Below are 72,089 nucleotides of genomic sequence, written 5' to 3' on the forward strand. Positions count from 1 at the left end.
TAAGATGCCTCAATATATGGGGTCCTATAATCCTCCTTGATCATTTATTATCGTAATTTTGTGACATCTATTTGCTTAGATGGACCACTTCAGACCCTTACATGCTTAGTGTACGTGTGTTCACGCAATAGTCCAACTGACAAATATATATCACAAGAATACGGTAAAAAATAAGTTAGAGAGGGTCATAAGACTCACGCAAAATTGAGGCGTGTTACAACAAATTTTGCTAAAATTTAGGCTTATTTCAAACCTTTTTCTCTAAAAATCTATGTGTAACTTGATTTTGTTTGCATTTTTATCTGGTGTTGGTATCTCCTTTCTGAGTCTTGACTAATTCGAATTCGCACTGTCTATGAGTCATTAGAGAAGGAAGTACATCTTACTAGGGTTATTTTTCAATTGCAGGGATTAAACTTGAAATATTTAGTTAAAAATAAAATATCGATTGGAGAAGGAAGAGGGGAGTTTGGGATTGGGGTGCCTCGACTTTGATACCCATGCAAAATCTTTGACGATGTGAACATGATTCGATTACATATGTTGATTCTTTCTATTCATTTCTTCATAATTTTTTATAGTGTGACACATGATTTGATCGCTAACATTGTTAGAAATGTCAAGTATAAGTATAAAAACGTTCTACAGATTATAGAAAAAGTGTAACGGTAAAAGCAGATCCATGATAAATTCGATGGATTTAAGGGGGGAATTTGGGGTTGAGGGTTGGAAGGGGGGGAGGGCAGCCTCGACTTTGATACGTTCGCAAAATATTTGACGGTGTGTAACATAATCCGATTACATACATTGATTCTTTGTATTCATCTCATCATAATTTTTGATAGTGTGACACATGATTGATCGTTAACATACTTAGAGATATCAAGTGTAAGTATAAAAACATTCTACGTATTAAAAGAAAAATCTAACGGTAGAAGCAGATCCATGATATCTGATGAATTAAACTCCGAATCTTGAATTCGTCTATGTAATTAATAGACAAAAGCAAATACTAACAGTAAAATTAATATCGAATTTAGTCTTGATATACCTCTCATCTTATTCCATCAATCATGAAAAAATTTCATACCACCTTCCATATGATATAAAATAATTGAGAAATTATAATTCTGCAATTATAATCCTGGGATAATTTAATTTACTATCAAACCACCCCTATAGAAAGTATGAAAATAATTAGTGATATTCTCTTTTCCATTTTCCTTACCAGCAAAAAAAAACAAAAAATTACATTCTCAAAATTGGTGAAGCACAAACTTTAATATTATTACTTTGAAAGGTGACTTATTAAAGGAAAAATTACATATTATAGACAAAATACTATATTAATTACATGATATGGTTAATTATTTAAAAAATTATAATTCATAGTTATTTGGTAGTTAAAAGTCAGTTTTTTTGTGGGTCCTATATACAAATATATTAAAATTTGTATATATTAATTTTCTCTCTCATATATTTATTTTTGGTATTTTCTTTCTATTCTTTCTCCATCCTATTGACTAAAAAAAGGCAATAATGGAATATCAAAACACAAGATTTTTTATGATATCTTCTTCAACTATTTTTTTCTTAATTTTCTCTCAAAATCACTCGAATATCCTTGATTTTAAATTAAAGAAACGACAATAATGGCAACATCATAATACATGATTATTCAAGAGATCTTCTTCAACTTTTCTTTCCTTATTTTTCTCTCAAAGTCACTCTAATATCACAAAATATAATCTTTGATTTTTCTGTGATAAATCGTTTTTGCGAATTTTTCACCATAAAAAATCAGTTTAGGATATTTATTGACATTAGATTTTTTTAATTTTTTTTTATATATTCTGTCAGTTAGTCGTTAAATTTCTTCGTTGTTCATATATTTTACAAAAAAAATAGAAAAGGGGGAGCACTCCCCCGTTTTTATAATTTTTTTCGTTTTTGCGGATTTTTATTTTATAATATAAATTTTTATATATTATATAAGTCACTCCCCCATTTTTTTTTTATGGATGATTTATCAAAAAAAAATAAAAATTTTGCATCTTCTAACAAGGCGGAAAGGAAAAAATATTTTAAGGTATCTAAATCTAAAAGGGGGAGCAATGAAGTTGACAATGATTACGAGGTTTTTTTTTATATATTCTCATGAAATAGAATTGTTGGTCAATATACATTTTTGTTTCAATATATGTAGATACGTATATTTTTTTTTTGTAGGATAATACATGCATATATATACAGAATTCGAGTTATGTATGTATATATAGTTTTATTTTTGATATGTGTATATACAATTTACATATATGTATCTACAGTTAACTTTCACATATACATTTTGAAGATATATATAGTTTTAGAGTGCATATATGTATATACATTCAAATTTATTATTATGTAAAACATTCAAATTTGTATATACAAATATACAAACAACAAATATACAAATAATAAATATATATGTATATGTTTATTTCATTTGCATATATGTATATACAGATATACAAACAACAGATATACAAATATGTATATTTCGTTTACAAACAACATTCAAATTTGTATATACAAATATACAAACAACAGATATATAAATAATAAACAATAATTTTGATTTGAATATATGTATATTTCGTTTGCAATATCGTTTACAAACAACATTCAAATTTGTATATACAGATATACAAACAACAGATATACAAATAATAAACAACAGTTTTGATTTGAATATATGTATACTTCATTTGCATATATGTATATATAGATATACAAACAACAGATATACAAATATCAAATTTATGTAAACTAATATACAGATATACAAACAACAGATATATGAATAATAAACAACAATTTTGACTTGAATATATGTATATTTCGTTTGCAATAATGCACTTATGTTAACAGATATATAGAAATTCAAATATACTATTAATAGAATAACAGTTTTGATTTGAATATATGTATACTTCATTTGCATATATGTATATATAGATATACAAACAACAGATATACAAATATCAAATTTATGTAAACTAATATACAGATATACAAACAATAGATATACAAATAATAAAAACAATCTTTGTAACCTTTAAAACAGATATACAGATACAATTATACACTTATGTTAACAGATATAAAGAAATTCAAATATACTATTAATAGATATACATAAAAAAATATTGAAAGACTATCAATATGTATATTATGAAATATGCAGTAGAGTAATGAACAAATATATCACACAAATTGCAATTACAAATGGGATTTAGAAAAGAAAAAAAAACTAACACAAACAAGGATTATAACCTTTTAACAATTTCTGTGATTTTTTTTTTCAAAATTACGAAAATAAAAATTGAATACGAAAATTGAAACACAAAATTACAATTGAAGTTATTGTATACAAAAATAACAGTAATTACAAAATTGACAATTTGAAAGTGTTTGAAGTTTATATTGTGCATTCAATTTCGAAAATCTAATTCAAACCAATAATAAAATCGATTTTCATTATGTTGAAATTGAATCAATTTTTATTGCGTATTAGATTCAAAAAAATATTTCAGTAAATAAATTCAAGTAAAAAAATAATTTGCGTAAATCGTATATACCAGAATTTTGTATGCACGAATTACCAACTTTCTCCTGTAGATCACAATTTGTTTTTTAAATTATCAACTTTTGAGAGAGTATTTTACGCATAAATTCATTTTTATCAGAGAAATAAATAAAAAGTTGGAGAAGATTAATGACATTTCTTACATTAAGTTTTTTTTTTTTTTTAATCTTTTTTTGTTGTTATGAACTTTTCCTTTTTTTTTTTTTGTATAAACTGTCATTTATTTTGCTTATAAATTATAAATATGAAATTTAGATTAGAAAGTTAGTTATAAATATTCTAAGGAGACTATATTAAATTTTTGCCCTCATTAAAAGAAAGAATATTTATCGTTATATAGTAAAGGTTAAAGAAGTATATGACCACTATAAAGCAACAGACATGGAACAACTTCCAATTTCCATTTTTGCCCTTGACATGACAATTATTTATTTATTTATATTCTTGTCTAAAAGAATTCAAACTTATTAAGAAGCTTCACTTCTCAAGCTCCTCTTGTGAAGTTTTCCATTCCAAAAATGGCTCGTTCAATAGCTAATTTTCTTGTACTTAGTGCAATAATTGTTGTACTTATTCAATTAACACAAGCTGAAGTACAAGGTTCATTTGATGATAATTTTAGTAAAAGTTGTCCAGAAACTCATTTCAAAACTTCTGAAGATGGACAGATCTGGTATTTATCATTGGACAAGAAAGCAGGTAATTATAATTTTTGCAATATTATTCTCATTTTTTATTTTGACATTTAAATGTTTATGTTCTGACGAAAAGTCTTCAACTGATCACCTTTGAATACTTTTCAACAGGTCACCTTTCGGTCTATGTGGCTCTGGCCATTGGTTACAAGTGATTAAAACTCAAGAATTTGATGTTTTTGAATACCATTTTGACTACTCTTTTTTTTTTTTTTATATTTGAATCTTTATCATATGATGAATAGTATTCAACTGATCACCTTTCGGTCTGTGTGGATCTGTCATTATATATACATGTGACTACGTGGACCTTTAGTATATTGATTCATGCAGTGTGTCACGTATGTGCCATGTACGCCTTAAGGTTGCCAAAAAATGATTTTAATTAGTCTAAGGGGTAATAGGACCCCCTTTAAGTTGGAGCGTGTTTCAGTAATTTCGTTTATAATTCAAGATCAAAATAGTGCATTTTTTTTTTCTTGTTTTTGTTTGACATTTGAATCTTTAAGATCTACGAAGTGTTCAACTGATCATCTTTCCATCTGTGTGACTCTACCACTTTATACTAGTGCTTAAAGTTCAAGAATTGGATGTTTTCAAATAGTAAATAAATACCATTTTGATTTTTTTTTTTCGGCAATGAAAAATGTTCAACTGATCACCTTTCGACTCGTGTGGCTCGGCCGCGGTATACAAGTGACTAAAACTCAAATAACTGGATATTTTTGAATGCCATTTTCATTTTTTTTTGAGATTTGAATATTTATTGATGTTCTTGACAATATTGATACATGTTTTTTTTTTTTAATAAATGTAGGATGTGGATTTATGACAAGGCAAAAATACAGATTTGGGTGGTTCAGCATGAAATTGAAATTGGTGGGAGGTGATTCTGCTGGTGTTGTCACTGCTTACTATGTAAGTTCGAAAAACTTGCACTTTTTTTTTTTTGCTTAGGATTGTCAACTCTGGCCATGGAAACTAATATGGAATATAACTTTTATATATATACACTGTATGTAAAAGTTATATATGATCAATATAATTTAACATATTATAGCAAGTAATTTGATATGCATTGTTAACTCCAGCATTGCAAATTAATATGGATAGAACGTATTTTTTTATATTTTTAGTATAGTTTAACATGTCGTAGCAGATAATTTATCTTATTTTCTAGGCTACTAATAGCTACACTCTAAAGTATTTCTGAAAAACTCTCCAAAAGAAAAAAAGAAGAAGCACATTTTCAAGTAGGTAGATCTTAGAAGCGTGGCCAAACAGGCTACTATTATTCTACCTTTTATGGACGATTATAATTATATTTTACGTGATCGAATATTATAAAAATTCTTTTATACTATGAGTATATAAAAGTTAAATTCTGATTTAATGGGGGATTTTTTTAATGAATTTTAGATGTGCACAGAAGATGGAGCAGGACCAACAAGAGATGAATTAGATTTTGAGTTTTTGGGAAATAGGACAGGTGAACCTTATCTTATACAAACAAATGTATACAAAAATGGAACTGGTAATCGTGAGATGAGACATGTTCTATGGTTTGATCCAACTGAGGATTTTCACACTTATTCAATTCTTTGGAACACTCACCAAATTGTGTAAGTCTCTCTTTCACTCTCTATTATTATACTATTAATGGAAATTGTTTTTTGAAATATAGCTAAACTTTAGCAAAATTTGATGTAACACGTCTTAACTTTGTGGAGTTCCTTTTGAAATATACCTAAACTTTAGGACTATTAAAATACTCAGAATTATCAGTGGGGTCTATAAAGATGCTTGCATATGAGAACATGGAAAAGAGTCAGAAATATAATTAAACTTTGGCGAAATTTGCTGTAACACACCTCAACTTTGCGGGGTTTCTATGACCCCTCTCGACTGTTTATTATCATATTTCTGTGATATATATTTGCCTAGTTGGACCACTGCGTGAATACATACGCGCACCAGCGCGTAAGAGTCTGAAGTAGTCCTGCTGAACAAATATATGCCACAAAAATACGGTAATAATTAGCCGAGGGGTACATAGGACCCCTGCAAAGTTGAGGCGTGTTACGACAAATTTTGTCAAAATTTAGAAATATTTTTTACTCTTTTCCCTACTATTAAAATACTCAGAGTTATCGGTCGTCGTGAAGTTTGGTAGGATGGATGAGATCACTCCACGTGTAACTAGATGTCTTCAAGAAATAGCCATTTTCGGACTTGTAAATGTAAAATAGTCGATTATTGAAATCCATGATAGTGCTATGGATTTCAAAATTACGAATCTAGGATGATATTCTGGATTTTTTACTTGTTTAAGTTTGAAATTTATCACATGATACGGTGTTTCAGGGTTAAAAGTGGATACTTGTTAATGAATTTTAACAACTGGCTATTTTTTAAATATTAGTCCGAAAAGTGGCTATTATGTACAATTTTTAGCAACATGTAATGCTAGCTAGGAGATGGGAAAGATTCGATAGGCGATTCATTCTAATTTGTTCAAGTTAACGATCAGAACTTACATCGATCTCTTTATACATATGCAGGTTTTTCGTGGATAGGGTACCGATAAGGGTATACAAAAACGCGAATTATACGAACAATTTCTTCCCAAATGAGAAGCCAATGTACTTATTTTCAAGTATATGGAATGCAGATGATTGGGCTACAAGAGGTGGCTTAGAGAAAACAAATTGGAAAAATCAACCATTTGTTTCAAGTTACAAAGATTTTAGTGTTGATGGTTGTCAATGGGAAGATCCATATCCATCTTGTGTTTCAACAACAACAAAAAATTGGTGGGATCAATATGATTCTTGGCATTTATCAAGTTCACAAAAATTGGATTATGCTTGGGTACAAAGAAATCTTGTAATTTATGACTATTGTCAAGATAGTGAGAGATTTCCCAAAAAACCTGAGGAGTGTTGGTTAAATCCATGGGAATAATAAAATTGAGATAAACATCCAGTAACCCCCCGAACTATGACCAAAGTTTCTACGACACACTTCAATTTCACAGGGTTCTATTACCCTAAACTCAAGTTTAGCGTTTTTTTGTCACCTTTTTGTGCTGATGCGACACGTTTATTACATAAAATGGGGCCACGTCAAAGGTGCCATGTCGGCTAAAAAGAATGACAAAAGTATGCTAAAGTTTAGTTCAATGGGGTAATAGGACCCTCGTGAAGTTGGAGTGCGTCGTAGCAAATTTGGTCATAGTTCAAGGAGGTACTCGATGCTTTACTCAATAAAATTTGAAGATAAAAAGAGAAAAGGATAGCTCGATGTATTAAAACTCACGCTTTACGCGACGTTCAGAAGGGTAAGAGTCTATTATGAGAGAATGGAGTTATTTTGATTTTTTTGGATGTTGAGTGTATATGGCTTGTATGATTTTTGTATTGTATTATTGAATTTATTATTATATTATTGAAGACTTCATTTTTTTTTTTTTTTTGGAATTTGTAGTCTTAAACAAAATTTATGTGGCTACCGAAACATGTCTTTAAGGAAAAATTAAAGAATTAAAGTTTATATGTTTTCATATAAGTATAAAAGTATGTCATTTTTGGTAGATGAATAAGAAAATTAACCTTGTTGGTTAAAATGCCAAATGTTTTAATTAAACAGTGTATTTGTATAAGAGGCAGAGGTGGAAGCAAACTCAGTAGATTTAGATTAAACAATGTATTTGTATTAAGAAAAATATTGAATATATATATACATTAAATTTATAACTTGTTATTAACCTTAAAATGATCATTCTTAAATCCAGAATCAATGAATTTGGTATTTTAATCTTTCCTCTTTATATGAGACATAGAATCATTCGTGTCACACTCTTGTCTTTCTTTCTTTTCCCTTTTTCAATTCGGATGGCTTAACGGGTTTGGGGGAGCAATTTTCTAAGTTAAACGGACGAAACGACAGAAATTGCTATTTTTTGCGACTTTCAATGGATGTTAGTCCATGGATCGGCAGGTGGTGTGGGTTTCAAAAAAAATTTGGGTGAAACTTCTCGAGTGGCCTCCTGACGGTCTATTAAATGGATTGAGTTGCTTTGGAGAGGCTGGGGAGCCATTTTTCAAGTCAAATGCGCGAAACGACAGGAATTGCGGGGGGTTTTGCGACTTTCGGTGGTGTGTTAGCTCATTTATTGGTAAGTGGGTGCCGCTCCGAAAAAAATTTAGTGTAAAACTTCTCAAACGATCCACTGATGGCTTATTAAATGAACTTCTTGGGATGCCCCTCGACGGACTATTAAATTGATCGGGTTGCTTTGGTGGGCTCGGGGAGCCATTTTTCAAGTCAAACGAGCAAAACGACAGGAATCACAGATTTATTGTGACTTTTGGTGGGTGTTAGCCTACGGATCGGTGGGTGGGTGCAGGCTCTGAAATTTATTTTTGGCTTAACTTCTCAGGGCCCACCCGACATCCTATTAAATGGATTGAGTTGTTTTGGATGGGTTGGGAGAGCCATTTTCCAAGTCAAATGAGTGAAACGACAGGAATTACAATTTTTTTGCGAATTTAGGTGGTGTTAGCTCACAGATCGGTGGGTGGGTTCGGGCTTCATAAAATATTTTAGGTGAAACTTCTTAGGTGGGCCCTGATGGCCTATTAAATGGATTGAGTTATTTTGGAGGGGTCGGGGGAGCTATGTTCCAAGTCAAACAGACAAAACGACATGAATTATTATTTTTTTGTGAATTTCAGTGGGTGTTAGCCCATGGTTCGGGCGGTGGGCCTGGGCTCTTGGAAGGATTTTGGGCGAAATGTCTCGGGCGGTTCACCGACGGCCTATTAAATGGATTAGGTTGGTTTGGCGGGGTTAGGGGAGCCATTTTTCAATTCAAACAGGCAAATCGACAGGAATTGTGGGGTTTTTACGACTTTCGATGGGTGTTATCCCACGGTTCGGGGGTAGGCCCGAGCTCTTGTAAGGATTTTGGGCAAAACTTCTTGAGTTGTCCCCCGACGGCCTATTAAATGGATCAGGTTGGTTTAGCGGGTTTGGAGAAGCTGTTTTTCAAGTTAGACGGATGAAACAACAGGTATTGCGGGTCTCGTGCGACTTTTGATGGGTGTTAGCCCACTATTAGGGGTTGGGCATGGTCTCTGGGAAGGATTTTGGGCGAAAATTCACAGCCAGTCCTGACGATTACATATTAAAAGTGTCATGTTGGTTTGGTGGGGAGGCAAGAGCATTTTTCAAGTCAAACGGCGAAACGACAAGAATTACTAGGTTTTTGCGACTTTTAATGGGTGTTAGCTAGGGGTGTACATAGGTCGGGTTGGTTCAGATTTTATTAAAAAAAAACCAAACCAATCATATCGGTTTATTAAAAATGTAAACCAAATCAAACCAACATAAAATTGTTTTTTTCGGTTTAAGTTTTAGTCGGTTCTTTCGTTTTTTTGATATTTTTTTATAATCTTTAATTTTTACAATCATATTGTGATCGAAGACTAGATCAAATATGTTTTCACTCATGTGCTAATGAAAAACCACAATTATGAAAAAAAGAGGAGATGAAAACTCCCTTGAAACTAAAAAGTGAGGTGGAGAGTGAAAAATTTATGTTTTAAGTTTATGTTAGGTTTTGGATCATTTGATTATCAATTAATGGACAAATATTACAACTTAAAGACCCAAATCTGAATATATATCTACATCATACTTTCAATCTATTGAAAATTACTAAAATTAGTTGAAAAAGTATTTAAAAAGTAGATTATAATTAATATTTTATGTATAAAAAGTTAGAATATATATATATATATATATATATATTATGTCGGTTTGATTCGGGTTCGGTTTGATTTTTTTTGGTCAACACCAAACCAAACCAAGAATGGTTGGATTTTTTTTCCAACGCCAAACCAACCAAACCAAACCATAAGTCGGTTTTTTTTCTCGGTTTGATTTGGTTTGTCTGTTTGGTTTGACTTGACGGTTTGGTTTGTACACCTCTAGTGTTAGCCCATGGTTCGGGGGGTGGGCTCATGCACTAGGAAGGATTTTGGTTGAAACATCTCGGGCGGTCCCCATATGGCCTATTAAATAGACCAGGTTGATTTGGCGGGGTTGGAAGAGACATTTTCCAAGTCAAACGGGCGAAATGGTAGGAATTGCAGTTTTTTAGGATATTCAGTAGGCGTAAGCCCATGGTTCGGGGGGTGGGCTCGTGCTTCGAAAATAATTTTGGTTAAAAATTCTCGGGAGATCCCCGGACGACATATTAAATAGACCGAGTTTTTCTAGCATGGCCGATGGATTCAAGTCAAACAGGCAAAATAATAAAAAATATAATTTTTTTGTGAGTATTGGTGGGTGTTAGCCTACGGTTCGAGGAGTGGGATCGTACTCCGAAATGTATTTTTAATGAAGCTTCTCAAGCTGTCTCCTTACCGCATGTTAGTTTGCAAGGCCGGGGAGTCATTTTCCAAATTAAATGGGAAAATGACTAGAATTATGGGGGTTTTGAGATTTTTGATAGGTGTCTGTGCTTTAGAAGGATTTTGGGCGGAACTTCTCAAATGTTCTCCAATGGCTTATTTTGTAGATTGAATTGGTTTGGTGAAGCCGAGGGAGCCATTTCCAAGTCAAACATGCAAAACAATAGGAATCGTGTATTTATTGCGACTTTTGGTACGTGTTAACCCACGGTTTGAGAGGCAGGCCCAGGCACCGTGAATGATTTTGTGCGAAACTTCTTGAGCAATCCCCAATGGCCTACTAAATGGATCATATTGGTTTGGCGGGGCTGAGGGATCCATTTTCCAAGCCAAAGAGCCAAAACGTCTAGAATTGCAGGTTTTTTTCTGACTTTCGATGGATATTAGTCCATGATTTGGGGGGTGGGATTGAGCTCCAGGAAGAATTTTAGCCAAGTCTTCTCGAGTGGTCCCCCGAAAGACTATTAAATGGATCGAGTTGGTTTAGGGAGGTTAGGGTAGCCATTTTCTAAGTCAAACAGACGAAACATCAGGAATTGCAATTTTTTTGTGACTTTCGGTAGGTGTTAGCCCTATCACAACTAGTTTTACAGGTCATGATGACACTTTATCCTGACAGTAGGTAAGCCAAACCATTGACCAAAGCTAGAAACAATGGTTTAATTTAGTGGGAAAAGGGCATAAAAGCCAAAAATTAGTATGTAAAGACTCACAACAATAATTTAAGTAATAAGAATAGTCTGAAAGATAGATAAAGACAATAATAACATCCGACGACCTAGTATTGTCAGTACAAGAGCCACTAGAAAAAAGAAACATAAGTACTATAATAGTTAATATACATCAATCTTGAATAAGGAAAGACTAGTGGTTTGGCGGGGCCATTGGGGATATTTTGGTGGTCAAATGGGCGAAGCTGCGCGAACGAGCCATTTTTGGCTTCTTTCGGTGGTTGGTCCTGAGGCTCAATGATGGATATGGGAAAAAATTGACATTCTCCCTTTCCCGACGTGTTGTGAATCAAATGTGGGTAGTCCGACGGGGCTACTAGGGCCATTTTGGTGGTCAAACGAGCAAAACGGTGCGAACAAACCATTTTTGGCCTATTTTGGTAGGTATTAGCCAGGTTCGATGAGTGGGCCTGGATCCGAATCTAGGTGAAAATTGATAAGCATCCCCCCTCCCCCCAGGTAGGCTATGGAGTAGATGTGGTGGCCTGGGGAGGCCGCTGGGTTATTTTGGTAGTCAAATGGGCGAAACAACGGAATAAGCCATTTTGGATCATTTCAGTGGGTGTTAGCCCACAATTCGATGGGTGGGCCTGCGATCGGTGCTGGCTTTGGGCAAATATTGACATGCGGGTCGTGGAGAACATGTGGGTTGTTCGGTAGGGCCACTGAGGCTATTTTCATGGTCAAACAAGCAAAACAGCGCGAGCAAGCTGTATTTGGCTCATTTCAGGGGGTGTTAGCCCACGGTTCAATGGGGGGCCTAGGGCCAGAGGCTGAATCTTAGTAAAAATTGACAGGCGGACCTAAGACGGGTTGTGGAGCAGCTTTAGGTGGTCCAATAGGGCTGTTAGGTCCATTTTGGTGTCCAAACAGGCAAAACAATGCCAACAGGCCATTTCTGGCACGTTTTGGTGGGTGTTATCCCACAGTTTGGTAGGTGGGCTCGGGGATCGGTGATGGATTTGGGAAAAAACTAATAGACGGATTTGGAGCCATTTTTGACTAGTTTTGGTGGATGTCAGACCACGGTAGGGTGGGTAAGCCTAGGGCTTGTTGCCGGATCTATGCAAAAATAGATAGGCTCCCCAATGGGCTATAGAGAAGATGTGGGTGGTCCGTTGGGGCCATTTTGGTGGTTATAGACACCTAATTTTGTCTCTCCTAAAAATCCAATTTATCCATTTTTTACCCTCGTCTCACCATGTACCCTAACTCGTGTAATTATTCCTCCATAAAATAAAAAAATAACAAACTTCCTAACAAATTAACAACCCGATCCCAACCAACTCACCCACCTCACCACCCTACCCCTGCCCAATCCCCCTACCCTACTCATATTTTTCCCATTTTCCCCCTCAACAGATGCATAACAATAATATATACACATTCTCACGGACCCCACAGAGGATATTCATCACTCATCCTCACTCTGCAAAAAGAATACACACACAAAAAGGCACGGCAAAATAGGGGCCCATTGTAATTTACCACCTCACAAGCATACACTCTCATAGCCATTATATGGTCCAACATCTTTTCCACAAGGGAGATACACATACACTCCACATAACAGCACAATACACACCAGACCTTCATTTTTGATCAATTACACAACAACACCATTCTCAATTCTATTCACACACAGACCATACACGATACCCCCACATACCATGAACGAAGAGGGATAGAGAATCAGGGAGAGAGGAGAAACGGAAATGGGGTAAAATTGAGTAAAAGTAGAGAGAGAGAAATGGATGGAAATTAGTTCGCACTACTCTGAAATTCCGACGAAGTTTTGCCGGAATCACTGTTCCCCCTTAAATCCAACACACCCAACTCGCCGAAATTATCCAATCCTCGTCGAATTCCATCATAGAGACTTAAAATCGGCTCCACTAGTTGAAAACTAGCAAAATCGGACCGAAATTTGTTAGTCGCAACTTGCATTTTTGTTATTCCGGCGAACTCTACTCCGGAATTGACTTGAGCTCATCGGATAGACCCATCACAGTCCCGAAATCCTCTATGACTGACTATTCAAGTTTATTCCAAGTGAGAATTAATTGGAAATTGTGTTCGGGTATCATCTGTTTTTCGCGATTTTTGTTTTGGGTTAGTGGAAGACGAAAAAAGGATACATACCAGAGCTCGGGTTCGAATGGAGGTTCAGAATCAAGGTTCTTCGACGTGGATTCTGTCCTTTCATTGAAGTACTATTGAATTTCGAAACCTTCTAATCGAGGTCTAATTCTATTCCTACTTTTATTTATTTCATTATTTTTCATGTTCGATGTTTTGAATTAAACACGTTATGTTGGTTGATCTGTGATGATGTGAATTATTGTTTTTTTTAATTCGGTGTTTGATTTCTTGATTATGGATTGATTAGGGGTTGTGTGATGAAACAATATCACATTAAGGATTAAAATCGATTATTTGGGGCGAGAGTTGAAAGTCGATAAATGTTGAATATTGGCCTGTTGCATCGTTGATTGATTTATCGATTTAAAAATGAACGATAATTGTTGAACACGATAGTATTATGCGTTAGGCCGTCAAATGGGTAGGCAAATTTAGAGATTATAGTTTGTTGAAAGTTTGAATGTGGGAGTGAATGATTCTTTATACTTTATCGCAAAGATTGAAAATGTCTTCATTTAGCCGGGGAATGCCCCAAGTTCATTTGTATTTATTCACCGGAGAATGTCCTGTAGTATCTTGTACTCGAAGGACATTCGTGATGAAGCCCGAGGCGTTGGGTAAAGCATTGGAGTGTAGTTTAGGATTAGTCTAGAATAAAGTAGGTTTACATTTTCCTATTTTTATATTCCAGTTTGTAATAATTGGACTGGACATTTTATTTTGGATTTGTTTTATTTTGTTGGTTTGATTGATTGTTTTGTGTGTTTTATGTGGTTTTATACATTCATAGCATCATACTAGCTGATATGCTCTACCAAGCTATCATGCTCGAACCACGGGATCGAGGGGTGCCTAACACCTTCCACTCGATCAATAGAATTCCTTAATCGGAATCTCCGTTCGTGGATCAGTTTTAAAGTGTCAAATTTATTTTGAAAAAGGATATCCAAGGGTGATTTGGCACACTCGATTTATGCCAAGTGGAGATTCTGAGTTTTTAATATAAAAGGTCCTTTTCACAATAAATCTTTATTTTGTCACTTAATAATAAAATTCTTTCAAACTTAAAAATTATTTTTTTTGGTTAAAAAAGGGGTGTGACAGCTCTGACGACTCTTTTTGAAGTTGTATCGGCTTAGTTTGACATTATGGGTGTATAAACATTGTTTGTGTTATTGTTTTATCATTGTTGATTACCTATGTGCTACGTGTCTACAGTTTTTATCTTATGTGTTACCGCTTTATATCTGGCATCATGCGGATAACCCGAGTCATTCTTTCTACAATAAGTCTGCAGTACACGTGTGTCCATGACCTCTAGTTGAGTCACCCTTATTTTAGATGGGGGATCCGTCGGTTATATGGAGTAGGTGGAAAGCAAAACAACCACTATCGATCATATGCTCCCCCGAATGGCCTTATTAGTGGATCCCAACGTAGGTCAGCCTTTAGGTCATGCTTATCTGCATCATATTAAGATCTAGCGGGACCCACTTGATCCTTTGTAAGAGACTCACTTCTAAAGCATCTCTACGTGCTAATTGTTGCATCTTTGAGGGTAACGGGGTCATTTGATAGACTGATTTGGGGAAAGCATGTGCTAGAATCAAAGAAAGGTGTGTAGGCATGAAAAATAAAAAAAAAGATATAAGAGAAAAGGTGAATCAAAAAAGAGTTTCGTAATTTTTAGGATTCTTTATGACTTTTGTTTTCCACAATTCAGAATTCAAAAAAGATTTTTCTTTTTACCTTTCGCACTCATTTTATCAAAAATATCAAAAAGATTTTCCTTTTATTTCTGTATCAAGCATTCATAATTCAAAAATTTCAAAAAGATTTTTTTCTTTAATAGAAAATTTTTATAAAAGAAATTCAAAAAAAATGGTAGAAGCTTGGTACATTTCATATAATGAAAATACCAAAAAAGGTTTCCTTTTCATATTTGTTGGTGTTATTTTTTTTAGGCTAAGTATCAATTTGAAAACTCAAAAAATTTTTATTGATGTTTTTCATCTTTTGTTTGTGGTCGCGTCTCTCAAGTCAGGGTTCAGTCGGTTATTTAATCCTTAATTGTCCTATCTGGATGAACTACGCACCCTTGATTCTCCTCTCTCGGGAGTGAAATACGTAGGCAGCCTATTGTGGATTCGGGGATCTTATTTCAAAGATCTACAAAGATTTTCTTTACTTTTCATTTAGAGTAGGTGTTCCATGTACATCTTTAAAAGAAAACTACAAAAAGATTTTCCTTTAATAGTTTCAAGTTTTATTTTCATATGAATTTCAAAATCAAAAACCCAAAAAGATTTTTCTTTGGATATCATAGGTTTTATTTTGTATAGGAATCTGAAAAATTCAGAAAGATTTTTTCTTCATTATTCATTTAGAGTAGATGTCATATACATCTCTAAAAGAAAACCACAAAAGATTTTCCTTTAATAGTTTCAAGTTTATTTTCTTATGAAATTAAAAATTGAAAACCCAAAAAGATTTTTCTTTGGTAATTATAGGTTTCATTTTGTATAGGGATTTAAACCTGAAAAATGTTAAAAGATTTCGTCAATTCTTTTGACAATTTGTTATTTTCTTTTCTTCTCAAAGTTTCAAAAAAATAAGAGAAAAAGAAAAAGAGTTTGATTGGTCATTTTTGGTCAAGCTTTACGAACTACATACACCTGATTCTCCCCTCTCGAGGGTGAGATACGTAAGCTCCCTTCTCGGGTTCTGTGATATTTTCAAAAAGGAAAAAAAGAAGAGAGGTTTTTCAAAAAGTGTTGAACTCTAACGCATTTGTTATCTCTTGTTCAGTTATTTTAAGGTGGTTGGTTTGTGGCATTTTTGGCTGGTCCTCCACATTGCACCAAGTCTAAGAGAAGGTTATGGCCAACAAGGATACTGATATTGTTGTCACTAATCAGATAGGGAGTTCGGAAAATGAGAATTTAGGAGCTAATGAAGAGAGCTAATGAAGGTACGGAACACCCTTCACTATCTGGTAATCATGCACAACATCCATAAAATAAATGAAAATGCGGAAATAGAAATTTAATACGGAAACATGGTCAATATGAATACGATCATAATACTGAGCTGAGATTCGCAAATGTGTCTGAATAATAATGTCTGTTTCAGTCTGCGAAATCTCTACTATGAACTAAACAAACCGTCTGAAAACTTTGACAAGGCCCCCAGTAGACTAAAACATAACTAAAGATAATTATCTGAAATAACCAGGCCTTCTGGATCATAGAAGGCTCACCACTGCACTATCTGATCTGCGATCTGAAATATCTATTATTTATCTAGACCCCTAGACTGTGCCTCAAAACCTGGAGGAGGGGAGGGGGTCAGCACAAAAGTACTGGCACGTGAAGCAATCCAAAATAGAGTACTTGAACACACACACACACACACACATATATATCTAATAAATGAGAGTAAATTTTCATCAAACATCATGCATAAAAATAGTTTCTGGATACACATGGGCATCATTCGAAAATCATAAGTCATTCTTATCAAAACAATTCTGATCTTTGTATTACTTCGGAGTTAGGTGGAGCTCCCCTACAAGTCTGATATTCCACGGGCTATATGGAATTTGCCATTAACTCAGCGGGGAAGCCCCCAACCCGAGTATGTCGCAAGGTTGGAGTGTCTGAGTCTGATACGCCACAAGGTACTAAGCCAACATATAATAATATACCCGGATCAACAAATCACGATTTTGGGCAATGAGTTATCTGAACCAAGCCTTCTTCGGGGAACCACCTAAGCTCTCTTTATGCCCTATTTTAGCCTTTTCTGAGCATGCATCAATCTGAAGTTCTAAAACATGAAAATCTGATAAAGTCTGATTTTTGCATTTGTCTGGGTCTATTATGGCATTGTCTGAATTTGGTATCGTCATACCAAGACTTGCAAGTTCTATTTCTGAGCCATAATGTATTAAGCATAATTCTTTCATAAAAACTCAATTCAGACCACCAAGCATGCAAATAGTACAAAAGATTTCATGTCCCAAAACATAAGACAGAACTTATGCAAAAACTTTTCAAAACATATGGTGGTCATGTGCTTTTGGCAAAACCATGCACTCTTTCATTATATGGATATTCACCATTTGTCAATACAAACAATCCTATCTCTTTTAAAAGCAAAAATCATAATCCAAAATCATTATTTAAGACTTTTCATAACATGCTTTTCAAGATGTATTTCAAAACAATCCATATCATGTGAAACATTGGGAAAAATTACATCAAAAGAGGGATTTCATATATATCATGCTCTCAATTCATATTTCAAGACTTAAACACATACATACATCTTTATATAACTTTCAAATCACTTTGGGGTAAGCTAAAAGGCCAAAACAATATCATTAAAGCTTCTAAAACATGAATATGTACATGGATTCAGAAACCCCTTTCTTAAAACATGATTTCTATGCCCATGAGAATTTAGGAAAATCCTGCGTACCTCAAATTAGGAAGACAATATATGCTTATTGAAGCCTACGACCTGGGGTTTCCAAATATGCGATCAACTTCGAAAACCTACAGTTGAATCTTGAACTACTTAGTTTTTATTTTGAAACCCTAGAGAGTGTTTTTGAGAAAATTTGATGAATGTGGTTGTATTTTGGCTTTCTAGGGATTAAATCCCGTGTTTAAGATAATAGGGGATGGAAAATACCTAAAATACCCTTAATGAAACAGGTAGGAAATGCTGAAATTTGACCTGGCGCGATTAGGCGGGCGTCGCCTGGCCTAGAGCGGCGTAGTTCACTGGGCGGTGCCTGATATGTCACGCGCGATCCAACGGGGCGGCGCCTGCTATATATCCCCCTTTAATCCTAACACAACCCCGCAATATACCAGGCAGCGCGGGCTAATCGCCCGATTCTACTGGAATTGACACCCAAACGTGCCCTTAGGCTCGTCTAAAAATCCCAAAACTCACTCGAGATGTACTACAACCTTGCCCCATCGTAACATAATAAGAAAGTCTAAAAACGAAGGTCGGGAAGGTCAAAAATAAAATCTTCGAAGATTAAGAGCTAAAAATAAAACTATCTCTTTAACACTTAGAATTATTTTCAAGTTTCTCATTCCATGGACATTCTAATAAGAGATAATGTATTGCACGAAATTTTACGGGGCATTACATTATCTCCCCTTGGGATCATTCATCCCGGAATGATGATGCGGAAAAAAAATAGGCAAGCATGATTTCAAGAAAAAAAGGCATAGAAAGAATAGGACAAGGATTGTACCTTCCATCACTTCGCTCGCCGGATCAAATAAATTTGGGTATCTATTTCTCATGTCATCTTTTCATTCCCAAGTAGCTTCTTCAACTTTCTGATTTCTGCATAACACTTAAATCAAAACAATCTCTTTGCTTCTCAACTTTCTAACTTGGCGATCCAAAATTGCTACCGGCTCTTCTTCGTAGGACAAAGAGTTTGTCACTTTGATTTCTTCGACGGGTACTACTAATGAATGATCTCCAATGCACTTCTTCAGCATAGATTTATGAAATACCGGATGGACAACACCCAAACTTGCAGGCAACTCTAGTTTATACGCAACTCCACCTATCCTTCTTATAATCTGGTAGGGTCCTACATAGTGAGGACTCAGCTTACCCTTCTTTCCGAATTTCATAAATCCCTTCATGGGAGAAACCTTAAGAAATACCCAATCTCCAACCTCAAACTCTAACTTTCTCCCCCTAATATTGGCGTAGGATTTCTGATGACTTTGAGCTGTTGTAAGTCGTTCTCTAATAAGCTTCACATCTTCTATTGCCTGGTGAACAAGATTAGGCCCAAACATCTGCGTATCACCTACTTCATACCACCCTATTAGAGACCTACATCTCCTACCATACAACGCCTTAAATGGTGCCATCTTAATACTGGAATGGAAGCTATTATTATAAGCGAACTCTATCAATGGCAAGTGATCTACCCAACTACCTTTAAAGTCAATTACGCAGGCCCTCAACATATCCTCAAGGGTCTAGATGGTGTGTTCAGCTTGCCCATCAGTCTGAGTGTGGAATGCTGTACTTAGGTTCACTTGGGTACCTAAACCTTTCTGAAAAGATTTCCAAATCTGAGAAGAAAACTGCGTACCTCGGTTAGATATGATAGACACAGGTGCCCCATGCAAAAAAACTATTTCTGCGATGAACAGCTTAACATAATCCTCTCCCGAATAGTTAGTCCTGACAGGCAAAAAATGTGCTGACTTGGTCAGCCTATCTATAATCACCCATATAGAATCATACTGGTTTCGGGACTTCAGAGGTCCTGTAATGAAGTCCATATTGATCATTTCCCACTTCCATAAAGGCAATGCTATCTCTTGAGAAGTATCACCTGGCCTCATGTGTTCCACCTTGACTTGCTGACAATTTAAACACTTGGCAACATATTTAGCCATATCACGCTTCATATTATTCCACTAATAATTGTTTTTCAAATTGTGATACATTTTTGTAGAGCCTGGGTGAACAAAATACCTCGACGTGTGAGCTTCCCTAAGGGTTCTTTCCCGTAACCCATCTAAATTAGGCACACACAATCTACCCTGATATCTCAGAATACCATCGCCACCAATCTCAAATGACATTACTTTCTGTTGATCCACACCTCTCTTAATCTGCATCAAGATGGGATTTTCGGCCTGCTTTTCTTTGACTTCAGCACAAAGAGATGATTTAGCTATCTAATGAACAATCACCCCTCTATCTTTGAAATCTAAGAGTCGCACTCCCAGATTTGCAAGGCGGTAAATATCCTTCACCATCTCTCTCTTACCCTCTTTAACATGAGAAAAGCTGCCCATAGACAACCTGCTGAGAGCGTCAGCTACAACATTTACCTTGCCTAAATGGTAGTGCAGGATCATATCATAGTCTTTAAAAAGCTCCATCCAACGCCTCTGCCTGAGGTTCAATTCTTTCTGCGAGAAAATATACTGTAAACTTTTGTGGTCAGTATAAATATCAACATGCACCCCATAGAGATAATGCCTCCAAATTCTAAGTGCAAACACCACGGCCACTAACTCCAATTCATGAGTGGGGTAGTTTCGCTCATGCAACTTTAACTGCCTAGACGTATAAGATACCACTTTACCATGCTGCATCAGAACACAAACTCATTAGGCTTTCTCCAAGTAAACGTTTCAAGCAACATGATCCCATAACTATATACATCACATTTTTTATGTGACCAATCCATTCAGTCCATATTCTAAAGTCAAACAATTAATTTAAAGATGCAATATAAGCTTTCTTGGTGGAAAAAAAAGAGAGAAAAATCATGAATGTTCAAATGCAGAAAAGAGACGTACTTGGTGTAATATATCCCAATGTTGCAAAAGTTTTAGTGTATAAATCACTCTCATCTTCACTAAGTAGTTTTGAAATGCCAAAGTCGCTTAGGTGGGCAACCATATCCTCATCCAACAAGACATTACTCGGCTTAAGATCACAGTGAATCACAGGCGACAAGCGCCCATGGTGTAGATATTCCAATGTACATGCCACATCTATCATTATGCTTAGCCTTTGCATGGTGTCTAAGAATAAGTTGTATGAATACAAATACTTCTCAAGGCTCCCATTATCCATATACTCGAGCACTAAAGCCTTAAAATCAAGGTCGAAACAACTAGTAATGACTTTTACGAGATTCCTATGGCGAAGGCTACGCAGAACTTCACATTCCGTATCAAAGCTCTTGAATACTGCATCTAGTTGAAGATTTAACACTTTAACATCAATGGAAATTCCACTTCTAAGAAAGCCTTTGTAGACAGAGCCAAAACTTCCAAAACCAATCATATTACTATCGCTAAGCGCATCAGTTTCTTGGAGCAATTTATAGTATGAAATTATTTCTCTTGTTATGGCAGACAATGAATCAGCTTGTTGAGGAGCTCTTTTACCTTTTCTTATACAGAAAAACACCAAGGTGATAGGAACAAATACTAGTGCAATTCCAAGCAAAAGAAATAGAACAAACTTTTCTTTCCTACTAGATCTATGCTTTGATAAAGTGGGGCATGGTGGAACACTAAAACTTGAAGAACCACACAATGCTTCATTAAAGAAGAAAAACTTACTTAAGAAGTTCTTGAAAGGACCCCTGAGGGTATTTCACCATGCAATTTATTGATAGAAACATTGAAATATTTGAGGAATAGAAGTTTCTCCAACGACATGGGAATAGTTCCCGATATATTATTATCAGAAAGGTCTAGAAATTCCAAACCTACCATGTTGCTCATTGAGTCAAGTATAGATCCTTGCAACTTGTTGTTCCTCAAAGAAAGCTGCACCAAATTTTGCAACCCTCCAATTTCTCTTGGAATTCCATTTGCGAATTGATTCATCGACAGATCAATTCGTGTTGCAGCCTTTAATTTTCCGATTTCAGGAGGTAAAAAACCAACCATGTTGTTTGACGATAAGCCAAGAACCACTAGATCTTTAAGGTCCCCTAAGCTTGATGGTATATTGGAACTCAATTAATTGGAATCCAGATGTATCTCCCTAAGGGAACTAATATCCCTGAAAGTTGATTTTGACCCAAGTAAATATCACCCAAATGCGGCAATTTACATATCTGATCTCTAATAAATCCTGTTAATTTGTTGTTACTCAAGTCGAAGACCTGAAGGTTTCTCAAGTTGCCAATTGATGTTGGAATCGATCCGACCAAGTTGTTTCCAGAAAGTCTAAGGTCCAACTAGCTGCTTAAATTCCCAACTTCATTTGGAATTCGCCCTTGGATTATGCAATTGCTGGCGTAAAATTTTCTAAGAGATGTAGAAAGGTTCCTCATGGAAGCTGGAAGCATGCCATTTAGCGGGTTGAAAGATATTTCAAGATCTGTTAAATTTCTGCAATTGGTTAAGGAAGTCAGGAAGCTTAATGACGAGTCGCTGGTTAAATTATTTCCCCTTAAATTTAGTAACTGTAGACGAGTCAAATATCCAAGTGAGTTGGGAATCAAGCCAGTGAGTTTGTTGCCAGCAAGCATTAGAATAGTAAGTTTTGAACAATTGGAGATGGAATGAGGAATAGTCCCAACAAGATTGGTTAAGTCCAGATAAAGATCTTCTATGTTGGGTAAAATAGAACCTATGTTTGGTGGGAGGCTTTCTGACAGATTATTGAATGAAAGAGAAATCAGTCTCATCCTGGATATGTTGAAGATCTCCATATCAAGTGAACCACTAAATCTATTATTCCTAAGACTATCTCCAACTCAATGAGATTGCTTCTCTCTTTGGGTATTTCACCTGGAAGCACATATAGTGGATTACTAGTGATTTTAAATTGTTGGTTCAATCGGTTTTTGCTAAGATATAAGAATTGTGTCTCTATTTAAGTTGTCAACCTCTCGTGGTGATATGAAACTATTAAAAGAAAAAAAAATGCGTATAGAAGATAAATATATTTGAACAGAGCCATTAATCTGACGTCTCTCCATGCCTAATATCACAAAATTTATAAGATACCTTAATTATTCAATAAGTCAAATTATCCCTGCAATTACTGGGTAATAAAATAAAATCCTAAAGCAATTAGATACAAGAATTCATAAGATGGAACGTACCAGTGAAATGGTTAGTTCCGAGTTGTAATATCTGCAAGTTACTCAATCTTCCAATTTCACTTTGTATTGGTCCACCAAAATCATTTTCAGATAAAGACAATACTTGAAGTTGTGAACAATTTGACAGGCTTGTAGGCATATAACCGCGAAGCCTGTTTGTGGATAGATAAAGCCCTTTGAGTTTCGGAAGACCATTGCATAAATCATTGGGAAGATATCCTGATAAGCTATTCCCTATAAATGCAATGATTTCAATTCTTGAGATATTGAAAATTGTAAATGGTATAGAACTCGTAAGTTGATTATATTGTATGGATAGCATTTTCATGTTGTGAAGATTGCCGATCCCTTCTGGAATGTTTCCTTGAAGTGAATTTAAAGATATCTCCAAAGTCTCTAACCTTGAGGCATTCGAGAGTGATAGGGGAATAGAGCCTATGAGCTTGTTACCCCTCAACTTTAATTCTCTAAGGTTTATAAGAATTCCAATCACTTTTGGGATTTGACCCTCTATGGAATTGAAATTCAGATTCAAAGTCTCAAGTGTGGAAATATTAGAAAATGAAGAAGGGATGGAACCAGTGAAACTATTATTCCTATGACTTAGAACTTGAAGTTGGTGTACGAATCCAAACCAAGAGGGAACCTTCCCGCTGAAGCTATTGAAACTTAAATCAAGAAACTTAAGTCGACACAAGCGTGTCATTTCTTGAGGCAAATTTTCATGGAAATTGTTGCTTCCCAAGTCAAGAGAAACAAGAAATGAGAGGTTTCCAAATTCACGGGGAATCCTGCCTGTAAGAGCCATGTTAGAAAGATTCAAGGAATACACTGGTTGGTGACGAGAACCACAAGTGACTCCCACCCATTGGCAAACAGAAATAGCGGGAGACCATCTTTCATCCAAGATGTGAGAAGGGTCCGAAAGGATTTGTGATTTCTAAGAGAAGAGCTAATTGATCAGTGGTATTGTTGGTTTGGGTCATGGTTGAACTAATCATAACATAGTGAAGCAACAAGAGTGTTAAGAGAAAAGAGGTAAAAGCTTTCTCCATAATTGCATAAATTGGTAGGAATATAGATATGGATAGTAATGATGTGTAAGGTTAGATTTTTACTATATGTAAAAAAGATATGTATGAATTAATATATGTTGTAAATTCTTACTGTTCGAATGAATACATCCACCTAGTTTGAACTGGACCGCTTAGCTGAGCTTCATGCACAAGGTGAATGGGAAGATGTTCCATCACATTGAGGAACGCTAGCGGAAAAATCTTCTCCAGTTTGTTGGTGATAACAAAAATATTACTTTCCATTCGTGTCAGATTTTCTTCTTTTAATGTGGTGGCACATAAGTCTTTGAAGAACAAACTGATCTCTGCTATTGGTTTCCATATGTTTTCAGGTAAACCAATAAAAGCAATTGAAAGTAATTGTTCCATGAAAACATGACAATTATGACTTTTCATTCCATGCAAGATTCCTTGTGTCATATCAACCCTCTTTTCCAAATTTGAGGCATATCTATCAGGCATCTTCAAACTTTGAACCCACTCACATATTTGACGCTTTTGGTCCAACTTGAATTTAAATCTATCCTTGGGTTTAAGAACATTGCCGTTGGGCCCCTGCTGTAAGTGTAATTCTCTGCGGTTGCAATATTCTGGTAAGTCAAGTCTGGCCTTAGGATTATCCTTTGTTTTACCGGTGACATCCATAATTGTATTGAACAAGTTGTCAAAATAGTTCTTCTAAGTATGCATGACATCAAAATTATGTGTAAGTAAATTATATGACCAATATTCTAACTCTCAAAATATACTTTGCTTAGTTCAGTTATGCGAAACTCCATATGCATCAAGCCTATACAATCGTTCCTCGCTGGCTTTAGGCAAATTCTGAACTATTTTCCAGACGTCATGACCAGACAACCTTGGAGGTGGACCATCATATTCCCTTCTATTCCTTCATGATCAGGTGGCAAGAAACAACGATGATAATCAAACCATGAATTTTTCCTGCCATGTCTCAATGTGAAAGATTTTATTTTTTTCATCCAGTATGGACAAGCTAGATTTCCAGATGTCATTCACCCAGAAAACATTCCATAAGCAGGAAAATCATTAACAATCCACATTAGATATGCACATAGATTGAAATTCCGTTTAAGAGAGATGTCCCAAGTTTCAACCCCTTCATGTCAAAAAATTTGAAGTTTATCAATCAAAGGTTGCAAGTAGACATCTATTCCGCTTTTTGGATTACGCAGGCCAGGAATAACATAATTCAAAAATATATAGGGACTAGTCATCAACAGTTCAGGAGGAAGATTATAAGGAGTGATAAATATAGGCCAACATGAATATGGCGCACCACCAACTAAAAAAGGAGAGAACCGATCCGCACATAATCCAATCGAATGTTTCATGGCTCAACTGCAAAATATGGATAAGTTGCATTAAAATGTTTCCAAGCCTCTCCATCAGATGGATGACACATAACACCAGTGGGCCTTCTATTATCACTGTGCCATCTCATATGAGGAGCTGAGCTGTTTGAAACATACAACCTTTTCAACCTTGGTATAAGAGGGTAATAATGCATTGCCTTAATAACAATTTTATTTTCAGTAGAACCACACTTATATCTAGAGTGCTGACAAAACTTACAGAACTTTAGCTTAGCATTTTCCTTAAAGTATAACATGCAGCCATTTTCACAACAATCAATTCTAACCGAGGAGAGACCTAACTTCGACACCAGTCTTTTTTCCTTACAGAAAGAATCAGGAACCTCCAAGCCGGAGTCAACTAACTCTTTAATAAGATCTATTATTGAGTCCATTTCTCCTTCAGCAATATTCCAGTTAGATTTAATACTTAATAATCTAACAACAATAGACAAATAAGAGTGCGAACACCCATTAAACGAAGGATGACTAGCAGTATGCAATTCTTTGTAGAAATTGCCCGCTTCGCTATTAGGAACATCTTCAACATTTTCCCTAAACTTAACCCCGTGTTGCATCCCAAAAGCATCGTTCACCATTTCTGTCATCCTAGTAGCTTGATATTCATTATGCCTTGCAGGCCTACTACTTTCTCCAACAACAAAGTTATTTTGCGTAACATCCCCATAAATGCAATGCAATCTTAAAAAGTCCTCGTGAAACCCCTTTCTATAAAGATGTTCCTTTGCATCTTCTTCACTTATAAGATTTATCCCATCACATCTAACACAAGGACAACGAATAATTCGATAACGTGTTCACATATGAAGTGTCTTAGCACGTTCAACAAATATTTTGACACCTTCAACAAATTCCTCCCTAATACCCATTCGATTATTATTATTCCATTGATATATCCAGCTGTAATCAGGTTCCATCTACACAATCAATCAGATTCAACTAATTAGATCAAGTCACAAAAATTTAACCAATTTCAAGCAACTAAGTCACCAACCAAACCACATTCAAAATAAAAAAACTCTTTGAAGTTCCTACACTTAACCATTTTCAAGCAACTAAGTATCAAAATAAAACCACTTTCAATACACAAAATCCCCTTCAAAGTCCCTAAACTTAACCATTTTCAAGCAACTAAGTATCAAAACAAAACTATATTCAAAACAAAAAAATTCCCTTTAAAGTTCCTACACAACCATTTTCAAGCAACTAAGTCACTTATCAAACCACATTCAAAATAAAAAAATACTCTTTAAAGTTCCTACACTTAACCATTTTCAAGCAATTAAGTCTCAAAACAAAACCACATTCAAAACAAAAAAATCCCCTTTAAAGTTCCTACACTTAACCATTTTCAAGCAACTAAGTCTCAAAACAAAACCACATTCAAAACAAAAAAATCTCCTTTAAAGTTCCTACACTTAACCATTTTCAAGCAACTAAGTATCAAAATCAAACCACATTCAAAACACAAAATTCCCTTTAAAGTTCCTTCAATTAACCATTTTCAAGCAACTAAGTGTCAAAACAAAACCACATTCAAAACACAAAATCTCCTTCAAAGTCCCTAAACTTAACCATTTTTAAGCAAGTAAGTCTTACAACAAAACCAAATTCGAAACAAAAAAATCCTCTTTAAAGTCCCTAAAGTTAACCATTTTCAAGCAACTTAGTCTAAAAAAAAAACCACATTCAAAATAAAAAAATCTCCTTTAAAGTTCCTACACTTAACCATTTTCAAGCAACTAAGTATCGAAACAAAACCACATTCAAAACAAAAAGTCTCCTTCAAAATCCCTAAACTCAACCATTTTCAAGCAACTAAGTCTCAAAACAAAACCACATTAAAAACAAAAAAATCCTCTTTAAAGTCCCAAAACTTAACAATTTTCAAGCAACTAAGTATCAAAACAAAACCACATTCAAAACAAAAAAATCCTCTTTAAAAGTCCCTAAACTTAACCATTGTCAAGCAACTAAGTCACCAAACAAACCACATTCATAACAACAAAATTCCCTTAAAAGTCCCTACACTTAACCATTTTCAAGTGACTAAGTCACCTAATAAACCACATTCAAAATAACAAAATTTCCTTTAAAGTACCAACCAAATGATACAAGTTCAAGTTCACAATACAAGAAACAAGCAACAACAAGACCAACAAGATGTCAACAACAATGCTAGTGAATCGAACAAGGCCTCACACGGCTTCACTAGATTTTAATATGAACAATAACAAGAAGATAATAGTGAATCGAATAAGGTCACACACGTCTTCACTAGACTTCAATATGAAAAATAACAAGGTTTCATTATAACAATTTAGAGAGAAGTCAACTTACCTTAGCTTGACCTAAATTAAAGTGAAAGAGATAAGTGGGTCACCGAAAAAATAGCAAAGCAATCCTTTTCCTGAATTCGGATTCTGTCAAACGGTAACATCAAATTCCAAGCAACCCATTAGGCTAGTAGAATTAAAAAAACTGGATCATTATGCAAAATAACAAAAATCTTGGCATCCTTATTTTCTCGTAGTTTAGCTTAAAATCACCATACACAAACCACCAACATACTAAAGCTACAACGGAGTATCAACAAAAATAAACCCTAAATTACTTGCTAAAACACACAAAGAGGGGAACTTTTAGCTAAAATTGAATCTTAAACTAACTAAAAGGAAATTTCTTGAACAAAAATGGAATCGTGATCTAACTAAAAGGAAATTTATGTAATGAATCATAATAACTAAAATTGAATCTTCAACTAACTAAAAGAAAATTTCTTCAACTAAAATTGAATCTTGAACTAACTAAAAGGAAATTTCTTGAACTAGAATTGAATCTTGAACTAACAAACTAAATTTCCATTACTTTTTTAACTGTCAACTAACTATAATTATGTAACGAAGCATAATAATTAGAACAAATATGAAAAATATATACCCTAGTGGAAGTAAGTCCAAATGTATTGAGAATATTTATTATTTGTATGATTTAACAAGAAGCATGAAAATGGAAGTAAGTCCAAATGTATTGAGAATATTTATTATTTGTATGATTTATTATTTCTCTCCAAACTCGTGATTAAACCTCCAAGAAATACCCTAGTGGAAGTAAGTCCAAATGTATTGAAATTCAATTCCAAAACAAAGAAGATTTCCTTTATGGTCAATATCACATCTACCCTACAAAGGTCAAATAAATATAACTTTGGACGTTTGGCATGGACTGATGACAAGCATTATGTTAGAATTCCTATTGCTGTGAGGAAACAAGTATAAAGAATATTTACACTGTCATTAATTTTCTTTTATATTCTCAAAGCTTAACGCATCTACGACACGGTCCTTATGTTAAATATCCTTAAGGACAGTGTCGTAGATGCGATAAGCTTTGAGAATATTTATTATTTGTATGATTTAACAAGAAGATTTCCTATAATCTTTAGGGTATTTATATTTTGTTGTCATAGATCAGATAAAAGCTTAACCCTGTTTTGCCAAAGAAAGTCGTGACGACGTACCAAAGAGTGATGTTCTTGAGTATTGAAATTATTTCAGAAATACCCCTCCATCCATACATGGCTCAAAAATACCCTTGCAACTTACAGTTTTTTAAAATCATCATTAAAAACTCAAAAAATGATCAGAAATACCTTTCAAGTATTGAAATTGGTTCAAAAATACCCTCCATCTACCTTTATGGATCAAAAATACCCTTGCAACTAATGGTTTTTCTAAATCATAATTAAAAATTTTGGTAAATGCGTGACAATTTTCTATTGAATAAAACTAAATTAGTTAAAATGTTAATTCCAATTCGGACTCAACTAAAACTACCTAATCTAAACCCTACAAATCAATCATAATTTTGATCGGTGAATGGTGTGATGTGCGTGGTATGAAGTGGTATCGCACGAAAAATGCACTTGTCAGTGGTTGCAATACAATTTGATGTATATAAACAAAAATAGTAACAATAATCTTGGAAAAATTATAGTATTTTCTTAATACAAACTAAATGTGTCAGGTAAATTGAAATGATGGAAGTAACAAGATAGTGGAGAAAATTGAAGGAAAGGTGTCTGTAGACATATAAAATTCATACAAAATTTGAGTTTAATTCATTATCACTTGGGTTGATTAACTAATTTGGGCCCTACAAATTAATTAGTCCATTTTATTAAATTCAAGCCTAAGGTCCATTACACTTTGGAGCCCAAACCCATGCCACGTGTTAGGGTGACTTGGCATCCCCGTCAAATTAAAGACCAACAAGGTGACTCCACAAGTCCAAATGATGTGGAAATCTCATTCAAATTCAAGAACCAGTCAAAAGTCGCCAAATGTCAAAGTGACATATGTAACGCCCCGATTCCCATGAACCGAAATACCACACGGTGCTCGTGACCTCGAGGGACCACAAGCTAACCCTTCACTGATATCTGTATCTGTTCACTACATAATATAATACGATAAATGTGGAAACTGACTAAATCTGTCCATAAGGTTCAAACATCTAAATATACAGTACTGAAAACTAAATATCAATAAATCTGTCTGAAAAGCCTCTACACTGTCTGAACTGTGGAGTTGAAGGGACAATTCCCCAACTAACTCCATCTACTAAATCATCAAAACACTAAAATAGAATATCTTCGGATTATGAGGACTCACTGCTGCACCCACTGCTACAAGATCTGACAGCTAAATATACTCTGAATCTCGCTCTTCTGAACCTATGATGGGGAAAACACCATAGCGCGAATGCGTCAGTACAAAGAATGTACCGAGTATGCAAGGATAGGGTAAGGTCAAATATAAGGCTTATGCATAAACATGACAATCTGAATAATATGTATTCGCTGGAATAAACATATATAGAAACTCTGCAGTTACCAATTTTGAAACATGTCTGATCAACAATACACACATGGATGCATAAAGTACAACTGAAATCATCATGACACCGAATGTTACATTTTGAACGCTGACACCCAAAACTAATAATACTGACAATAAGATACTGAGTATTTGAAGCTACTAGAGCATATTGCTGATATTTGATATTCAACTTCACAAACTCTGGAACATTGAACAACTGAATCTGAGATCAACCATCATCTAGTAGGAAGTATCTATACTCAATGATAATGATAATGGGTAAATAAGTTCGAGATCAACCCTCATCTCGCAGGAAGTCTCTCTACTCAATGATAATGATAGCAATACTGGGAGTCCTGTATCTGACAGCCTCAACTTCTGCACATTAACTGAGTTCTTTTCTGAGACTGTTACTGAAACTGTGGGACTGATCATTTAACCGACATGCCCCACTTACCACAAGTGGGATCCAACCTGTACCCCAGCTGAAAGGGTGTCAATACCGCGCCACCAGTAAAGTCAACTACATAGAACCCTCTACTATCAGGACCTCAAACGAGAATGGTGGGACCCTCTACTCGTAGGACAACCACCTCATCTAACCCTCTACTTGCAGGATAGATGTCTCAACCTATGCTGGCGACGTAGTTCTGGAGCATAAGGATTCCTACCAGGAATCAAACCCTCTACTCGCAGAATGTTTCCATCCTTAGCTCGCTCGGTGATGAATCCTACTCCTAACTGGTAGACATTTAACTGGTTCTTAAGTATACTCAACTGAACTGAATCTGTTCTCACATTATGATACTTTATCAATATGACAGAGTTCGCTTGATTTTGTTCTCTGATGGAGTATTTCTAAATGCCACTTACTTTTAAGATAAGCTTACTATCTCACAAAATGTATAGAGGTCTGTAACGAAGTGAATTGATATGTAAGATTTCAGAGCTTCATGTCCCGATTATTCGATAAAGAATGATTTTCGAGATTACTGAGTTTTCCCCCAAGTTTTGAAACTAACCGGGAGTTTATTGTTTATCGCTCGGAGATTACCGTGAAACTGACTCGGCTCTAGACCAGCAGACTATTTCGGGCATACGTACCCCCAGCACACAATAGAATAAAGTAACACAAGATAGATAACTCATACACAACATGCCCATAGGCCATCATACGCAACACATAATTAAGGACTTCATACTTAGCAAATCTAATGGCCTCGTTTCTTCATATAAGCATCCAATCGAACACGTGGGGAGCATGTTTTTGGTCCACAGCAAATACTACGCACAAACATCATAGTTACCTCAAAAATTCATCATGGCATTCCATCATACACCCATAACGCACCACAAATTCAAAAAATCAACTATCCATAGGAACAAATCATGAATTTATCTTTTAAGACCTAATGAACTACAATGCATAGTTTCCTATTCTCTTAAATATTTTGTCAAACATATGGTAGACATAAGTTAAGCATATGGATATGGCATGAAATCATAATTTGGATAACAAACATGTCAAATACTTAAATTCTTCTTCACATAGGCATTTTAGCAATCATCTTACATGCACCATTTAGGGCATATGTTTAATGCTCAATTTCATGCACCACAACACCATCATCCTTCAACTTCAACATCCACATTTCTCAATTTATAATCCAACTCACATTTAGAAAATATTTGACATATCAATCAATAGTAGGGATATATAATTCCTAATAACAGTTATCAAGTCATAACAAGAAAATAATGGAATAATAGTATAAATCAAGGCTTAATAATTTAAATCATCATATATTCATAATCAATTAATTTTGGACCTATTATGTTATAAAAACAAAATCTCTAGTCTCTTAGGTATTTTCACAAACACCTTACATGCACTTCTTAGGCATAGTTGGATTCATCAAGATTACAAGTATTCAATCACCCATTTCATATATTTATACATCACACACCACCATAATTTCCACAAACATACAAAGATCCCTTCTTGGATATCATCAACTTCAACAACATAATCACCAACCATCACACAAATACTACACACATATACTTCAAACAACACACATAATCATCCCACACATATATCTCAACCATCATGTGAATACTACACACATACACAATGAAAATTTAGAAAGTATAATCATATATATATACACACACACTCACATGTATCTTGAGCCTTTGAAAAAGGATTTGTGGGCTCTATGGATGAAAGGAGCCCATAGATAAACACTTTCATACCTTAGATTTTGTAGCCGAAGAGATTGACGGAAGCAATTCACGAAGCGAAGCCTTGAATCAATTTTCCCCCAATTGGAACCCTAACCCTAACTCCTCTTCTTCTTCTCTCTCTATATGTATACATATATTTTGAGAGAGAGATATAAGAGAAATGAGAAAAAAATGAATGACAATTCTCAGCTCAAAGGGGGTATATATAGAGGGTTACCATAATGGGAAATGACCAAAATATCTTTAAAAATCAATTAATGTAAAATCTGCCCTTCAGTGATCTATCCGATAGGCTGAAGTAAATTGGTCATAACTTTTTACTCCGATGTCCAAATTGGATAAAACCACTTTCATTGGAAATAAGACTCTCATGGATTTCCGTTGATATATAGCATCTCATACAGTTCATTATGTACAAGGAGTTATGATCATTTGAAGTTGACAAAAAAAAATTGCCTGGCTGCAGTATTTTGTTTCCCTGCACATTTTACTGTTCACAGTTCTATCGAAATGGTCGTAACTCATCGCTCGAGTGTCCGTTTGGGTGATCCATATATTGTTGGAAATCTTATTCGATGCTCTACAAAATGGTGGGTCGAAATCCAAGAAATGACATACAAAAAAATTATTAATCATTCTCGAAGATAGGATCCCAACACATTTATGCACAAAATTTCAACAAAATTTTTTTTGGGGTATTACACATATTTCGGCAATCACAAGCAACCAGGTCTGCTCTCTACAACTATAAATAGGGGGTAACATAACATTCTAAAGGACATTTGGAAAAGAGGAATTTGACAAGCATTGGGAATGTCGGCATTAATATCAAGTTCTTGCAAGGAGCAATCAGCAGAGTTCTTTCCGGAGATTATTCCAAAGCGACAAAACAGTTTCTAACATTCCCGACAATTGAAACACGTCTCTAGGAGTCCAAATCATCCAATAATTTGAGAAACACGCTACTGAAGGCCCTCAGATCATTTCTAAGTTTAGGAAAGAAGAATCAAGAGAGTTACGAAATTGTACTCACAAGATTCATTTAAATAAAATTACTCTTTTTTATTTATTTTATTTTTGCTTGCAGTTAATTTTCAGCACCATAAAAATTTATTGCCTACAAATTTTGGCATGCCCAGTGGGACCGGTTCTGCTCTTCATCTCTTCCTCCTGTAAATTGAAAGCTACAAAAACAATGTTACTTGTAAGGGTTCTACTGCTGCATCTGCTGACCTTAGTTGTGTTAGAACAATTACTTGGCAAAAGTTCAAGGCTGGTGGCCTGGATGAATCTGAATACTTCACTTTTTTGGAGGTGGCAAAAACCAATAACTCTCGTGTGACGACTGCTAGGGGCAATCTTGCATCCATGTTCTTTGGTGAACTTTATCTAAGTGGATTAAACTTTGATAAACCTGAAGATTCAACGGATTCTCCAATTTCAATGAAGGTCAATGCCTTAATGGCTGACTCAACTGACATTGATGAGAAATTCGCAATGATAGATCAAACCATTGAAGCCCTAACGAAGTCAGTTGATGATAACAATATTCATATCGCTCAACTCATGAACAAACTAGAGGCCTATGAGCCAGGAGATTCGAGTCACGTCCCTACTTCTCTACCCAATTTCACTCCACAGGACAAAGATGTTGAGGAATTATCTGCTAAGTCTAAATTTTAGAAGAAAAAATAATCTATTTTGATTGCGGCTTTATCTGTCCAACAGTTGGAAGACATGATAACAAACACCATCGGGGCTCAATATGGTGAAGCACCACAGAGTTCGTTGTATTGCTCCAAGCCTCACACAAGTCGAATTGATTGTCTGCCCATGCCAACGGCTATCAACCACCAAAGTTGCAACAATTTGATGGAAAGGGAAACCCAAGGCAAAACATTGCCAACACATGACGATCTCTTGGTAAAATAGTTTGTTCATTAATTAAAGGGGAACACATTTGACTGGTATATTGACTTGGAGCATGGGTCAATTGATAGTTGGGAGTAGCTCAAGAAGAAATTTCTCAATTGATTTTACAGTAACTGTGAGCATGATAGAGTTAACAGGAACTAAGCAAAGAAAGGATGAGCCTGTAATGAATTACATCAATCGATATAGATCATTGAGTTTGGACTGTAAAGACCACCTTTCTGAAATATCTGCGGTAGAAATGTGCATTCAAGGAATGCATTGGTGCCTCTTATACATACTACAGTGAATTAAACCGCAAATATTTGAAGAGCTGGCTACATGAGCACACGACATAGAGTTAAGCATCCCAAGTCATGGGAAGGCATCCCCTTTTATTGACCCGATGAGAGAGAAATGAGAGTTCAAGAAAGGTATGACCTCAAAGACTAAAGAGTCTATGACAATTAAATAAACTTCTGTGAAGATCACAACCAAGAAAAAGGTGAAGAAAGATAAAGGCTCGAGGTAATATCCAAGAGTGGATAAACGTCGTCCAACCTTGAAAGAATTAGAAGCTAAGGTTATCCATTTCCAAATTCAGATGTACCTATGATACTGGATGAATTGATAGTCAAGAAAATGATTGATCTTCCTGAATCAAAACGGTTGGAGGAAATCAATAAGGTCAATGATCTCAAGTACTGCAAGTATCATCGCGTTGTTGGCCATCCAACGAGAAAGTGCTTTATCTTGAAGGAGAAAATCATGACGCTAGTAAGTAAAGGAAAAATCATCATCGACATGGATGAAATACTAAAGGCAAATTATGCTAGTATCATTCCCGAGAAGAAGGAATGTTCAATGTTGAAAACTATGCCAAGCTCAATCTTCTTGCAATTTGGGAGCTTTGAGCTGGTTGAAGTGATTTTCCAAGGAAGACTCTTAAAGGCTCATTGGGAATAGACAACAAAGATAAAGGTAATAATGATGATATTTGGACCTTGGTTTCTCGTAAGAAAAGGAGACACCAGGCGGTTCTAAGAATACGACTTCCTAATCCAAGAGTGATAAATAGTAATGTGGTGCATCTACGACCACCAAAAATTTTTAAGTTTGATACTAGCAAGAAGATTGATGGTGCATTGTCACGGAAGGACCGAAGGCCTATTACATTGTATGAGTTCTTTCCGAAAAAATTTCTTAAAGATAGTCAAATTGGTGCCACTTATGTAATTTCCAACACAGAGGAAGTAAAGGAAAGCAAAGGAGGGAATTGTCCAACAATAACACAAGAATTTCATGTTAATAGAGAAGTTGCATCATGTTGTGCTGTAAATTCCTTCATGGATGATGATTTATTGTTAGGGTCTAAACTACATAATAAACCTTTGTTTGTGTAGGGCCTATTCGAGAACAACATCTCAATCGCATATTTATCGATGATAGTTCGATAGTCAATATCATGCCAAAGACAGTGCTCGAAAGGCTTGGAATCTCTATTAATGAATTGTCCAAAAGCAACATAACGATTCAAGGCTTCAATCAAGGAAAACAACGAGCCTTGGGAAAGATTCACGTAGGATTATCCATTGGCGACATGACATCAAACGTTTTGATTCATGTTATAGATGCTAAAACATCATCAACTTGCTTCTTGAATGCCCTGGATGCATGAAAATGTAGTGGTGTCATCTACTTTGCATCAATACATAAAATATGTAAAGTATGGTAAAGTAGTCAAAATTAATGTGGATATCAATACTTTCATTGAGATAGAGTCGTACTTTGAAGATGCAACATTTTACTTGGATTCTTGTGAATTGGGTATGGAGAAACCAACACTAGCCAACCCAACTAATGTTGTTGTAAAAGAAGTAAAGGTTCAGCGGGCTACTGTCAAGATGCCTAAGGAGAGAATTGAAAAATTCTCCACTAAGCTTTCATCATCTGAAGGAGATATTGAGATGAAGATGGATGAAGAACATCTAATTTTTTGCTACATCCCTCGTGAGCATCGAAAAGACAGCCAACCCCCTCTAAAAGTATGTACTTAACAAAGCCACCCTCCAAGGAGAGAAATGTGCCATAAAGAATTCCAAGATTTAAAAGTGATTATGACTGTCCCAGTTATTTAGGTCCCATCTATCATGCTTGAGCTTCCAGGAAGCAATACTTTGGCTCATAAGATAAAAGGTCAGTTTTGTGAGAAAGCCTTTACGCTGCTTGAAAAATTAGGTTACGATTTCTCCAAGCCGACAAGACTAGGTGAGCTCAAAGATGATATCACTGGTGAGAAGATACATGGTCTTACAGAGGAACAAATAAATTTGAGAAAGCAAGGGCATTGTGTTGTCACTCCTAAGTTTGGTCTGGGATTTAAATTGCAGGAACCTCTTCAAATTTATACTAAGAAGGGAAAGGAAACAACTTCATCACATTATGACTCAATAGAAAAAGACAAGGAATCCGAGGATGAGAAAATTCTACAACAAACTTCTGTGTTTGAATGCATAGGAAGATTGACACATCGTGTCTTAGTATTTGAAAGATTGGGTTGCAAGGCCAAAAGTAGAGCCTATAAACAAATGAAAAAAGAGGCCGACACCTCAAGAGCTTCTGTCTTTCAGCATTTAGGAACCACAAAGAAAGTCATTAGCACAAAAAAGGTTGCTGGAGAATAAAAAGGAAGGTTTTCTTAAAGGAACCGATGACGATGACATTCATAGTATCTTCCCATCACATATGAAGAGAAAGAATGTGTTATCAATAACCACAGACGGTTCATTAAAAGTGAAAAGGATCACCATTGTGTTCACTAACTAGTTTTGTAGAGAGACAAAGAAGGAGCAAGAAAATGCTGTCACGACATTCAGAAGAAGTCAATTGGAAGATTCTAACTTTGTACAAGAATCCTATCACGTAACAGTGGAAGAGGGTCCATATTTGGATAGTGTGGATGATGATGTTCAAAAGGCTCCACCCTAACTGGAGGATGGCGTACATTCAACCACAGATGAACTCAAAGGACTTAATGTCGGCACTTTGGAAGACTCGTACCCAACGTTCATTAGTGCGCTTATTACACCACAAGAAGAAAAGGGAGTACTTGAAGTTATTGGTTGAGTACAAATATGGTCATACCAAGAATTTCCAGGCCTTAGTCCAAGGGTAGCTATTCATCATTTGGGGATAAAAAAGGGAGCACGTCCTATAAAGCAGTCACAACAGTGTTTCATCCTGAGTTGGCAATATAAATTGAAGCAGAGGTCAATAAGCTTATCGAAGCTAGATTTATTTGAGAAGTGAAGTACCAATCATGGATATCAAACATTATGCCTATCAAGAAGAAGAATGGTCAAATACATGTCTGTGTTGATTTTTAAGACTTGAATAAGGCATGTCCAAAAGATGATTTTTCGATACTGATCATAGAGCTCATGGTTGATGCAATAACTAGACATGAAGATATGGCATTTATGCATGGGTCTTCCGGATATAATCAAGTCAGAATGTCTCCAAAGGATGAAGAATGCATTTCGAACTCTAAAAGGGATATATTGTTACAAAGTTATGCTGTTTGGTCTAAAGAATGAGGGTGAAACCTACCAACCTGCAATGCAAAACATTTTATATGAAATGGTACATAAGATGGTGGAATGTTACGTTGATGACTTGGTGGTAAAAACAAAGTGCAGGGACGACCATCTTGAAGACCTTCAAATTGTTTTTGAGAGGTTAAGAAAATTTGACTTGAAAATGAACCCATACAAATGTGACTTTAGGGTTACTTAGGGAAAGTTTCTTGGCTTTATTGTGCATCATAGAGGAATTGAATTTGATCCCACAAAGATTGATGCTATTCAAAAAATTCCTGAGCCAAAAAACTTGAGAGACCTCCGCAGTCTACAAGGACATTTGGCTTTCATTCGGAGGTTCATCTTTAACTTGGCTGGAAGGTTTCAACCTTTCAACCATCTAATGAAAAAAGATGCACCTTTTTGCTGGGACCAATCATGTCGAAATGCTTTTGAAAACATCAAAAGATACTTGTTGAATTCACCCGTATTAGGGGCTCCAACTCCTAGAAGGCCGTTATACTCTACATTGCATCACAAGAGTGATCACTTGAAGCACTTCTTGCTTAGAAGAATGAAGATACGAAGGAACAAGCATTGTCCTATCTAAGTTAAACCTTGATAGGAGCTGAGATGAATTATACGCTCATTGAGAAAATGTGTTTAGCTTTGCTTTATGCGATAAAGAAATTGAGGCATTATTGTGAAGCATACACCATCAAGCTAATTTCTTGGGCTGATCTCATGAAATTTTTAATGACACGGCCAATTTTCTTAGGGCGTTTAGCAAGATGGTCTATATTGTTTAATCAATATGAGATCGTATACACATATCAAAAGGCTGTGAAGGGGCAAACACTTGTCAATTTCTTCACCGATCACCATTTGCAGGCAGGATGAGAGGTTTTAGATGAGTATCTTCATGAAGATATACTTTTTAATATAGATCTGCCACCCTGGATAATGCTCTTTGATGGATCTACACTCCAAGATGGTGCAGGGGCAGGTGTTGTGCTGATATCACTAGAAAAATTAATCTTTCCATCCTCATTTGTTTTGGGTGAAACATTTTCCAATAATGCTGCAGAGCACCAAGCTTTACTTGTTGGCCTAGAAATGGCATTAGATATGAAGATTCCATAATCGGATATCTATGGTGATTCTAAGTTGATCATAAACCAACTTTTTGGGAGTTACGAGGTGAAGGGAAGATCTTTTGTCATATCACCGATATGCTATTCTTTTGCTTGAAAGGTTTGATCAGGTGTTCCTAAACCATGTCCCAAGAGAATAAAATCCCCTTGGCAGATGCTCTGGCTAACTTATCCACAACACTGGCACTCGAAGAGAATGAGTCAAAAAAGGTGCAAGTATGTCATTGATGGGCTATTCCTGGTTTCCTCGATCTTTAAATAGAAGAAAGCCATCATACATCTATTCAAGTGGTAGAAGAAAAAGATTGGTGAAAACCAATAATTGAGTATCTTGATCATGAAAGCTACCGTGGATCCACGAAAAACCACAGACATTAAGAGAAGGGCACCACGATTCATCTTTCATGAAGGAATATTATTTCGTCGTTCCTATGAGGGGTTATTCCTGCGATGTATTGACAAATAAGAAGCTCAACAGACAATGGAGAAAGCACATTCCAGCACGTATGGGGCATACCAATCAGGGCCTAAACTCTATTTTCGCATCAAGAGGATGAGCTATTATTTTTCGACAATGATGGTGGATTGTCTAGAGCATGCCAAAGGTGTCAATCATGTCAATTACATGCTAATTATATTCATCAATATCCATAGCCTCTTCATCCAACTGTGGCCTCAATGCCTTTTGATTCCTGGGAACTTGATATTGTTGAACTACTTCCAAAGTTGTCAAAAGGGCAAATGCACATCTTAGCCGCTATGAATATTTCTCAAAATGGGCTAAATTTATGCCATTAAAAGAAGTGAAAAAGGAAAATGTTATTGATTTTATCAAGTCAAACATAATTTTTGGGTATGGCATACCAAGATGCATAGTTACGGATAAGGGAACGCCCTTCAACAATAAACTCATGAAGAGTTTGTGTGAGATGTTCAATTTTAAGCAGCACAAGTTTTCAATGTACAATGCACCTGTCAATGGTCTTATCAAAGCTTTTAACAAAACACTTGGTAACCTATTGAAGAAAGTTGTTGCAAAAAATAAAAGGGATTGGCATGAGAAGATCGATGAAGCTTTGTGGGTATATCATACAACCTTCAAAACTGCAACACAAGCAACTGCATATTCATTGGTGTATGGCGTAGAGGTAGTCCTTCCATTAGAACAACAAATTCCATCATCGCAAATTGTGATTCAAGAAAGGATTACAACTGAACATAACGCTCAACTTCATCTAGCAGAGTTAGAGGCATTGGACGAGAAGAGATTAGAAGCGCAGCAAAGGTTGGAGTATTATCAAGCTCGACTTGTAGAGCTTTCAATAAGAAGGCACGACCACGATCATTTTAAGTAGGTGACTTGGTCTTAGCAGTTTGAAGACCCATAATCCTCAACAAACACATCGCTGACAAGTTTACATCAAAATGGAATGGACCATATGTAGTGAAGAAAGCTTATTTAAGTGGCACTTATAAGATTGTCGATCAAGATGGTGTAAGAGTTGGTCCCATCAATGGAAAGTTCCTGAAGTAGTACTTTCCATGAAGATTGCCTACGCTCCTTAAGGTACGAGCTTAAACTGCATGTCACTCTTGGCCCGCATGAGTCTAAATTGTGAACAACTCTAAAAAAAGGGATAAAAGTTTTAAAAAATAAAAATAAAATAAAATAACTTATCATTCTTGAACTATGTTGTGACTTAATCCTTTCGAGGTACGTAGGCAGCTTGGAGTATTTTTACTCTAAGTTCAGTCATATGAGTTAAAAAAATAAAAAAAGGAGGAAAAACGTGTGTCATTATTTGAGCACAACAACAATACTTTGAATTGACATAGATACCACATGAGGATAGACTTTCCTTCGCTAAGCTCACCATGGACGTGCAAAGGTGAAGAGACAAGCAAGGTAAAGTGGATTTCTACAATATATCTGTATAAATCCATACAAGTGTTCACCATCATTTTTACATATATGGTATATCTTAGAGTCTTTGCACAATAAAAAAAGTACCATGATTCAAAAGCTCCTACACCAAGTTATGAATTTTGTATCATAGCCACTTAAAGTTGCAAAATAGGCCATCAAATTTTGAACTAAGCTGACTTTGATGAAGTATCTGTATAAATACGTAAAAGAGTTGAGTGTGGTTTTTATATATGTTTTAGAGCTGCAAAACTAATTTTCTAACAAAAAAATGGCACCTGATTCTGATACTCCTACGTCAAGATACGAAATTTATCGTGATGCTGCAGAAAGCTGATAAAAACTAGCGAATCAAGATTGAAAGATCGGATTTGGGATAAAATATGGGATGATTCGGGTGCAATATGATTATGATTCCTATGTGAGGCATAGATTTACGAGTCTAGTTTTCAACTCAAGAAACGACACTTGATTTTGATGCTCCTACGTCGAGATACAGAATTTATCGTGATGCTACAAAGCTGATAAAAAATAGTAAACCAAGATTAGAAGGCTGGTTTTGGGATAATATCTGATTATGATTCTCATGTGAGACGTATATCTATGAATCTAGTTTTCATCTCAAAAAATGGCACCTGATTTCGATACTTCTATGTCAAAATACTAAATTTATCGTGATGTAGCGTAAAGTTGATAAAACTAGCAAACCAAGATAAGAAGAGCGGATTTGGGGCAATATCTAGGATGATTTGGGTGCAATCTGATTCTAATTCACACGTGTGATGTAGCTCTACGAGTTTAGTTTCCGACACAAAAAAACGGTTCTTGATTTTGATGTTCCTAAGTCAAGATATGAGAATTTTCATGAGGCTGTACCAAACTAACAAAAAGTGACAAAACAGGGCTGAAAGACTGATTTCAGAATGGTATCTGGTCAAATTCGGAGAACTTCTGGCCATAATTTTTACATACATTATAGTTTCATGAGTTAGCCTACCAGCTGCATAAGAATTCCGTGATTTCACCATTCCTATTTTGAGTTATGAAGTTTTTTTTTACTATAGCCGCTCAAAGCTGAAGAAAATTGGGTGAAACAAAGTTCGATCGAAGCCTTTTATAAAAGATTTACACAAGTGTAAAAATCTTTTGGTCATGAATTTCATGTGTATTTTAGTTTTGAGAATTTCCGTTCCCACGACACAAGTGACTCTTTGAATTATAATCTCATGTCACAAATGTCAAAGCATATGGGTTGGGAAGACAAATAAATCAACATGTTGGCATGTTAATTATTTTTATTTAAAAAACTACATTGCACGAGAGATATTTAAAGAGAAATGCCACTTTTATTTCTCCAAGAAAGACTGCCAATACATCATGATAAGATCCAAAGTAAAACTAAGAAGGAGAAAGAGAATATTCTTAAGCAAAAAAAAATAAATTAAGGAAAAAGATTACGGCCAAGAATCCAAAGGCGACTTGTCTCAGCGATTTCCTTTAGCTTAGCAAGTTCTTCAATTTCTGTTTCCGACAGTGGGCTAATTTTCTCAAGGGCATGAATCTCGCCTTCAATATTGGTGACACTCTCTTGATTTTTGGACAATTTCTTTTGATGATCTTCAATCAGTAAAATCGTCTTCTTCTTTGACGTCCAGGCTTCTAACTCTTTTTCAGCTCTCTCAAGGACTTTTTAAAGCTCTCATAAACACCTGTCCATCTTGACTTTGTCTTCATTTGCATCATGAAGACATTCTTGCACAACTGAAAGCAACTCTGGATGAGCATCTCTAGTTATCTTTTGGGAACTAGACAATTTCGCAACATCATAATTTCCATGCTTCTTAAAAAAGTCTGCAAGTAGAGCCTCCAAAGAAGAGAGGTCGATGGCGTTAACCTCCCAAAGACCTTTAAGGATTAGAGAAACACCTTTCTCCAACTCTTTGAGGTTTTCTAAGTATTTGGCAGAGAATTATGTAATACATTCACACAAGGTATGCCACAATCCAGAAACATACGATAATTTAAAAGTCAAAATTGCCTTTTGTGGTTTAAAATTTAGGGCAATCCACTTTAATGGCCAAACCAAATCCTTGGGGACATTTGAAGGTCTGTTATCATTTTCTTCAGCTACCATATCAGTAGTTGGAATATTTTGAAAAGATTTAACATTTTCTGATAACTTTGTCGATGGATCCATATTTGTAGCTTGAGTCATGGCATTATCAAGAGAAAGATTGGGACTCTCAAGTCACTTAAAGGATTTGGGCTTGTGACATAATCCTCACCAAATACATCATCCCCAAATATGTTACTGGAAACGTCCACAAGAGCCAACATAAATAAAAGAAGAGAAGTTAATAGCAAGTAAAGAGGCAAGTTGTGATATTAAAGAAGTAATTATTACCTGATGTGCCAAGTCAGCCAAGAGCATTGTTGAACTAGTATCACTCTCATCAAAGATACCGATGTAAATACTTATGGAATCCAAATCAGCAAACTCAAAATGTTGATCCCTTAAATCCTTATGTTTTTTATTCAAACACTTCCAGTGTGGTTCTTGGCTAGCATTGCTTTTATTTGAACTAGAGGCAACACTACCAATAGCAACTCCATTGAGTGAAACTGGTGGTTTGGATGCGTCACTGAAAAATGGCACAATGTCTAGCGACTTTTCAACGCCTCTATTCAGCGGTCTGGAAGATTTCTTTCTTTTGTGGATAACGTTGATCACTTCGAAAGTGAGATGGCTACTGCATTGGGGCCGATGAGGGGATTTTTACTCTTTTATCCATATGTGTATCCTTTCCCTTCGAATTTTTAGATTTAAGAGCGATTTGGAAAGATTGAGCAGGATTACCCGTTATCGCCTTGGACTTTGAAGAGAGAGGAAGCTTGCCTTGACCATCCAGCTGAAGTTGGTCTCCTTTGGTTGATGAAGGGGTATCATTTTTCTTTAGACCTCTTAAAATAATGTGAACTTCATCTCAACACAGTCTCTCGATGGGTTGGCCACCAATCCGAGTACTCTTGAGTCATAACAGGTCTATTGTCTAATGGATACATTAGTGTGTTAAGCTTTAACAAACTTCTAAGACGAACACAAGAATTCCAAAATTAAACTAAAGCTAACAGTAAACCATTAAAATGATGCTTTTTCAGAATGCCGGGAATGTCTGGACAAAATCCAAATTGGTGACTAAATCGATGAGGGCTATAAGGCTCCACAATCAAATCATTATCATGCCTCAAAGTGACAAAACTTGAAAGAGGGCCTATGAAAAAGTCACTCCAAGAAGAATCAGATAGTTTGCCACTATCATCAATTTGTACCTCTTTTTGCTGTAGCAAGGTCAAATGGGGAAGCTTCTTTACATTGACTTATTGAAATAACTTGCGAGCATCAACAAGGTCAAATTATTTTGTCACCTTTTCTCCTAAAATTAGCAATATTTGCACCCCTCATCACTGACGATTTACAGGGTAATAAGTTTCAAAATACTCACCTATCCATCCATAAACATAGTAGATGGGAAAGAGTGCATGGAAGGACCCCAAGTTTGAAGAAGTAGAGATCTCCCTACGGCCGCGATAGATGCTTGCAAGAACTGGGACCGCTAATTAAAATTTTTCTCCATGAGATATCAAGCTTGTAACTTTGAAGACACTAGCCCGAATACAACTAGCCTTCTTGTTGGGGAGTAAAAATTTATAGAGCCAAAATGCAAGGAAAGCCGCCAAATAAGTTTCATCTCAGAGTGATTCTTATACGCCTAACTCGACAAGGCATTCTCTTCTTTGGGTTATGATAAAAAATTCATGTCAATATTCCCCAAAGGGTCATGATTCATCCTTGGCTTCGTCTGATTTTTTGACATCTTTTGTCAAGGCTCAACATATTTTTGTGGTCCTTGAAATCAAAAATTAGTTCAATCAAGAGAAGAGACAGCATCAATGAAACCTTTTGTAAGCCAGTAGAATGCCAAAAATAAGTGTGAGCAGCTTCTAAGGAGAATAGGCTTCCCTTTGTCATCCACATATGTCAACGCCTTAGCCGAGGGAATGACTTTGTCATAAAATAACCCATGAACATGAAGGACTCCAATGTTTCTCAAGTCCCATAAATATATGGACAACTCTCTAATAAAAGTAGAAACTGTGTTGGTGGATGGACGCCAATGCTCACAGAAGGCCTGGAGCACATTATCATTGTGGTCATATGTGAACAATGAAGTAAAGATAGCGTCATAAGTCTTGTTTCTCTCCAAGGTCTTCTTATTACGGGCAAGAACATCTTCTATCCACTCCCAATAGCAAGATGTATATCGAACCTCACAAAATTTGGAGTGAGGAACACCCCAACTGCTAAGGCTCCTATTTTGGTTAGGAGAGCTCGTAACAACAATATTTTGATGTGTAGAAGACTTCAAAAGGAGAACTTTACAGTCATAATTTTGCTAAAAAAGTTGTCCATGACTTCCTTAGTTTCTGTCGTTGACCATTCTGTGAGATGGAGGGAAGTTTCCAGTGGCTTTATAACAAGCGGGAAGGCTCCAATCACCAGAGGATAAATTTCAAAGTGAGGGGTTTTGTATGCGAATCTGGTTTGCTTTCCACAATCTCAAGGCAAGGGTATTGAGTTTCACGGTCATTAAAACCAGTCATTGTTGGGACCAAGATCACCTATGCCATTTCTGAGGATCAATAAAAGAATTGAGATTAACCGTCATGGACACGCACAAGTTGGGAAATAAGAGAACCCCAAGTTGAGTGTTTAAAAAAAATTAACTATAGCTACAGAGGTTAAACTTGGCCGCAAATTTTTGTTTAGTTGCTATTCCTTTTTTTAGTTGCAATAAACATAATTGTAAAACTTGGTTAAGTTACAAATCCTTGTTGTTATTTATTAAAAAAATGAGTAGCTTGTGATTGCAGTCATGTATTTCATATTGTGCAAATTTGATCAAGCAAGAGGAGCAGTTTGTAGATTCAATCGTATCGGGCAAGGTCACAACTTCACAGTATGACAATCAAACACAGTCTAACACTTTTATTTGTGGCTACTGAGTGCTTTGATGAATTTTTCTACTAGGAAAAATCTTATATAGAAGTTTTGGTGAAAATCTCAATTTCATATATAAGGGAGGTTGTAATAAGATTGGAAGAAAAAATCCCTAGGAATTTCATGTCTCCAAGTTGCTAAAAGAAAATTACCATGTTTGAAAGATTTCTTTGGAAAAAATTGATTCTTTTTGAACACCAAAGGAAATTTAATATTTGCTTGGTTCAAAAGTTCAATTCAAGAATCTTTACTAACATGCAAGGGGCAGCAAGTTAAGGATTTACTCAATATGGTCCTATTTCAAATCCATATGGAGGGGCCTCAATATTGTCTAGTGTGTAATGACTTGAACAAATATTAAGGGTCATTTATTTCATGTTTACCCAAGAGAAGAATTTTTGCTATGTGAAAATATGTGGCAAAAATTTTAGACCACTCACAAGTGATAGTCTATCTAGAAGGCACCAACAAGAAACAAGTACCTTTGCAGTTAAGAAAATGAAAACACATTCATAGGTACTTCAAGTCTCGTCATCAAGTTTTGGCAAGCCTACATGTCTACTAGTGTCAAAGTAAGGGGCATTTGTACACATAAGATTCAACGGGTTAAATTCATACAAAATTTGAGTTTAATTCATGATCACTTGGGTTGATTAACTAATTTAGGCCCTACAAATTAATTAGTCCGTTTTATTAAATTCAAGCCCAAGGTCCATTACACTTTGAAGCCTAAACCCATGCCACGTGTCAGAGTGACTTGACATCTCCATCAAATTAAAGACAACAAGGTAACGCCACATGTCTAGATGATGTGAAAATCTCATTCAAATTCAAAAACCATTCAAAAGTCGCCAAGTGTCAAAGTAATATATTTTGGCCAATCACAAGCAACCAAGCCTACTCCCTACAACTATATATAGAGGGTAACATAACATTCTAAAGGACATTCGAAAAAGAGGACTTTGACAAGCATTGGCAACGTCAGGATTGACTATCAAGTTCTTGCAAAGAGTAATCAAAAGAGTTCTTTCTAAAGATTATTCCAAAGTGACAAAACACTTTTCGACATTCTCGACAATTGAAACAGGTCTCTAGGAGTTCAAATCATCCAACATTTTGATAAACACGCTACTGAAGGCCGTCAGATCATTTCTAAGTTTAGGAAAGAAGAATCAAGAGAGTTACGGAATTGTATTCATAAGATTCATTTAAATAAAATTACTCTTTTTTGTCTATTTTATTTTTGCTCGTAGTTAATTTTCAGCACCATGAAAATTTGTTGCGAACAGTGTTATTTAAATCTTGAATAAAGGATTGGTGACATTGACTAACTTAGAGGGTCAAACATAATTAGGAAACTTGATTAAGTTAATTTTGGACTTGATTAATATTTTTAAAACTCTCCAATCTTTTCAAAAATACAAATCAACCCACACCCCTTTGCTCTCCAAATCAACCGTCTCTCCTTTCTCTCGACGGTTTCTCTCAACTAACAGTTCTGCAAATTCTCCTTTCAATCTCTGACGACATCAACCACCAATAACAAATAGTTGGGCTTCAAGTTCCTTTTCGACTTTCAACAGTCAATTAACCTGACAGCCTTGCTTTCCATACACAACAACTTCGAATTCTTCATCATTCCTTTTCTTCTTTCACTGGTTAAAAATTATGGACTTTTTAGTTTTGAAGAAAATGAGGTACTTGATCCAACTTCTCTTCTAGTATTGTTTAACAATTTCAATAGTTATTGCTTTAATTTGAAATATGGTCTGAATAAAATCCTAATTTCTGATATTTCTTCTTTTATCTTTTTGGAGTGAGTCATGATTTTTTTTTGTTTGTTGCATTTTTTTTAAAGTTCGATTTTTGTTGTTTGTGTTTATACAAAAAAAATAATGATGTTGGTGTTTTTGGTGTTGCTTGATTGATTTGTTCTTTTTCTTGGTAAAAATGGTGATATTGCTATTGTCCTATTGAATAAAATCATGCTACTATTTTTTATTTGATGCAACAGATTAACCATCATGTTAACCATCTGATGCAACAGAAGAACCATTAGACTAATCAGAGTAATCATCTAATGCAGCAGATTAATCATCTTATGCAACAAGTGAACCTTCTGTTGGACAAAATCCTATCAACCTTTCCAACGGAACATGTCCAATACTTGATTTTTCCAGCTGATCATTCATTTATCGCGATAGCCGACCCTTGTATTGGAAGAAATCCAAATAATATTGACTATTGATAACTATTCTAACAGATCACTCATATGTTGTAAAAGATGTATTATCTGTTGCATAGACTGTTCATTTGTCTTAGTAGATGAGTGATATATTTTGTATTGTTACAACAGATTACTCATCTGTTGCAACAGGTTAGTTAACTATTCCAATAGACCACTAATATGTTGCAACATATGTATGATCTGTTGCACAGACCAATCATCTATTTCAACGTATGAGTGATCTGTTTTTATAGTTGCAATAGATTAGTCATCCATTGCAACAGGTTAGTTATTTGTTGTAATAGATTATCTATCTGGTGCAACAGATGTGTGATCTGTTGGAACTATTATTTTATTATTTTGCATATTAGATTTACTCTTATCCGTTTTTCATGATGCATTAATCAATTATAATCTATTTTATGTTCTTGTTAGTTTTAGATAATATGGCTCCCAAAAGAACAAAAAATGAATCAATTCCAAGTAAAGAAACAAACGAAGCAACTAGGCTACATCTACAAATCTATGAGCTTGCTTTACAAGCGTTATCTCAATCAGGATCAAAATATGATGAACATGGAGAAGAATATTTCAAAAAGTTGTTCCAAATGCTAATAGCCCTTTCACCCAAGAATTAGTCAAAACCTTCAGCATTGATCATTATCCTGTAAGAATGCAGTGCAATGGTGCCATAGATTTAACGGGTGATTTTGTGGTTAAGTGATGTTTTGGCTTTTGATAAAATATTTTTCATTTGTTTTCAAAGGATAATTGTATGTTTTCGAGCAAGTGAAGTTGTGTTTAATATTGGATTTGAGTGTTTTTAGGTTAAGGAGTTAGCTGAAGAAGAAACTTGGAAAAATAAAAGAAAAAGGCCACCGACGGTCAAACTGGCGGATCGTCATCCGCGAGACGGACCGTCAGGGTGCCCTTCAGAGTAAAACAGAAAGGAGCAAATGACTAACCCCTACGATGGTCCAAGTGGCGGACTGTCAGTAACTTGACAGACTGTTAACTTAACCGTTAGTCTGGAACAGAACCTGGATATCTAGAGAATCAAGTGATGGCCCATGTGACGGGCCACTGGAAAAGCAACAGACCACCGATATGACCATCAACCCTTATCCAAAACATGGAATTTTTGGGACTCTCAGCGACGGTCCACTTGATGGACCGTCAGTTTACTAACGGGCCGTCGAGGTGACCGTCATCTTAGACGTTTAAAGTTTAAATACTCTGCACTTGAGAATATATATATACCTAGTTTAGGTTTTATTTAGGTATCTTTATCATATTTCTATCCTTGAACATCATTGTAACGTAGTATTCTCTGAGATTGAAGCTAGAATTTCGGATCTAAACATTTTATGCCTATTTTCTTCTAAAGATTCAAGAACAAATCTTGTGATTTTTGTAAGTAAGTTCAGAATTTATTTATGAGAAACATAAATAAGGTTATGGGAGCCTTGATGTGAACAACAATTTGGGATTATGAAAATATTTGATTTCTATGGTTGACTAAAGTTGTATAAACCCTTTTTCATAATAATGACCTTTCTTGGTTACAAACTTGGAGGGCGAGCCCAAGAACATCACTTGTTTGAATAGAAAAGTGCTTGTGGGGAGAAGAAGAGGTTTACATGGAATATAAGGGCCTTAACCTTTGGGTTAAGGGTTGATGCCTTAATGGGATCAACTCACATGACAGAATAAGTTGAATAAATTAATGCATATTTTAATTTTGAGAGAATTGAATGGTAATCTACTCATTTAGGTTGAGAGACTAATGGGTAAGTTATAGGATTCAAAAAATTTTGCAATTGAAGTGATGAATTGGAAATTCAAAAATAATTTACAACCGTAGCTTCTTGAATCTTGGTAACCATAACTCTAGTTTATTTACTCTCATTGAATTATTATTTGCTACAAGGATCACTGACTGAAACACTTTCTGTTAAAAATAGTGAGATACAATTTACAAATCAAACTCCCCTTTAATTTGGAATCTTTGATCAATAGTCCAGTAATAACCACAATACTTATTGAATACAGTATTCCTTGTGGTATTCGACCCCAACCTAGTTGGGTTGTATATTTGACAGCGACCGCTTACTCTTTCGCAAGAGAGGTGTAATTTGGGCGTATCAAATTTTGGCGCCACTGCCGGGGATATGCTGATAATATTATAAGGAAGTGTATTCTAGAAGTAGATATGCTGAGTATCTTGGAAGCTTGTCATGCTTCCCCGGTTTGAGGTCACCATGTAAGTGATCGAACTGTAAGAAAAGTGCTGTAGAGCTGCTATTACTGGCCAACTTTATTCAAAGATGCTTGTGAGTTCGTGCGGAGATGTAACCAATGTCAGAGGCAAAGGTCAATCTCAAGGCACTATGAAATGACTATGACAAAGATGATGGTAGTAGAGTTGTTTGACATTTGGGGCATCAATTTTATGGGGCCCTTCATAAGCTAATATGGGATGAAATACATTCTGGTTACCATTTACTATGTATAGAAATGGGTTGAGGCCGTTGTTTTAACCAATAATGAAGGGAATAGATTTGTTGCGTTCCTTAAAAGGAACATTTAATCTCATTTTGGGGTGCCACGCACCATCATAAGTGATGATGGATCACATTTTTACAATTGAGTGCTTAGGGCTGCCTTGGTGAAGTATGGAGTTAAACAACATAAGGTGACAACTCCATACCACCCATAGACTAGTGGGTAAGTGGATATTTCAAATAGAGAGATCAAAGACATACTTGCTAAAGCGGTGAATACAAGCAGACAAGATTGATCTAGGAAGCTTGATGATGCCTTGTGGGCATATAGAACTGTTTTCAAGACACCTATCGGCATGTCACTTTGCCAATTGGTTTATGGAAAGGTATGTCACTTGCCAATTGAATTTGAGCATAAGGCACTGTCGGTACTTAGGAGGCTAAACTTAAACTGGTATGAGGCAGCGGAGTTGAGATTTGGTTAGCTAAATAAGATGGATAAGTTCCATCTCGGCATGTATGGAAAAGCAAACCTATACAAGGAAAAGATGAAGAAGTACCATGGCCATAGGATCACAAAGAGGGACTTTTAAAAAGGTGATTGGGCACATCTTTTTAGATCCAGATTGAAGCTGTTTCCAGGTAAGCTTAAATCAAAATGGTCTGGCCCATTCAAAGTTAATCAAGTTTACTCATTTGGAGTAGTTGGAGTAGTTGAACTTCAAAATAAGGATGGAAGTGTCTACAAACATAACAGGCAATGAGTGAAGTTTTATATCGGTCTAATGGAATTGATAAAGTGCATAGATACTATCTATCTCGATGAAGTCTGAGTAATCGAGATCACTGAGTCGTGCCGTGACAATAAATCAGGCGCTAGTGGGAGGCAACTTATAAAGCATTGTTGTAACCATATTTAGAATTTATTTATTGTTTTTGTTCAATTTGATATGTTTATGGTAATGTGTAGGACTGAGAATGCATAGGGAAGAGAGTTTTATAGTTGATAAGGAGGCGACGAGATGACTGACGGACCATCAAGGTCTCGACGGAATATCAAGGTCTCGACGAACCATCACTTGAACCGTCAAAGCCATGATAAAAAAGTCATATTCTGGATAAGGCTTGACGGTTGATTTAGTGGACCATCCCTAGGTTAGCGGACTATCACTTCCTCCGTCAACCAGAAGCTGAAATTCAAAGGTACTGAACAAATTGATGGATAGGTCAACGGACCGTTCCATAATTGATGGGCCGTCAGCTTTGTCATCATAGCAAGGTGTGAATTCCAGGTTTTTGTTAAGTTATGACGGGCCACCTGGCGGAACGTTGGAACCTGATGGACCATCAAGTGTACCATCACCTTAACCTTAAGAACTGGTCGGGTCGGATTGATTTTAAAGGCTATTTAAATTGTCTGAAACCGATCCAAACATTTTTAAATCGATAAGAAGAGGCGGTTACATACGTTGATACCTTTTTAACTCCTAAAACTATTCAACTTCCACTATATTCAAAGTATCTAGGGTCAGTTATTCCCCTTTAGGACTCTCCCTCTTATTTTTCTCTACTATTTAAACAATACCTTCCCCTCTTCTTCTCATCACACTAAAAGTTATCAATCACTGACAACAGCCTTAAGTTTTCTTAATTTTTTGAAGTTGCAAGTGAGTAGAGTGAAGTTACTGCATCATCGAGGTATGATCACAACCTTATTCATATTCTTTGAATTGCTAATTATAGAGTGAAGTAAGTTGTTGATTATTAAGGGAAATTCCATCTTCTTCTTTCTTCTTTGTTCTGATTGTAATCTTAAAGTTAAACCTTAGTGTGCATTATTCTGGGTCAAATATGAGTAACCCATGTATTAAAAGTAAGTAAAGTTGTGCTTAAACACTAAGTTCATGCCAATTGTTGTGTTAAAAATCGAGATTGCACACCAGTTGTTCAACAAAATGTAGAAGTGAAGTCTGAAATTGAAAAAGGGTTGAGACGGCCACCTTGGCAGACCGTCGAATTTATGACGGACCGCCTAATGGACCATTGCATAGATGCCAACCATGAGGTTCAATAGATAAACTGCAACGGATGACTTGGTGGACCGTCAGTCACCTAAAGGACCGTTAGGTCAATTATCATAAGATTTTGAAATACAGTACTCACTGGTTAAGGCCTGACAGTTAGTCTGACGGACTGCCACTGTCTCGATGGACCGTCAGACCTCCTGTTAAGCCATATTTTTCACTATTTTCAATTTGTTATGAATTGAAAATTAATCCTTTGTTTCCTTTTCCGGCAATATGGAAAGAAAGCTTCCTTTAACTAGAGGTGGTGGTAGAGCACAAAGAAGAGGCGAGCCATCAGGAGTGAGGAGGCACCTTTTTTCAATACCTAATAACGAGATAGGGGAATCCCCATACTCTCCTAGATTAAAGAGGAGTGTAAGTACAACACTAGCAGTACCAGTTTAAGCCCAGACGAGAAAGGGGTTAACACATCTAATCCCAATCCCGTTGAGGCAAAAACTGGCTATGTTGATATAGAAACCGAGGAAAAAACTGTTGCTATAAGCAAAGATCCTCAAATGAGGGAGAAACTTAGGTGGATAATTAATGGGTCGAAGGACAAGTTCCTTGATGGATTGGAATCGACGGCGTGTAGGCCAATCAAAAGGTTAATTTTCAAAAAGTACTAAATAGTGACGAGTGAGTTACACGAATATCCAGAACTGGAGCAGAGGTTCAATGAGTATGAATTGGCATGGATGAGCAAGCATTGGCATGGATGAGCAAGCCTCTTTGTTCTTATCAATCAAATCTAGTAAGGGAGTTTTTGCTACTATTTGGCTCTAATAGAGTAGGATTGCCCCAAAGACACGAAGATCTCAGACTTTCCAAATAAGGAATCAGTCCCAGTGAGAGGAATCAATATTGATATATAAGCTTAAACAATCAACATGATATTTTTTATGCCCGACTATGAGGCACTAGCTGTAGTTCCTGATCCTGAGCATCATATGACTTCAGCATCAACTCAAAGGTCGTGGTTGTCTAGGCTACTGACTAATGATGGAAACCCCGCCTGGGTAACAAACCCTCGAGAGCGTATTGCTAAGTCCTTCCTTAGCTTCCAAGCTAAGTCCTAGTGGGCCATTATTTGGTTAAGATTGATGCCAACAGGAGGGGATGCTAATTTGGATAAGCATAGAGCTGTACTAGTGGCTATTTTAATTGCAGGGCTGAAGATCAATTTCGACCAAATCATTGCTGATGAAATATTTATGAGGGCACACAAGGTGGAAAGCATACTACCGTTCACGTGTTTAATAACAGAGCTATACAGGCAGGAAAATGTGCCTCTGATTCGAGGAGTTGATAATGCAGTTCGGGCTATATACAGGCAAGACATTGAAAAATCAAAAGATAACTCGAAGTTTGAGATACGAGTCACCAAACCTCCAACTTATCAGATGCAATCAGCGCCATCCCCCGATACTTCTAAAGTTCCCACAGGTATGCCACTGCCTATCACTACTTATGTTCTGCCCTGTTCATATACAGGATCAGAGTCTATATCTCCAATGGGTGGGACAGATTATTCAGAGTACAGGATAATGTAAGGAAATTTTGCTAAGTCAGTCAAGATGTAAAAGAAGTTTAAGAAGCAACTTGACACATGGGCTTTGCAGTTCAAGCCTTTTGTTGATCAAATTATGGTTGAGGCAATCCGTCCATTTTAGAACATTCAAATGAGGATGGACAATATGGAAGAGAGAATCAACATAAGGCTGGATGCGATGTCTATTCCAGATCTTGCGAAGTTTATGGCAAAATTTAAACAAGCACAAGAGGACTTAGTAGAATTAAAGAGAAAGCAGTCATAATAATTGGTATTTGATCCCACTTTGGTGATAAGAGAAGAAGATGAAGGTATTGTCGACTTAATGGGGAATCCATTAAAAGACAAAGACAAAAAAGTGGATGAAAGTACAGGTAAAAGCACAGAAAGAAAAGCTTCCATAGGAGAAAGGAAGTAATGACAACAGAAGAGAAAGTAAATTATGATGAAAAAAGATACAAAAAAATAGAGGTGACATAAAGAAAGAAGAAGGAAGAAGGCAGAAGATAAAACTGCTGGAGTATCTACCAGTTCCGTCCCAGCAAGGTGGCCCAATTCAGACCCAGTTCAGGATGTGATGCCTCCAATTTTGGAGAAAAAGATTGTGAGTACCCCTACCACCGTAGGGGTCAATATTGCTGTAGGTGTATCCACTAGAGCCTCACCATATTTCACTGATGCCTCATCCAAATAAGAGGCTTTACAAGTATTTCCCATCCTCTGTACTTCAATTTTTTTGCATTGAGGACAACACATTTATTTTCTGTGGGGGTGGGTGTACTTGTACCATGGGGTTTTTTATTGCCAATGTTCTTTTCCTCCCGTGTGCTATCTAGTAGACCGACATGTCTAGGATTGCATTTTCCTTTCTTAGGTTGTGTTGTAAATAGTTGTTTGTTAATATTTATTTATAAAGTGAAGTGTCTTTTATTTTAGCATCTTATTGCGTATATGGATGATGAATGATGTTGGCATAAGGCTATGAACATGTTTGTATGATTATGTACTCTTGTCATTTAGCATATGTGAGCAAACTTTAGTGATTCTGTAATTGGCATTAACACGTAAGTTATGCACAAGTATGTGATGGAAATACTAAGAGTAGTAGAATGAGTTTGACTCAGTTGCCTGTGTGTACGAGTACTTGTGTTAGTTCTTGCATGGTGTAATACCTAGAACTTGCCCAGTTCATTGATGTTGTCTTGTGGTTGATTCAGTAGGATAGGATAGCAGGCCTCCTTGTACATTTAGTCCACTTAGCCAAAATAATTAACCCCACCAAAAGAAATTTCCATTTTTGAACCCTTTTTGAGCTTGTATTAGTTTTCTTCATCACCAATAACTCTAATAACTCTTTTTAGGTTGTTAACAACTAAATCTGGCCATGGTCTAATATTGGACATTGTGCACCTTAACTTAGGCAAAACACCTAATTTAAGGGTGTCTATTGTCAAGATGTTAGCCGCTTAAAGGAAAGTTGGTTTAGAGTTTAATTTAAAGTATTTGGCCCTTATCTATTCAAGATATTGTGCACCTTGACTGACTGCATCAATATAAGTTGAGGGTGGCTGATGCTTATATATATAAAAAATAAATGATAATAAGAAAAATGGGGAAAATGTGGTAAAGTGTGAGTGAATAATCAGGATTGTAATTGAGCCGGTAAAGCAGTAGCCTTGTTAAGTCACTTAGAAATCAAGGGTAAAGTGAGTTAAGCATGAAATTTCAGTCACTTTTCTCAAAAATTTGTCCTCACCTAACCTCGGAGCCTCATTACAAGCCCAAAAAAAGCCTGCTTTATCTTTGTGAATCAACCATAAGGGAGCAGTAGATGATAACAACAAGCCTATAGGTATGTGTGATATGCCTGTAACTTCTTTGTTTAGTTTGAGAGTCTTGATTTTTTTCACAAAATATAATGAGTGGTGGACTTCATTGACTGTGAGGGAAAATTGAGTTACACTTAGTTTTACTGGTCTCTGTTGGATATGATGTCCATGATCTTGTGTGTGATGAGTTTGAAATAATGCCGGTTATAGATCTTGATGTGTTGAGCCCATATGAGTGGGATACCAAGTGAATGGTTGTGTGAAATCTAGTTCAATAGTTGAGGGCCTATCATTGTATTGTTAATGTATGCAATTTGGTGTTGAGTTTCTTGAGGAAAAGCAATTGTCTGAAGTTGGAGGTGTTGATGTTCTAGCTTTTGACGGAACATTTTTCATCTTTTTCAAAGGATAATTGTATGTTTTTAAGAAACTAATGTTGTGTTTAATACTGGATTTGAGTGTTTTCTAAAGAAGAAACTTGGAAAAATATCAAAAAAAGTTCACTGACAGTCAAACTGGCAGACCGTCAGCCATTCGATGGACCGTCAGCCATTCGATGGACCGTCAGGGTGCCCGTCAGAGTAAAATAAAAAGGAGCAAATGAGTAACCCCTATGACGGTCCAAGTGGTAGACCGTCAGTAACTTGATGAACCGCCAACTTGGACGTTAGTCTGGAACAGGACATAAAATATTTGGAGGATCAAGTGACGACCTGTGCGATAGGCCGCTAGACCAGTGACGGACCTCTGATATGACCATCAACTCTTATCCTGAACATGGAATTTTTGGGAATATCATTGACGGTCCACTCAATGGATCGTCATTCTACCGACGAGCCATCGAGGTGACTGTCAACTTGGATGCAGTTTTTTTGGAGTTTAAATTTTAAATCTTCTGTACCTTAGAACATATAAATACATAGTTTAGGTTTTATTTAGGTATATTTATCATATTTCTATCCTTGAACATCATTGTAACGTAGTATTCTCTGAGATTAAAGCTAGAATTGTGGATCTAAAAATTTTATGCCTATTCTCTTCTAATATTCAAGAACAAATCTTGTGATTTTTGTAAGTAATTTTGAAATTTATTTATGACAAACATAATAAATTCCTTTTCTTTTTCCTTCTTCTGTTGAGATGTGTGGCTAAGCTCATGGGAGCCTTGATGTGAATAGCTATTTGGGGTTGTGAAAATATTTGATTTCTATAGTTGACTGAAGTTGTACAAACCCTTCTTCACAATAATGACCTTTCTTGGTTGCAAACTTGAAGGGTGATCACAAAAACATCACTTGTTCAAATAGAAAAATGCTTATTTGGAAATTAAAAGGTTTAATGGAATCTAAGGGCCTTAATCTTTGGGTTAAGGGTTGATGCCTTAATGGGATCAACTCACATGACAAGAGGCCCAAAACCATCCATAATGTGCACTCAATGGGCGGCCATTTTGAAGACTAGCCACTATAGGGCCCTTTGGTCATTTGTATATTTCGTAATGTAATATAAATAGAGCATTATAGTGTTTTTAGTTCTTTAGTTGTTTAAATATACTGAAAGAACACTTCTCTTAGAGAGAAAGTCCAAAACTGAAACTAGGGCATTGCATAAGTGTGGAATCATTTATGAGTTGCATTTTGCTTGATATGTTGGTGCTTGAGTGGTGGACTCCTCTGTTGTGTCATTTTAAGAGATAAGTGATTGTATTGTGTAGTGTTAAGGGTCCTTGAGTGGAATAGGCTCTTGGGTTCTTAAGATTATACCTCTATTTGTCTACCTTTGTATCTTTATCTTGTTGTAACTTTGTAGTTTGTATTGTAGTAGTGAAGCCGTTTGGATTTTTGTTGTTATTTTTGTTCCTTTTATTTTTGTTAATAGAGTTTGGTGGTTGGCAGTTTTTGGTGTTAAACACCTTGTAAACTCTTCCTTCTTGTTCTTATTCTTGAATCCGAGAGTGGTCACCAAAGGAGGTCTATAATTTCTTGCACTAGTGGACTATTTGGTGTGTGTTTCTTGTGTTTCCTACTTAGTATTGTATCATTTGGTATCAGAGCATGGATTGATCTTGTTCCTAAAAGATCAAATCTTGGGCTTTCTTGTTAGAATAATAAAAAAAACAAAGTGTTCTTGTTCTTGTTCTTTGCCGAATCTGGAATTTGTTGTTGTCTTGGACAAACACTTGTTTGTGTGTCTAGATCTAGTAATATTTTTTTAATCTAGTGTGTTTCTTGATTTACTAACACTAAAGGTGTCTAAATCTATGTTTGATATTGAACTTGTTGAAGTTTTGTTGTGAACTTGAAAGGTGTCCATGTGTTTTGTTGTTGTTGTGAAGAATTGGAGTGGGCATTGGAGGTGTTGTTGTTGTAGCTCTTGAAGATTGTTATTATATTCATCTTGTTCTTCACCTAGTCTTATAACTTAACTAACAAAAAGTGCCAAAAAGATTCAAAAAGTTGAAGATAAAATTTATAAAGCTTGTTGGTGAAAGGACTTGAACCCGTCACTTCCTAGACTTGACATCAACTTTTTCAACCACTTTTCCTTGTTTCAAGGGCCTAGTTTTCTATGAATAGTAATATTCAAGTCAAGACTTGTGTTTGAAAATTGAAAAGAGTTCCAAGACTTGTAGCCTTCCCTCCATTAACAAAAATTCACCATTTCAAATTATAAAGTGATCAAGCATTCAAATTGGTAAATAAAATGGCTTCAAAGCAGTGATCAATAGTGGGCTTTCACGTCATCATTTGTGCTATTCACACAACATATTTTAAGCTCAAATTGTGATCTCTTAGTTTCATTTTGTTATGTCTTTAGTTTTGTTTGTTGACTCCAAATCTAACTTATAAGCTAGTACTAGATTATTAGTTTGTTTTGAAACCGTTCTTTGCATTTATGTTCCTTTATGTGTTTATTCTTTTGAGTCGTTGTAAATTATTGGTCTACCTCTCCAGCATGGAATACAATCAAGCGTGCTAAACTTGTGTGATTGAGTGAAGAAACCCAGAGGCAAAGAACTAAATAGAGAGTGTGAGGACCTTTCTTTTACAACTATCTCGTTTATTGTTTTGTAGGTGTTTTCTTAGGTACATTATAATGAAGGGAACGACCTCCCAAATTGTGGGAAACATTGATACCAATGTCCTCATGGCTTCTATTGAGGGCCTCAACCTCACTTTAGAAAGAATGCAAGTGAGTCTGGGGAAGTTAGAAATGGATGTTTCTTTGGTGAAAAGGGATGTAACATTGTTGAAAGAGGATGTATCTACTATGGGTGGGAGGTTGAAATGTGTGGAAAGACAAACGATCCATCCCTCTTCTCCTCAAAACTATCATATGTCCTTGAGTGGACATGATCAAAACACTTTCCCTACCATCTCCCCCAAAATGTTACACCAAATGATCAATCCAGTGAGACAACCACAAAATGCTTTCCAAAGATGGAAGTTTGATAGACCAACCTACCCTCCACTTCACCAAGTCCAACAAGAAGGATTTGGAAACCAAATACAAACACCAAACCCGATCCCTCCACTTAACCAAAGGCCTCACATTCCAATCCAAACACTAAACTAAAGACCATACTTTCCTCCAAATCCAAAGAGAACCGTCCATGTTGAGGGATATGGAAGACGGGACCAACACGAGGGATGTGGGCAGTATGATGATTTTTACTTGAGGAGAAAAAAATGAGGGGTTGATATGGTAATCTAGGCTGCGAGGTGAGAGATGGTCACCGAAGACCAGACTCAGGCATAAACTCCATCAAAGTTAGCCTTCCAATCTTCAAGGGTGAGAATTATCCGAAGGTTTATCTTGATTGGGAGTCATCTTGTGATAAGATATTCCAACTTAATGATCTCACCTAAGAAAAATATGAGTTTTTATGCGATAGCTCTCTTTGAAGGGTATGCTAATTCCTGGTGGGAGTATGTTAAATGATTTGGGAATGAGATGATTGGAGGACAACCTCATCCTTGGTTTAGGTTGAAGAATATTATGTGGAAAAGGCCCAAGACATATAGACATGAGCTCCTTGCCAAATTGTACAATTTGAGGAAAGGAAGAAAGAGTGCCATTGCTTACTACGACAAATTTTAGTAATTGATGTTGAAACTAGATCACCGGGGTGAACAAGTGAGTCATGACATCGTGCACTTTAAATTTGGGTTAAACAAGGACATCTACACTTTGATGAAACTTCATAAGTTTGACACCATTGATATTATCTTTCAAGTGTCACTAGAGGTTGAAAGGGAGCTCAAAGAGAGCTCATTCATGGCTGCCAAACCGAGAGCACCAAGGCTTCCCCAAATAGTCCACTAGGGATAAAAGTAAACTAATTTCCACTTCTAATTCCAAGGGATTTCAATGCTTCAAATGCCAAGGGTGGGGACACAAGGTTAGTGAGTGTCTAAACCAGAGGAACGTGATCCTAGGAGAGGGAAAATTATACTGTCTTGGGGAAGAAATAGTAATTGAATTGGATAAGGGTGATGGAGAGCCTAAATATGGAGAGCACGAAGAGGTTGAAATGCAAGGTGAGGAAGATGGAGAAGATATGCGGCCTAGTGAAGGAGATTGTGAAGTGCCTTTATAAAAGAGGTGAGGTCGTGAATTTGTGGGCAAATTCCAGTTTAGATGGAGAGGATGATACGAGTACAATCATGAACATGGAAAATTTTTGAGTACTTTGAATACCACTTAAAGAGTGCACAAGCCCAAGTATGAAGGAGGCCCAAAATCGTCTATAATGTGCACTGGGCGGCCATTTTGAAGACTAGCCACTAAAGGGCCCTTTGATCATTTGTCTATATTGTAATGTAATGTAAATAGAACATTAAAGGTTTTTAGTTATTTATTTGTTTAAAGATATTGAAAGAACAATTCTCTTAGAGAGAGAGAGAGAGTCCAAAATCAAAACTAGGAAATTGCATAAGTGTGGAATCATTTGTGTGTCGCATTTTTCTTGATACGTTAGTGCTTGAGTGATGGAATCCTATCTTGTTTCATTGTAAGAGATAGGTGATTGTAGTGTGTAGTGTTAAGGGTCCAAGAGTGGAATAGGCTCTTGGGTTCTTAAGATTATACCTCCATTTGTCTACCTTTGTATCTTTATCTTGTTGTAGCTTTGTAGTTTGTATTGTAGTAGTGAAGCCGTGTGGATTGTTGTTGTTATTTTTTTTCCTTTTATTGTTGTTAATATAGTTTAGTGGTTGGCTATTTATGGTGTTAAACACCTTGTAAACTCTTTCTTCTTGTTCTTGAATCCGAGAGTGGTCACCAAAGGAGGTCCATGGTTTCTTGCACTAGTGGACTATTTGATGTGTGTTTCTTGTGTTTCCTTGTTAGTCTTGTAAAAGGCAACTCACGTGTAATTCTCGTAGCCAAGGCTCGTTGAACCTTCATTTTTTCTGACTTGGTGTCTGATTTGATTTGGCCCCCAACAATTATTTTTCCTTCTTATATATTCATCTTCTTTCTAAAATTCAACTCTAAATTCCCAAATCTTCTTCTTCATCATATTTTTTCCTCTATCCAAATTCTCTAAATTATTTGTATTTGTTTTTTCCACATATTTATTTCATTTTTTCAAACTAAGCTCGACAATGTCGAACTCATCTTCCACTATTTTTTGTGATAAAGATTTTTGATATTGTAAGTGTGGTCATGAAGCTCTATTGAAGACTTCTCGGACTCAACAAAATTCAGGTCGTAGGTTTTTTACTTGTAAGATTTCAAAAGTAATATTTTTTTTTATTTAATTAGTTGATTAATTATTGACTTGTATTTTGTAATTGTGGTCTTGTTCTTATAGAAGTTGGGTGGATGTGATTACTTTGATTGGAATGAAGAACGACACCCTTCACAAGCAAATCACGTGATCTTTGGTTTGTTGAAGAAATTCAAGGCTTTTGAAGAGAAACAAAATTGAGCAAGAAGATACTACATTCTTAGCATTATTGCTACTGGTTTGGTGTTGTTGGGCACATGGATATTCAAGCCTAATTGCTGAAATTTTCACGGTGGTGTAGTTGTATTTGCTACTGGTTTGGTGATGTTGAGCACATGGATATACAAGCGTAATTGTTGTAAAATATCAAAAAATTGTCACTACATATAAAGTTACGTAACATTACGTATGTAAAGTGAAGTGACGAAATAAAAAATTGTTATTTCACGGGCTCTTTTTTATACACAGGTTGCAAGCGTCCAGTTAGTATCCCATAAGCAAGACCTATTGTATGTTTTCCACAGTGTTTTCGCACAGAAAGGTCGTTGCTCGACCATTTTTGTGCTGGTCAGCAAACATTCGATGTGTGCAAGTGCATGCAAATTTTTTGAAATGTCCATGTCCTTATTTTGACCTTCAAAATCCCATGGTTGCTTTATCAACACTTCTATTGAAAAATGATCCATGAGTTTACTCTGCCTCAAAAAGATGGGGAACAACTCCAACAGTGGCTGCATGTGGGTAAAAAAATTGGCCTCTACCAAGGCAGGTAAGTTGCAGTCATAAACCTTGATATTCCCCCCGAGTAGTATCTCAACAGCCTGATAACGTATGCCTTCAACGTTCATGACTCGAAGAATGCTTTTTGCGCCGGTCCAGATCTTGCCGTGTGGATTTGGCCTCTCCCTTATAACATATTTTATCATTTCTTCATCCCATTGTAAGTCAGAAAGTAACGAATAACATCCTATGCCCCAGGAGTTGACGCTAGCATACTGAGATCATCATACCTATCCTTTAATTTCTTGTATAAGTCGAGGTCCACTATCCTATCAGCAACATTTTAAGCCTTCGAGTACTCTAACTGCCTTCCCTCATGAGGCAGAGAATTTCTTTAACATACTGTGATATAAGAAGTCAATTTTTAAATAGGTTAGTAATTGTAAAGAAAGAAGGAAAACATAGTGGAAAGATGCAATGGATAGTCTATCTGTTGTAGAGGGTTCTCTGAATCTGTTCACAGATTACCCATTTAACACAAATTATGCAAGAGATGGGTGATTTGTTGTAACAGAACCACCACAAATTTCACCAGAATACAGAGCTTTTGCAACAGATATCACATTTGTTGTGTAGCTTCTTCTTTATGGAGTAGATTAGAAGGCTAGGTTAAGAAAAAATAAACTTACCCTGTCTACATAATGCGTACGCATATCTCTCATACTCTTGAAGTCTTGGGCTGAAAAAGTATGGATGGGGTAATCTTGTACGCTTTGCTTGGCATTCTTGGCCCATCACAGACCCCTCTTCTCATTGGCTCCAAGTTCCGTATATATCTCCACCTTTTTCAATGGCCCTTAAACTTCAATAATTTTTGGAGAGGGAGGAGTTGTAATCCTTTTGGATTTCTAATTAAGGAGTACTTGGCTAATTGCTCTTTTCTTCCTCCCAATCGCCACTGTAGGAGTGTTTGGCTCCATCACCGTCTTGGATGGTTTGACAACCCTCTTGGATTTCAATTCCTTAACAGCTTTAGCGATAGCCTCTACTTTTTCAAAGAGTTTATCCTTGATGTCTTTGCACTCTTCGTATTTGCAATGAGAATATGAGGGTGAAGAGGGGTGAGAAGGACCTATGTAAGGGTAAGAGGGACATGTGAAAGGGGTGTTTTCAAACATATTTATTTTTTCTTGAGCATCAACATACTCATCATCACGATTGGAAATAGCATCAGCATGCCTGCCGCCAATATCAATAATTCCACCAGCAACACCCCAAAAGAATCACACGATTCTTTTGCAGTAGGTTGGTCATGAAGAGCCTCAACATTAGGCTCATCTTGCCTAACTGCTCTTCTTATGGCTGTTGCTCTAGCCAATTCCTTCTTTATTAACTCCACCATTGGGTCTGCTATTGTATCAACAAGAACTAGAGTAATAAAAGAAGTCATCCCCAACTCCTGCTTAGTAGGGACAATCATGGATGCACAACCTATAGAAAAAAGACAGATACATTTAAATCATATAATAATTTACAGTCAGTTGGGTTACATATTAACACAGACAGCTTAAACAACAGCTGATCTGTATGTCACAATAGATTAACAATATGTTGCATCAGATTACCCATCTGTTGTGTCGGGTTCAGAGAACCAAAGCAATAGATGGGAAATATGATGCAACGTATGAATTATCTATCATAATAGATTACCCATCTATTGTACCAGTTGTAGTGGATGGAACTTATGCAGTAGATGATCTATCTGTCAAAATAACTGACCTATCTGTCGTAATAAATTAACAATATATTGTATCAGATTACCCATCTGTTGCATCAATTGCAGTAGATGGGTAATCTGTTGCAATAAATGACCCACCTATCCCAACAGATGGCACATCTATTTCAATATCTTTTTTTGAGTCAAATTATATTACTCGAAAAAAGACGTACTGTATCATCTGTAGGGTTAAAGAGATCAACCTCCTTAATTCTTTTGTTGTTCTTTGCAGGCAACCACCTAAGGATCCTTGGATGAGAAACCTCTTTCGGATAATCCTTGACTTGCTTTTAGAAGTGAGAAAGGGCTTCAAATTCCCAAGCCTAAAAAATGTAAATAGGATGAAAGCAAAAAAAAGGCATAATAATTATTCAATATAAATTAATAGAAGAGTAAACAAATAGTGATAAAATTTACAATGAAAGCCCAAGGAAAGCCGAATAATGTGATCGTGTGTGGGGACAATGTTGTCAGTAAATGTTTGACAGTCAATTAGTAGTTCCCTAGGGATAATTGTTGAATTTCACAAAATCCCCAGCAAGCTTTAAAAAATCATCTTCTATGACTTTGTGGACATCTCTTGCCAATATAATAGAATAGAGAAAACCAAACTAAGCGTAATTGTTCCTTGTAATACTTTGGTATGGTTTTATCCTTGAGATGTTCTATCAACTAATTGGCTTTGTACCCACGTCTAGCAATGTCCAACAATGGACTTATTTTTTTCTTGAATTTTTTGGTTTTGATTGGAGGTCGTTTGGGACAATGCCTTCTCTCTCTTTAATGGTGGCGGTTTGGTTGTCCTGCTTTCCTTGGGCCTTTTATGGGGTGTTTTATTGGTGAGAAGTTCTTTTGGACGATCTTATCTCAAGCCCGTCACTATGACAAACTCTTTCAAGCCAAAATAAACTGGCATGCCACAGTAGTTGATCCAGATTTCATTCATCTATTTTCCCTACTCCTTCGAATCTTTATCATCCCCCACGTACTTGATCCGGCCCTTGAGAAGACCATATACCATGCTCATTTGGAAATAGAGAGTATGGTCCTCAGGCATCTCAAGAAGGCATCCAAAGTAGCTCTTCTTAAAAAGTCCGTCTGTCTTTTTATAATTCATAATTTTCCTAAACACATCAAAGGTTTCCCCAACTGGCATTTAAGTACAAAATCACCAATTAGTTTTGAAGGGTTATCTATCGATATCTCAACTTGAAACCTGTCAATACTAATAGTTTTGACAGCCTCATGCTGGGATTTTGATCTTATTTCACGCCCCATTGGTGAGGCATTATCATCATGTTGATAATGATCCTCTTTCTCAGTTTCTTCTTCTCCGCTTCTTATTTATCTTCTTCTTATTCCTCCTCACTTTCATTTTTCTCATCACCATCTATAGACCCTTGTCCACCTCCCTCAACATCATTTTCATATCTTTCCTCAACTTCACTTTTTCCTGACTGATATTGATCAAGAACCTCCTCCGAATCCCTCTGTACTGTAGCCTTTTTTGTTGGGTGGTCGGAAGTTTATCCACTTTCACTTTTACTTTATTTTCTTTTGGGAGACATGTTTTACCTACAAATAACGAAAAAACAAAAATTACATTACAATTGATGTATGCACAAATTTCAAAAAATACATTACAAACACCACCAATACTGACAACACCAATAGCCACCACAAACACCATCACACAATGCCACCAATACCATAACCAATAGCCACCACAAACACTACTAGTGCCATCAGATGACCACCAACACCACCAACACGACCACTAACACCACAAACACCATCCAACAATACCACGGCAGTCAACTGAATACTGCGACAAAAACTGGGTTTTCTTGGTTTCTTCCTACGATTTTACCATCAAAACTCAAAATTGTAAACTCATTCTCAAAGATAATACAACTAAAAGTCTTCTTTTTTATCATTAACTTAAAATTCCTAATTTTTAGAAAAAATAAGAAATATAGAAATCTTCTCAAACTCTGTTACCTACAAAAAAAGAGAAAATGATGGATACAATCAAGAATGAAGTAAAAAATCACACTTATATGGTCAGAAATGGGAAGACTATCGATCTGTTGTGAAGGATTGAGCAAATTGTTGAGTAGTTATTGCCTGTATTGTTAAGAGTGAAAGAAAAGAGCGAGAACTCAAGATTTGAAATGATAAAACATTTTTTCCGGAAAATGGATGATTTGTATGGGTTGATTTGTATTTTGAAACAGAATGACAAGTTTTTAAAATGTTAATTTGGTTTGAATTGATCTTAATATGTAAATTTTTGTAAATGTTAATTTTAACCGTCTCATTAAAATAAAGTGTATTAAGTTAAAATGGAACACTAAATACATTTAGGAATTGGTTTGATAATTAATTAAGTTAATAAGAATCATTTCAACTCGGAGTAATTGATCGACGACTCAGGCCGGGAGGAACACAATACCAACATAATGAAATTTTCAATGACTTAATTAAAGCTGTAGTTGACCCCATGAACTCAACCCTAGTTCTAGATAAATCAGTTTAGGCATTGGCTTGATAATTAATTGAGTTAATAAGAATTGTTTCAACTCAAGTGATCAATCGACGACTCAGGTCAGGAGGAACGCAATACCAACATCATGCAATTTCCAAAGACTCAATTAGATCTGCAGTTGACCCCATGAACTTACCCCTAGTTATAGATAAATCAATTTAGGCATTGTCTAGATAATTAATTGAGTTAATAAGAATCGTTTTAACTCAGAGTAATCGATCCATGACTCCAGTCGGGAGGAACGCAATACCAATATCATGCAATATCCAAAGACTCAATTGAAGCTGTAGTTGACTCCATGAACTCACCCCTAGTTCTAGCTAAATCAATTAGGAATGGACTTGATAATTAATTGAGTTATTAAGAATCGTTTCAACTCGGAGTGATCAATCGACGACTAATGTCTGGAGGAACGCAATACCAATATCACGCAATATCCAAATACTCAACTGAAGTTGTAGTTGACTCCAGGAACTCACCCCTAGTTCTAGCTAAATTAATTTAGGCATTGGCTTGATAATTAATTGAGTTAATAAGAATCGTTTCAACTCGGAGTGATCGATTGATGACTCAGGTCGGGAGGAATGCAATTCAAACATCATGTAATATCCAAAGACCAAATTCAGGCTGTAGTTGACTCCATGAACTCACCCCTAGTTCTATCTAAATCAATTTAGGCATTGACTTGATAATTAATTGAGTTAATAAAAATCATTTCAGCTCAGAGTGATCGATCGATGACTCAAGTCAGGAAAATCGCAATACCAAAATCATACAATTGCCAAACACTCAATTGAAGCTGTAGTTGACCCTATGAACTCACCCCTAGTTCTAGCTAAACCAATTTAGGCATTGGATTGATAATTAAATAAGTTAATAATAATCCTTTTACTCGGAGTGATCGATAGACGACTTTGGTCGGGAGGAACACATTACCAACATCATACAATTACCAAAGACTCAATTGAAGCTGTAGTTGACCCCATGAACTCATACCTAGTTCTAGATAAATTAATTTAGGCATTGGATTGATAATTAATTTAGTCAATAAGAATTTTTTTAACTCAAAGTTATTGATCGAAGACTCATGTCAGCAGGAACTCAATACGAACATCATGCAATTGCTAAAGACTCAATTGAAGCTGTAGTTGACCCTATGAACTAACCCTTAGTTATAGATAAATCAATTTAGGCATTGGATTGATAATTAATTGAGTTAATAAGAATCTTTTCAACTCAAAGTGATCGATCGATGACTTAGGTTAGGAGGAATGTAATACCAACATTATGTAATTGCCAAAGACTCAATTAAAGTTGTAGTTGACCCCATAAACTCACAACTAGTTCTATATAATCAATTTAACCATTGAATTGATAATTAATTGAGTTAGTAATAATTTTTTTAACTTGGAGTGATCAATCGACAACTCAGGTCGGGACAAATGCAATACAAACATCATGCAATTGCCAAAGACTCAATTGAAGCTGTAGTTGAACCCATGAACTCACCCTTAGTTCTAGCTAAGTCAATTTAGGCACTGGCTTGATATTTAATTGAGTTAATAAGAATCAATTCAACTCGAAGTGATCGATCGACGTCTCAGGTCGGGATGAACATAATACCAATACTATACAATTACCAAAGACTCAATTGAAGTTGTAGTTGACCCCATGAAATCACCCATAGCTCTAGCTAAATCAATATATATATTTGCTTGATAATGATTTAATAAGAATTGTTTCAACTCGTAGCGATCGATCGATGACTCAGATCAGGAGGAACGCAATACCCATATCATGTGATTACCAAAGACTCAATTGAAGCTGTAGTTGACTCTATGAACTCACCCCCTAGTTCTAGATAAATCAATTGAAGTTGTATTGAACATATGAACTCAATTGAAATTTAATAAAACAAATGTTCAACATGTTGCAGCAGATGACTTATCTATTGGAATTTATTACATAGATTAAGTCTTTTGTTGCAACATATTATCTATATGTTGTAAATTACCAAATAGGTATTTTTATCTGTCTCGACATATGAATTATCTGTTGGAACTTATCAAATAGATTAATTCATCTGTTCTAATAGATTAACTATCTATTGTAAATTATCAAATAGGAGTTGCTATCTGTTGCAATAGATGACTAAGCCATTTCAAACAGAAATTGTCATCTATTGCAACAAATGATTGAGTCATTGGAAATTTTCAAACATAAATTGTCACCTGTTAAAACAAATGACTTATATGTTTTAACCCATCTTTTTTTAATCTAAAGAAATTTCCTAATTTCCTATCCGAGATAAAAAAGATAAAATACTAAGGCTATAAAAAATATTACTTGGATAATTCAAAAATCTCCCCCTTGAGTAATCTTATCTTGTGTTTTCAATGTCACCATTTTCTCATGCCCCTCAAAAGTTATTAATGAATATTTAAAATCCATCTCTAGAATTCTCTCTCCTTCATCCATAAATTAGCTCAACTCATCTCTCTTTCTTCTTTATTCGGATTCAGAATTGTCTCTCTCTCCTCTTTAGGATATAATCATAACCATCTCTTTTTTCCCTCTCTTTTATGTCCTCTTTCGCACGAGGACCCTTTCGAATCTCAATTGATTCCCTCAATATCTTTGCTCGACTGAAATAGGCATTCTGATCTATTTACTTTTTTGGCATTATCGGTATGTTCACTATTTCTCTTTTCTTCCCGTCTATTTATTTTTATGTTATTTAAATTAGATATTTACATCTGTTGTTATTATTGATTTACCCATTACCAATTTCCTATTTATTGAGAAATGGGTGTTGATGTTGTTGGAACATGTGGTGTTTGTGTTGTTGATGGTGTTGGAACATATGGTATTGTTTCTTGTTTCTTTGTTTTTGATGTTATTGTTGGTGTTACGACAATTTCCTCAATTGTTGCAATTGATGAATCAGTTGTTGTAATAGACGGAGGAACTATTGGAAGAAATCAAACCAGTGGCAAGGCTGGTTTAATTTATTCCAACATATGACCCATCTATTGCAACTTGTCATCCTTCTGTTACCATAGATGCATCACCTGTTGCAACAGATGACTCATCTATTGAACAAATGAGAAATTTATTGCATCAGATAGGTCATCTATTGATTAATTCAATTTTGCGTTATACTTTTGTAATGTTCTTTTTGTTTTTCTCTTGTTTGATATCAAATGTTTTTCTCTTGTTTGCAGATTAAAGGAAACAAAACTGGATAAAGGTAGCACCCGTACTTTCGGGCTAGAATCAAGACCATCTTCCTTACGCTTATAGATCCAAACTAGATGATTCCTTGTTAATATATGTGTAGTGATCAATCCTATAGTGTAATAATATCTTTGAATATAAATTGAGTTCACAAAAATCCCCTAACTCTAAAACGAGTTGAAAACATTTCTACAGAATAAGTTTTAGTGTATGTTTAAACTTGGGTCAACTTCCATCGACCATAACTCATAGTATACAATAAATTAGAGGGCCTATTATATATTAAATTAAAGGTCTGCAAATTATCTTTTCAACGATACAAATTTTGCCTAAATCCGATACCCAAGCAAAAAGTTATGGCCATTTTAGTTACTGAGACAGTAGCATCATGCGATAAGCGTGCGACGCACGCCCTATCGGACACTCCAAATTTTCAAATTCTGTTTCCGTGTTTTTAAGGGAAAAATGGGTATCTTCCACCCCTTATCGAGATATAACACGGGATTAAACTCCCCAAAAACCAAAATATGATTCTATTCACCCAAATTACCTAAGAACACTCTCTAGGGTTTCAAACTAAAAACCCAAATAACTCAAGATTCAACCGTGGGTTTTCCTTAATTCTTCGAGATTCAGAATTTCCATTATGAGGGCTACAAGAGGCACCCATCAATCGTACGTATAGCATTGCAAAAGCTATAGTTCATTCAAAAGCTTCTAATTTAAGGTACGTGAGGTTTTCCTAAAATCTCCTGGGTATAGAAATCATGTTTTAAGAAAAAGAGTTTTAGATTTATGATTTATAATCATGTTTTAGAAGTCTCAATAACATTGTTTTGGTCTTTAGATCTTCCCCCAAATTGATTGAAAAATTATATATATATATATATATATGTATGTATGTATGTATGAATGTTTTTAAGGATTAATATTCAATTGAGAGCGTGACTTATAATGAACCCTTCTCTTGTTATGATCTTTCCCATCTCTCATATGATATAAATTGTTCTAAATTGCATCCTGAAAGCATGATATGAAATGTCTTGATTTTTACTATGACTTGTATATGAATTTTGAACTCAAAAGAGAGGGTTATGCATGTTGATAAATGTTGAAAATACATATAATGAAAGAGTGCATGGTTTTGCCAAAAGTACATGACCACCATATGTTTGAAGTATTCCTGCGTAGTATTGACTTGTGTTTTTGGAAGATGAAATCTTTTATACTGTTTGCATGTTTGGGTGGTTTGAACTGTGTTTTCTTGAAAGAATTATGCATGATACATTATGGCTCAGAAATAGGAGTTGCAAGTCTTGGTGTGACGGCACAATTTAGATTATGCCAT

The 72,089-nt window shown here is 35.7% G+C and overlaps 3 protein-coding genes across 3 annotated transcripts; 1 reads left to right on the forward strand and 2 right to left on the reverse strand.

Annotated features, from left to right (window-relative positions):
- The first annotated feature begins 4,088 nt into the window (after positions 1–4,088).
- On the forward strand, positions 4,089–7,796 carry LOC107868287 (probable xyloglucan endotransglucosylase/hydrolase protein 8). Its single transcript, XM_016714944.2, has 4 exons — positions 4,089–4,330; positions 5,144–5,244; positions 5,746–5,948; positions 6,888–7,796. The coding sequence occupies exons 1-4, from the start codon at positions 4,150–4,152 to the stop codon at positions 7,288–7,290; spliced, it is 888 nt and encodes a 295-aa protein (XP_016570430.1). The 5' UTR covers positions 4,089–4,149; the 3' UTR covers positions 7,291–7,796.
- Positions 7,797–20,722: 12,926 nt separating this feature from the next.
- Positions 20,723–21,856, reverse strand: LOC107868286 (receptor kinase-like protein Xa21). The gene has a single exon (XM_016714942.2). The coding sequence runs from the start codon at positions 21,539–21,541 to the stop codon at positions 21,026–21,028; it is 516 nt and encodes a 171-aa protein (XP_016570428.1). The 5' UTR covers positions 21,542–21,856; the 3' UTR covers positions 20,723–21,025.
- A 592-nt stretch (positions 21,857–22,448) lies between these two features.
- LOC107869168 (probable LRR receptor-like serine/threonine-protein kinase At4g36180) lies at positions 22,449–24,129 on the reverse strand. The gene is made up of 2 exons (XM_047411515.1): positions 23,322–24,129; positions 22,449–22,591 (listed from the first exon to the last, which is right to left on the reverse strand). The coding sequence occupies exons 1-2, from the start codon at positions 24,127–24,129 to the stop codon at positions 22,449–22,451; spliced, it is 951 nt and encodes a 316-aa protein (XP_047267471.1).
- Positions 24,130–72,089: the final 47,960 nt, after the last annotated feature.

Source organism: Capsicum annuum, chromosome 4 (genome assembly GCF_002878395.1).
Source record: "Capsicum annuum cultivar UCD-10X-F1 chromosome 4, UCD10Xv1.1, whole genome shotgun sequence".
Classification (NCBI taxonomy): domain Eukaryota; kingdom Viridiplantae; phylum Streptophyta; class Magnoliopsida; order Solanales; family Solanaceae; genus Capsicum; species Capsicum annuum.

Bases quoted from the DNA above. Each gene is read 5' to 3' on its own strand.
- LOC107868286 (XM_016714942.2), bottom strand. From the start codon at position 21,541: ATGATTGGTTTTGGAAGTTTTGGCTCTGTCTACAAAGGCTTTCTTAGA.
- LOC107868287 (XM_016714944.2), top strand. From the start codon at position 4,150: ATGGCTCGTTCAATAGCTAATTTTCTTGTACTTAGTGCAATAATTGTT. The intron at 4,331-5,143 runs GTAATTATAATT...TAATAAATGTAG, and splicing joins ATCATTGGACAAGAAAGCAG to GATGTGGATTTATGACAAGG. The intron at 5,245-5,745 runs GTAAGTTCGAAA...AATGAATTTTAG, and splicing joins GTGTTGTCACTGCTTACTAT to ATGTGCACAGAAGATGGAGC.
- LOC107869168 (XM_047411515.1), bottom strand. From the start codon at position 24,129: ATGGCTCTTACAGGCAGGATTCCCCGTGAATTTGGAAACCTCTCATTT. The intron at 22,592-23,321 runs GTACGTTCCATC...GAAATTTAACAG, and splicing joins CGGAACTAACCATTTCACTG to ATCTTGAAATATCTTTCAAC.